The following is a 72,089-nucleotide window of genomic DNA, read 5'->3' as shown; positions in this document are numbered from 1 at the left end:
TGTTGGATACATGAAGATAAAATGACAGAGTTGTCCAATTAAGTACCTAGATCATGACCATATTGGTTTTGAGAGGAGTACCAGTTATATTTATGAGGTAGGAGACACTTTTTGCTGAAAGCTCCTATGCTGCATTTTTTACATTTAGCTAAAAATCATTTTTAGTACACAAGAAATATACATATTTCAGCCCTTCCTGGAGCAGTTTGGTATCAGTAGGTAAGCAAGAAACAGTACCCAGTTTGCAGAAAACAGCATATTTTTTTCAGTCATACTTCAGTGATATTGGTTTTGATGTCTGCAAAATAGATGTCAGACAACAGAGGAGCAAGCACTGATCCCTGTGGTACCTCACTAGTTACAATTTCACATTCGGAGCAACTTTCATTGCTACTGCTAGCCAGTGGGCTGTTTATTTAACATTTACATTTCTGACTGCTTAAACAGTGATGACATTTATTATGTTACCTATATCAATGATATTAAATGGAGTAGAACCATTACTAGTGTGACACCCCCCGTGCACTGGCCCAGCAATCAAGGAGCCTCAATCCTCACCACTAACACCAGTGAGGGGCGTCCATATTGGGAAAGGTTAATAAATACACACATAGTAAGTACAATTTCCCTTAAGAGCACACAGAGATCACAGTCAGTCTGGGGCTGGTTTCTCCCTTTCTCTCCAGGTCCCCAATAAGACTCCCTACTGGCACAGGTATAGGGTCCAGATCTCAGCCTAGTGGGCAGGCTAAAACCTCCATCACTCTTTCTGTCCAACCAGTGCTTCGTGTCCCTGCCCAAGTAGCTGACACACACACACACACACACACACACACACACACACACACACACACACACACACACACACACACACACACACTTTGAGATAAGAGTTATATACAACCACACAGATACTCCCGGGAAAGTGCCAGTTGTACCCCTTTTACCAGACTATACAGTAGTACCACTTGCCACCACCCACTAATATTTATCAGCTACTAAAAGGCCCTTATGAAAGGGTGTCCAAGTATACTGTGCAATATTATTATCCATATGGTAAATGCAACTGAACAGTCAAAGCTTATTGGAGTGGCTTTGCCAGTATAACTAAATACATGTGATGTACTCTTAGTCCTTACATTATTTCTACACAAAACAGCTACAGTTGAAAGGTTTGAAAATATTTAATAATAAATAATAAAAACACAAGACACTACTTCTTACTACAGAGGGCTAGTCAAGAGTTCAGAGATCACATGGAAATACTTAAACTAATACAGTAGAAAAGTTCTGACATCATTACAGAAAAAAAAATAATTTAATCTTCCTAGTTCCTAGCTATATCTAAGAGAAAACACAGTTCTAGAATAAATTTACATATAGACACAGGCAGAGTGCTGGTGATGTTGGATGTTCTCAAGACAAATGCTCAAATGCCCTCATTCTTTCTGTCCTTACATTGATAACACAGTACCACTGATTTATTTCAGATTGCATCATAACTTTCTGTAATAGGGGTAAAGTTGAAAGGAAGAAAATCGTGCATCATTCATTGTGTCTAAAAAGTGACAAATACCTGCAAACAGTTATGGATATTGTCAGAATTCATAGATAAACATATTTAAATACACCCATCATAATTTACAGAATCCAACATAATCCATAAAATTTCGAATAAAAAAATTAATTAACTAAGGCAAAGGAAATCACAGCCACTTCATCATGGCTAACAGTAGCTAACAATGGGTACAGGACACATGGGGAACACAAGTAATGCACACTCCCAAGGAAGTAGGTTGATAGAAAAGCAGATGTGGAGTGAAGATGAAGAAGAGGGACACACAAGAAATATGATAGAATATGGAGGTCAAAGGGAGAGTTAGAGGGACATCAGCAATTTTAGGCCCTATTTTGTTTTTGAAACACACAGAAATTGGAGGAGGGCAAAAGAGCAGGTATAATCATATAACAAATATCACAAGACATGACAGACAAAGGTTGGAAAAACACATAAAGAAGAGGCAAGCTATACAGACAGCATAAATACAGATTATACAACACACGTGCAGGAAAATTGACAAAATGGGTAGGGATGCATATCAGCCATGCACACATTATTGCTAAAATGTTGCAAATTGTGCAACAGTCACACCAGATTGACTTTGAATGATTGTAGTTGTGTGCCAGAGAACACTAAATTGGGAGTGTCATTATTGCAGTTCACAGTGGATATCAAATACAATCATCCACTAGGCTGTCAGCAGTGTAAGTGTAAGCCAAGCAAAAACAAGGATGAAAAAATGCAGGAACAGGCAAGAACCTTCAACAATGCATGCAAAAATCAAACAACCAAACACAGTGCCAAACTGCAGCACCAGAATAAAACATTAATATGGCTGTGTAATAAATAAATAAGTGTATACACCACAAACATAGTAAAATGGGATATATATTTGAAAGACATATACCATGTCAGAGGCAAAACAGATGGGTTGTTACGCATACAATGCATATGTGTGACATGCAGTGGAATAGCATAGTCCCAACAGAAAGAAGGTTCATCATACATACCCACAAAAATGACATGGAATATGAAATAAATAGTGATACATATATGAGTAATGACAGAAAAGCTAGCCTATGTATAGGCAGGATGCACAATGCCTGGGTAATGCACAACACACAAGTACAACATGAACAATGATGGAACCAAATAAATTGCCACGACCTTGCATGCATATGCCCTGCACATGTTAATACCCAACATGGTGCAATGTAATATTATACCAATGCATCTGTATTACAACGATGATATATGCAATGTATATGTGAAACATGTGGATGAAAGCTATAATAGGGAAGGGAGCTGAACACCATAGGCTCACATCAGTGAGAAAATGCTAGTAGGCACAGAATAAAGCAGAGCGACCCTAGCTAAAGAAACCCAGTACACATGCATGCATGTGTCCACAACACAAGATGGACTGCAAGTCCTCACAAGGTACATGAAGCAAATAGCCAATGTTATGACACATGGGCATAGTAAATTGGTGATGGCTATAAACATGTCTGTGTACAAATGACAATCAAAACAGTAATGTGAAACAGATAAACAGCATGTGGCATAAATACACAACAAAAGTAATTTGAGTATTACATACACATATATGCTAGCATGCAAACATAAAACAACAGGTGCTTCAATCATCATGCTTGAAATAAATAGCACCATGCATGTGTAGGACTGATCATCCTGTGTTTATAAGTTCAGCAGAGAAAATGAAATAAATGCATGTAACCAGTAACATATCAGAATGGTGGTTGTGTGTTGGCATGCACATCCATGTAAATTAGTGCATATGTACTACAGATTCTTACACATGGACATGTACGCAAATCTGTGTATACATGTCTTAATATAAGTTTCTATCAAAAAGACCAGCTATTGACAAATGCAAGATACAGACAAACAAGGGAGTCATGAATGATGCTAAAGGAAGCATCACCTTCGTATATTCGCTGATTTCCTAATGAATGTCACTGCAGTATGCGAAGGATACATGCCCAGATATACCTGCCACAGTGTTGTAATAAAATATGGCATGATATTTGCCCATACATACTACATGCAAGGCCATTGGCCAATATGACAGTATGACACAAGAATGTTACATAAATCACAAAATCAAGGACACGTCATATGACAGCACCAACCAATACAGAAATGGGTGCAATACATGTTCATGGATAACATGCAAATAAACACACCTGACCCACCTCGCAGTGTTATGTTAGAACAATGGAAATAATTTACAGTGGATATAAAAAGTGCACACACCCCTGTTAAAATGCCAGGTTTTTGTGATATAAAAAATGAGATCACAATAAATCATTTCAAAACTTTTCCCACCTTTAATTTGACCTATAACCTGTACAATTCAATTGAAAAACAAACAAATCTGTTAGGGGAAAAATATAAAAAATTAAAAATGTACAATAAGCTGGTTGCATAACTGTACACACCTTTAAACTAATACTTTGCTGAAGCACCTTTTGATTTAATTACAATATTCAGTCTTCTTGAGTAGGAGTCTATTAGCATGGCATACCTTGACTTGCCATTATTTGCCCACTCTTCCTTGTAAAAGTGCTCCAAATTAGATTGCGAGGGCATCTCTTGTGCACAGCCCTCTTCAGGTCACCTCACAGACTTTCTATTGGATTTAGGTCTGGGCTCTGGCTAGGCCATTCCAATACTTTAATTTTCTTCTGGTGAAGCCATTCTTTTGTTGATTTGGATGTATGCTTGGAATCATTGTCATGTTGAATGGGGTTGAAAGGTAAAATTCCTCTTCATCTTCAGCTTTCTGGCAGACGCCTGAAGGTTTTGGGCCAAAAGTGACTGGTATTTGGAACTGTTCATAATTCCCTCTACCCTGACTAAAGCCCCAGTTACAGCTGAAGAAAAGCAACCAAAAAGCTTGATACTGCCACCACTATGCTTCACCATGGGGATAGTGTTCTTTTGGTTATGGTGAAGTGTTGTTTTTGCACCAAACGTACCTTTTGGAATTGTGGCCAAAATGTTCAACTTTGGTCTCATCAGACCATGACATGTTTTCCCACATGTTTTTGGGAGATGATTTATTTTTTTGCAAATTTTAGCTGGGCCTGGATGTTTTTCTGTGTAAGAAAAGGCTTCCATCTTGCAACCCTACCCCATAGTCCAGACATATGGAAAATATAGGCGATTGTTGTCACATGTAGTACACCACCAGTACCTGTCAGAAATTCCTGCAGCTCCTTCAGTGTTGCTGTAGGTCTCTTGGGAGCCTCCTTGACCTGTTTTCATCTTGTCTTTTCATCAATTTTGGAGGGACATACAGTTCTTTGCAACATCACTGTTGTCCCATATTTTCTCCAATTTTTGATGACTGTCTTCATTGTGTTCTATGGTATATCCAATGCTGTGGAATTTTTTTTGTACCCTTTTCCTGACTGATACCTTTCAACAATGAGATCCCTTTGATGCTTTGTAAGATCTCTGTGAACCATGGCTTTTGCTGTAACAGGCAACTGAGTAAATGTCAGGAAAATCCTACTAGGACAGCTGAACTTTATTTGGGATTAATCAGAGTCTCTTTAATTGATGGCAGGTGTGCACCCAAGAAAACTAAATGCTGTGATTAAATCAAAAGGTGCTTCAACAAAGTATTAGTTTAAGGGTGTGCACACTTATGCAGCCAGCTTATTGTAAGTTTTTTATTTTTGTACATTTTGTCCCGTAACAGATTTGTTTGTTTTTCAATGGAATTGTACAGGTTACAGGTCACATTAAAGGTGGGAAAAGTTTTGAAATGGTTGATTGTGGTCTCATTTTTTTATATCACAAAAACCTGGCATTTTAGCAGGGGTGTGTACACTTTTTATATCCACTGTAGTATGTGAGCTGCTGCCATCCCACCTAAGTATGTATCTACAGGAACATTACATGCAGAACAATCACATCCCACTTGCATTATGCTAACTGCAGCAGTCATATCTGTTACAAACAGGGCAAGAGTTTATTGGACATAATATTATGCTGCACTGCATGCATAGGAACACACAGACACACACACACACACACACACACACACACACACACACACACACACACACACACATACACACACACACACACACACACACACACACACACACACACACACACACACACAAACACACACACACACACACACACACACATTTAAGGAGTAGCACCCATGACCATATGGGGCAATGCATGCAGTAATGACAGCATGATCATGTAAATAATAGTGGTTACTGCATGTGTCATTTGGAATGTGCATCATACTGCAGCAGCAAGATAAAGCCAGATGACATGATATGTGCAGTGTCATTATGAAAGGATGACAGAAATATGAGATGTCTGCACTACTGTGGCTGGACTGCAAATAGTTGAATATGGAAAAAAAACATGATTGCAGCATAACAAAAGTTGATCACCCAAACAATACTCAAGGTCTTGAGGGATCACCCTCATGGGGTTGAACATCATGAAAGATCTCTCTTTTTAATTATCTTCTGGCGGAGATATGCATGACCCATGCCATGGCCTTATAGAAGTTTCCCATCAAGTCCCTCATCTGCATTTGGAAGATGTCTGTTATTATGTCCTGGATCTGGTTCTGAAAATAATCTGTCTGTCATTGTGGTGGATGTCTTCTATGATGAGAAGCAGGAATAGTAGCATGTGTAGGTCCTGGTCTTCCATCACCATTATCCATGTCATGGGCATCACCCTGCTCCTCAGAGTCTGACTTAGCTAGCAGTGGTCTGGCACATCACTGGCATCTGATTGGTGAGACAGCACAAGTCCCAGACTCTGTCAAAGCTCAACAAAGGAAAAAGCATTTTATATATATATATATATATATATATATATATATATATATATATATATATATATATATATATACATATAATAGTATTTAACCAAAAATTTATGATGAAATAGCATGTCATATAACCTAACATAATCTGTATGTGGTAACTATTATGTATGACCTTATCCAACTCTAATATCATATGTGATGTAAGACATAAATGTAATCCATACTAATTTACAAAATGGTGTGTAATGAACATCACAGTCGTATGCCAAACATGTCTGTAATAAAACACAATAAGATGTGCACCAACATAATTTGTGATATGCAATTAACAACATCAAAACATATGAGACAGGACATGTCAAATGTTTGCTCAGGTTATATCACAATACATTTGCCATTACACCTTATATTTATCCATTGTATGGCAAAAGACACAAAGTTGTGATAATTAGTGTGCTGTGATGATTATGCAACTTTCTCAATGTTCTAATATTCATATATTGATGATATGAATAAAAGGCCATGCACGAGCCAGTATACCAATCATACATTGTCATTATATTATTCCAGTGCATTATATAGCATACAGTACTCAATTTGTCAGACATGCTTCTGTTACTACTTGTAAATTTACTGACATATTAGCCATCTCATTATATTATTCTAGTACATTACATAGCATACAGTAGTTAGGATATCAGACATGCTTCTGTTACTACTTGCAAATTTACTGACAGACTAGCCAACAGTATGTATATAAAATGCATATGTGCATGGCACAAAGGCCTATGCATCAGTAAGCTTCAAGAGAAGTTTGGCATGCAGCACTGATATGATGCTCCATTTCAAAAAGACTTAGCAAAGTATAAGTTGACAGTGACACTATACCTCTGGGAATGGAGCCCCTTGTATAACCAATATGGCTATATAAACCTTACACCAACTTCACTTACAAATCTGAGAGCGAGTCTTTAACAACATGGCCCAGTATGTGTTACTCAATGGGCTGGATTCACGAAGGCTTGCACGGAGTCTAAGAGTAGAGTAAGACTCCATGCAGCCAACATGTCCGCCGAGCGATCCAGGAACAGCCAGCAGGGGCGTGCAAGAGAGACTCTAAAATAACTCATACATGGACAGGGCTAGGTTATGCAAATTACCTCATTTGCTGCCGAAAGCTATGCAAATGAGGTAAATTTGCAATCCAAGAAACCCTAACCTGTCCGAGTAAGAGTAGTGTTATTTGCAGAAATGTACTCCATTGACAACTGAGTACCATTCTGCAAATAGCAAAACGGAGCCGTGACATCTCCAAATAAAGGATGCATCCAGTTGAGGAAGCAAGCCAATTGCCAAATATATGGCCATTGGCAATGTTCTCCATTGCAAAATAAAAAAAAATTTTTTTTTTTACCTCGATCTCCGAAGTTTAAGCGTAGCGCAGCGCCGTGCACATGTGCTGTGCCTTAAAAAACAGAAAACCAAAAATTAAAAGCCACAAATAGGGAGTTTATTGAAAATCATAATTTTCCATGCAAGTGAATGGCAGGCTGAAGAAAACATGGCTACTCAGTAGAGGTTGCTAAGGGGGGAAGCTCAGTCTAATAGATGTAACCAAGTATTAGTAGGCAATCCTATGCAAATGAGGGTAAGGATAGTGAATCCCAATTTTACATGGCAAATGAGCAAAGTCAGTGGAGTGTAAGAGTAGGACAAGAGGAGTATCAGAGTAGAAGATAGGTGACATCACGAGGGGGTATGTATGAAGGAATGTAAGCTCATTGGAGCAGAGCGGCATGTGTTTGCTGTCAGTTACTCATCACTGGAAGAGGTGTGTCCACAGGTATCCTAGCTAAAGCCAAGAAATTGAAGGTGTATGCCGTGGATAACACTAAAGTTTCTTGCTGAAGTGCCTGCAACATGTTTGCGCACGGGTGCGCACCTGTATATCTGAGTAAGACTGTTTGCGCGTGTGTGCACCTGTGTGCACGCCTTTAAGCTGGAGTATGTGTAAGGTTGTTGAAATGTGTGTAAGCGCGTTTGCGCCTGTGTGCGCATTTAAGCAGGACTCAGCAAGTGTTAGGCCGTGTAAGCATGTGTGCATGCATGTGCGTGCGTGTGAGTGTGTTTGCGCTTGTGTGCGCAGCGCTGCCCCCTGTGGAAACAGAAAGGGAAAAGGAAGCACAACAAATAGTAGGAAGTTAACCAAGGTGAACTAGCAGAGCTAGCAGGTGAAAACAATCAGAATCAGAATCAGGCAATTACACAGGCAGTTCACTAGCCCAGCACAGCCCAGCACTTAAAACTCTGCAAACAACTTTTCACCATGTTTTCATCAGAGACACTACAACACTGCAGTGAACTAAGAGAAGTGAAAACATAAAAAGCTTTACTGAGACAAAGAAATGTTAGGGGCTGCCATTGCTGTTATAAGGCGACATATGCAACATGCTGAGGGTGGTGACAATGCGAATGCTGCTGAGCAACCCACAGTGAGGAGACAGAGAAGAGTGTACAGGCCCAGGGTAACCTACCAGGGGCTACATGAGCTGGAGATAGTGGAGCACTATAGAGTGGACAGAGACCTCCTGTAGAAAATTGTTGAGCTGTGCAGGCCACGCCTCACACACAGAACCAACAGAGGGGAACTCATCCCAGTGGAAACCAAGGTATGTGTTGGCCTAAGAATACTAGCAACAGGTACCTTCCAGAGACCAACTGGTGAAATGCTGGGGATATCACAGGCATCAGCATCCAGGGTACTGCACCAGTTCCTGAATGCCATGCCTGCACATGTCGGTGATCATGTATATTTCCCCAATTCCCATGAGGTATTGGCCAGCAATATGCATCTTTTCCAGCAAATAGCGGAATACCCTGAGGTAGTGGGTGCAATAGACTGCACGCACATGTGCATCAAAGCACCAGCTGGTGAGCGGGGTAGGGCCTACTTTAACTGCAAGGGCTTCCCCTCCATCAACTGCCAGGTCGTGTGTGATGCCCAGAGCATAATACTGAATGCGTGTGCTGGCTGCCCTGGAAGCTACCATGATTCCCATATCTGGCATCTGACACAGCTGTACCAGACATTTGCCAGTGGGGACATCCCTCATGGTCCCCTAGTGGGGGATGCTGGATATGCACTGGAGCTGTGGCTGATGACACCCATCAGAAATGCACACACACCTGAAGAGGAATGCCATAATGAGGCACACGCACAAACACAAAATGTAATTGAGCGTGTGTTTGGGCTGCTCAAGTCACGGTATCGGTGCCTGGACACATCTGGTGGAGCCTTGCAGTACTCACCAACTACATGTACCCAAATTGTCATGGTATGTGCTATGCTACATAATATGATCCTGTGAAAACAGCTGCAGCAGGAGCAGCATAGGGCCGGGCCAAACAGCTCCCCACCATTGCCAAGGCCATCACAGGCAGAGCATGACTCGGAGGAGGAACAACCTGAGCCTACCCCAGTAGGCAGAAGGAGGTGTGCCCAGTATGCTTTGGCCTTGGCAAAGAGGCAATGCATAGCAAATACACTGGCTCAGTAGGAACCCTGGAAATGGCACCTCTCTCTGACTCACACATATAGTAAAAGGGATGCCTAACTTGACACTACCTGTTTTCAAACATGTATAGGGAGTGTACTATGTGCATCCGACATAGGCAGCCCTGCAGCACCACGTGAGGCATGATTGCCATGTTTTAAGCAATATAAAGTAGTGCTAAGCAGCTTTTACCACTATTTAGTATATGTAAACAAAATTGCACACACTAACTAGCACAACTTTGGGCAATGTTGAGCAATATTGGGCAACGTTCAGCAATGTTGGTTAACGTTGAGCAATGTTGGGCAAGTTCGGTCAAAGTCGGGCATAGTTGAGCAAAAGCAGGTAAACATGCTCCTATTTGCTTTACTGTTCCTTAAACAGTCTGGTCTGCCCAGTATGAAAATATAAAGCAGTAACAGTCATCGAACCCAGGATACTTTGCACTATAGTCACAGTACTGAACCACTAAACCATGACAGTATTTCACTGGTCAGCCTGTATGAAGAAATGTTGATAAGTCTATGCAACGGGTCTCATGGAAACCCTGCAGGCACAGCATAAATACCTGTTGAGTTATGACACAAAGGTGAGCCGTGCAGTAAAAATACAACTTTATTTTCAACGCACATATAGTATAAATGTTAATATTGGGCATGTTCACACACATTAACAAATGTAGTGGACTTCAGACAGCAACATACTGAAAGGTCACACTGGGCATGCTCACACACTTGAATAAATGAGAAAAATGTCAGGCAACAAAATACTGAAAGGCCAAACTGGGCATGCTCACACACTTAGGCCATGTCTGAGTACAGCAGTGTGCCACACATATCTGACAGTTGCATGTGTTAACCCAGGAACCTCTCACTATTCACCAATCCTGCCTTGTGCACACAGTTATATGACAACAAACACATATATAATATATTGGAACCCTGTCATAATCAAATATGTACTACAGATACTTAGGTTGTTCATAGAGAGTGGAAAAGCAAAGAAGATAAAAAACCTGCAATCAGTATCATCAATAAATAATGTGCACTCCAAACATTATCATAGGTTCATAGGTTGATACTAGGCTATCTGCCCTAGGGCATTTATATGCCTAGCCAGAGTGTGTTTGGCTTTCGACACCCTTTTAGATTAGTAGACTGTGCCTTTGAATAGTAGGTCACAGAAGATAGCCCTTTTATGGTTAGTTTATTGTGCCTCTGTCTAGCAGGGAACCAGAAGAGATCCAAGGGGTAAACTTACGATCTCCCATCCACTCATCAAGATTCCTCTTGAAGAGGGTCAGTGAGGGGCTCTACCTAACTTGGACTGGGATTTTGTTCCACAGTGAGAGGAGCCTCTGGGATATGAATCTGTCCCTCCAGCATGTCCTATTTATTTCTGTGCTGAGGTTAAAGTCCCTGGAGCGTGTAGCTCTAAGGGATTCAGATATCCTGAGGTGGAGCATATCCATTAATTCTGGGTTGGACATGGCTTTATACGTCAGGCACAGATCGCCTCTGAGTAGGCGGTAAGCAACTGAGTAGAGCTGGAGTTTCTTTAGCCAAACTGCATAGGGCATCTGTTTGAGTCCCTTGATCCTCTTGGTGAGGTACATTTGGGGTCTTTCCAGTTGCTGCAGGTGTCGGGTAAGGTACATCCCAAATGGGGCATTGTATTCAATTATGGGCCTGACGAGTGATGAGTAGAGGGACACAATGACCTCTCTTGATCTAGATGTGAAACCTTTTGAGATAAGGTGGGCTGTATAGAAGGTCTTTCTAACCACTTTGGCAACGTAATTGTCTAAGGAGAGATTACTTTCTACTTGGGTCCCCAAATCCCTAATTACTTCTTCCGTACTTAATGGATTACCACCTATGTGGTAATTTGTGGGCACTTTGTTTTTCCCAAAGGGGATGACTATGCATTTGTTGGCATTTAGCTTTAGGCCATGGCTCTGGCACCAGTTATCCATCTCTGTGAGACCCTTTTGGAGGATGCTTGTGTCAGCCGGAGAGTCGATTATGGCACCCAGTTTGCAGTCATCTGCGAACTTGGTCAGCCATAGTCCTCCCGTGTTAGCCTGCACCCCAGAGAAATATATACCAAATAAGAGAGGTCCCAGGACTGAGCCTTGTGGGATGCCACTTGTAACTGGTTTAGAGTCTGGCATGGCACCTGCAATTCTGACCATGTGGGTGCTATCCCTGAGCCAGTTTGCAACCCATCTTGTGACATATGGGTTGATATTTAAGCTGGTGAGCTTATTTATGATGCCCGAGTGGGGTATTTTGTCGAAGGCTTTTGCGAGGTCCAGGTAGGCTGTGTGGACTACCTTCCCTTCTTCTATGGCCCTGGTAACTGTTTCAAGGAAGTCGACCAGGTTCAAGAGGCAAGATCTGCCCTTAACAAAGCCAAATTCAGCAGGATCCAGTGTCTGGAGGTTCCTGATGTCTTTGGTTATGAGTTCCATGATGATATGCTCCATAGCTTTGCAGACCAGGCTAGTCAGGCTTATAGGGCGATAGTTTCCAGGGTCCGTTGTGGCACCACCTTTGTGGAGCGGGACCACTGTTGCTGTACACCATTCCTTGGGTACATATTCTGTAGTAAGTCTGAGATTGAACAGTGACTTTATGTGAGGGTTAAGTTCTTCTTGATGTTCGTGTAAGACACAGCCCGGGACACCGTCGGGTCCCATTGATGCTGTGTTTTTTGCTTTGGAGTGGGCAGCTCTCACCTGTTCATCTGTGATGTCAGGGAGGCTACACTCTGTTGGGATGGACATTTGATCTTTTGGGGGGATGGGGGGGAGAAATTTGCACTGAACCTGTCTGCCAGGATGTTGGCAATGTCTGTGGGTTCAGTGTATTTTTGTCATTTTGCACTAACTCAGAGCATATCTGGGAGTTGCCATTCAGGATCCTGACATACCTAAAGAAGGCCTTGTGATTGTCTTTGGTGTCTTGTGCAATTTTTCTTTCGAAGCTGGCCTTAGATGATTTTATGAGGGATAGTAGCTTCTTGCTAGTACTGATCAGAGATGCCTTCCATTTTTGGGATTTTGCTCTATCATTTAGTAGCTTCCTCCTTTTGTTGTATAGCTTATTTATGGCCGGGGTCCACCAGACAGGTCTCCTGCCTTTGGAGGAGTGAGTCTTGGTTTTATTTGGGATAGCACACTCCATGCATTCTTGTAGGTGTCCATAGAATGCATTTGTAAAGGATTCTGTGGTTTGAGCCGTATTTTCCACTGGCCCGGGGGCTTTGAAGGATACCACCTCGGTTTTGAGAAGTGTGACGTTTGCTTTTGAGAAGTTATTCACTGAGATTACCTTGGCTGGGTGTGGGGATGGGATATGGATATCTAGTGAGATAAATTTATGGTCTGACCTTACCAATGAGGGGTATACCTCTGGTGTGGAACATAGAGTCCCCATGTTGGTGATGACCAGGTCCAATATGTTTTCCCCTCTTGTGGGGGTGGTGACCAGTTGTTCCATAGCATTTGAGTTTATAAATTCTAGGAACCATTGGGCGAGGGTATTGGGGCTTAAGTAGTATTCCCAGTCAATGTTTGGATAGTTGAAGTCACCCAATATAATGGTGTTTGGAGAGACCTTCATATTATCCAGTGTTCTCAGGAAAGCCGAGTGGGTTTCCTGAGTTTGGGAGGGTGGTCTGCAGCAGGCTACAAACTGAAAGGCAGTTTTGCCCACTGTTAGTTGCACATGGATGGTCTCCAATGCTTCGTGCAGTGCTACTAACCTGGAGGTGTGGGTATCTTTGATGTATATGGATACTCCCCCCTCCTTTTGTGGTTCGGTCCAAGTTTTGTGGCCTAAAAGCATGGTATGAAGTATAACCTGGTAGTGCTGGGGTGCTTTCGGGAGCCTTGAACCAGGTTTCTGTTACTGCACAGATGTCAATATTCTCTGTACTGAGGAGAGCCTCGAGTGCGTGCATTTTGAGGTTTAGACTTCTGGCATTGAGCAGCATTACCCTTAGTTTCTTTTTCCTTGTATTGTCTATGGAGGTGGGTTTATCTTTTGAGCCTTGCCTAAAAAAGGCACTATGGGGGTGGCAAGAGCCTTAGCCAGTATTCAAAAGCCCAGGGGTGACAGACACTGGATCCCCTTTGAATGACACCAATATGCAATACGTTTGCCAATTGTTAAAATTGATCATTTTGTCTTTATACTGTGGCATCATTCTTGGTGAGGGTAAGATGCTACTCAAAGTCAGGGTCATACTGGCCTGGGCTACATGATCAGAGAGCTCCTCTATGTCTCTTTTCATGTAGTCCAGGGAGGTACATTTCAGGTCATTCACACCAGCATGGACAATGACGGAGTCATATTTGTACTTGCTTTGGAGTGACCTGAGTGCATGTGTTATGTGGCGGATCCTGGCACTCGACAGACAGCTTGCAGTGACCTTCTCCTTGTTCAGCCTGGTGAGTGGGATGTCACTATGTCTGACAATAGAGTCACCTATTACAAGTGTATTAGGTGTGTTGTTTAGCCTTAAGGGCAGTGACTGTGTGGCACACTGACTTTGTGAACTATGTGATACGTGGGTATTGTTGTGGGGTAGTAGTTGTTTGGGTGTCTGCTTTGGAGGTCTCTGCTGTTTAGGCAGATTTTTATTTAGAGCCTCCGAGTATGTTTTTGTGTGTTTATGTGTTTGGTTTGCTGTTGCTATAGGTCTATGTGAGACTGGATTTGTGGTGTGTGTGGTTACCTCCTCCTCCTGATAGACTGTGCCAGTCATGGGTCGAGAGAGCTCAGCCTCCAGTTTGGCTATATAGTTGCATCTCTCACATATATTTGAGTATGTTGGGAGGAGAAGAGGGTTGTCTGTGTACATAAGGCAGTTGTAACATTGCCTCAAAATTCCCATATTTACCAGCTGGACTGGAGAGTACACATGAAACTGACCTTTGCACATGTCAGGATATTATGATGAAATACTTTTTGACTGATCAAAAAGGATCAGTAGGGTGGTAAGTATATAAAACAGTATAAGAGGGGTTTAGTGCTTATGTTTGTTGGTGTTTTGGAAAGATTATCTGCGAAGGAGTCCAGACAGAACCATGACACTTCCTTCAGCTATGTCATAAATAGCAATGTACACTCATATATGTCCTGAGTCAGGGCCAACTGTAAATGACTGACAATGCCAACATCCTGTCAGACAGGCCCATACATACATACCCACCTCCCACTGACAAAAGGCCCTATCATCATACCAGGAGATATCACATGTAGAATGGGTAAACAGCTCCTTCCAAAGCTGAAAACATGGCATCAATTGGATTACATTGTTTCCCTATATGTGTCATAAGTGAACTGCAAAACAAACAGACCCTGCACCTGAACAGTCTGTTGAGCCTCACTCTCTCTACAGGATATGAAACTGTTGAATGTGTTACAGCAACATATGTCACACTCCACAAGTGTTGGTGCACAACAGACCATGGGAACTATAGTCTTATAAGTCTATGAAGTCTGATCTGCAAGGCCATGGAGTCCATCATGATTGAAGTCATAAACAGAGCTATTGGAAGCCTACAAACACACAACCCTACCAACTTTGGTTTGGCCATGGGCAGATCATGGTTCTCAAACCTGCTAGACTGTTTGCAATGCAGCCACCCAGGACATACATCACTGAAATGAGGTACACATGTCCCACATAGACATTGAATAGCCCTTTTCCAACATCCCAGACACATGCCATATCCACAAAATCAACAATATGTGCATAAATATGTATTGCCATATGATGGATTGGCAACTGGTCCACAGATAGATCACACAAGCTAAGAATTGTGGAGTCCTGTTCAAGCTGTTAACACCTACTGTCCCCCATGGCTCAGTCCTGGGATTGCATAAAACAAAGTGCACACACATTACCATGTCTAGTCTGATGATGTCAGCATCCTACAAATATAGCAGTGGAAATGAAAACTCCCAATAGAGCATATAGTGCGTCGTGTTAATGCGTATTTCTCCAGTATCAAAACATAGTTAGATAGGGGTTTGAATCCTGCAATTGCTGAGTGTGTGTGTGGGGGTAGGTATCTGTGTGATTTCTTTTGAGAGTATTGCCCTTTTTGGAGACTAGGAAAACTCCTTAAAAGAGGCATATTCCTCTTTGGCAAGTCTAATGATGTCAGCATCCCACAAATACAGCAGTGGAAATAAAACCCCCCAGTAAAGCATATAGCGCATCATCTTAATGCATATCTCTCTAGTATCATAGCATAGTTAAGTAGGGGTTTGAATCCTGCAATTGTTGAGTGTGGGGGTGTATGTTTGTGTGTGATTTCCTTTGAGAGGTGTGCCCTTTTTGGAGACTGTTTGTGTTTGATTTCCTTTGAGAGGAGTTCCCTTTTTGGAGACTAGGAAAACACCTTAAAAGAGGTATATTCCTCTTTGGCAAGTCTGATGATGTCAGCATCCCACAAATACAGCAGTGGAAATAAAAGCTCCCAGTAAAACATATAGTTTGTTGTGTTAATGAGTATCTCTCTAATATCATAACATAGTTAGGTAGGGGTTTGAATCCTGTAATTGCTGAGTTTGTGTATGTAGGGGGTGTATGTTTGTGTGTGATTTCCTTTGAGAGGAGTGCCCTTTTTGGAGACTCTAGGAAAACACTTTAAAAGAGGTATAGTCCTCTTTGGCAAGTCTGATGATGTCAGCATCCCACAAATACAGCAGTGGAAATGAAAGCTCCCAGTAAAGCAGATAATGCATCGTTTTAATGCGTATCTCTCTAGTATCATAACATAGTTAGGTAGGTAGGGGTTTGAATCCTGCAATTGCTGAGTGTGTGTGTGTGTGTGTGTGTGTGTGTGTGTGTGTGTGTGTGTGTGTGTGTGTGTGTGTGAGACACTGTTGGTCAATGTGCTGTGGGTTTTGCTTTTACTACTGTATGACATATCAGTAAAACAACAGTAAGTGCATTGCACACTTTAGGTATCTGTGTGGCAAATACATATATGTACATGTGACCTCAATTAGTTCATAGGTGTGAAGCCTGCTTTCTACATGAATACATCTGTTACCTTTGACAGATTATGCTGCTGCTTCTCAGACCTTAGGTCACATATGTATGTTTGTGACAAGGCCAGCTACTGTATTGATCTGTGGCCTAGGTCATCTGTGTCACACACACCCATGACAGTTTCTATAAAATAGTGTGAGTGAGGGTTCATGCCACAACAAAGTCTGTCAATAATGGACATTCATTATAGGTGTACAACAACTTTGTGGATATGCATACAGACTCCTTATTGCTTATGTGATACACCGAAGGACTTCAGAATACCTTTGGAAATGTGAATACCAAAGGACAGATGACATAACACGTGGCTGTATGTACACATCGGTACCCTTTCTAGATGTTGTGGGCTACTACCTATGTAGTACTATTGGGATACTATGTTTAGTAAATGTGGATGACTACGCTATAGTTGGCTTAGAGCTTTACAGCATGGGTTGGACAACAGGTATCTGTCTGTATGATACCCTTGTGGAGGATAAGTGTCTCATCCGGAGAATGCATTGTAGGCCACTGTATGCATTACCAGATGTGGACGGACATATCCCTAGTGTATTTGCTTGTACCTAAGAGGGCTACATGCCAAACAGGAGTGGTCCCAGGAATGGGTGGTGGTCAATACCACTGGTTACCAGTATAGCATAGTACCGGAAGGATCCAAATGCTACTGTGTTTCCTACATCTGTGTGTCAGTTGTCAAGACATCATCTAACGATTGGCTATAATCAGGCTGTTGAGGTTGTGTATACTACCAGAATGCAAACCAATGACAGATAGTAACAGTATCACCCACAGCATAGTGTCAAACCATGTCATACACACATGTGTACCCAAGTTAAAACATTGTGTAGTAAAATGCATACTGGCCACCAATAGAAACTATGAAGTGTTAACACTGTGTAATATAGGGCATGTCACCCTTCCCATGTGTCCACTATGCACGTACATGCAGGCAGTGCACCTCCACCATGTTCACAAATGTACACCTGCAAATCTGTACTGCCCACATCACACACGTACTGTCCACTCACCAACACATGCTGCCAGAACTACACACATCAGCCAAGTGGCACACGGGCGGACAATACATTTTTGGAATTAACACTGGTGTAAACAATACTACATTGATAATCATAGCTTTAATGCATCATGCCTGCTCAGACATACCTGCAAGGATATCATTACACTTTACTGTTGACAACATGCTAACATTGCTACACTGCTATTAACATAGCATCAGCACCATGTTAGCCTGTTCCTGCATCAATGTTACAGATGACAGGAGGTTGCACAGTTTCATCATATGCACAGGGTGTGTTGTTGGTTTGCCAGAGCCCGACATTGATCCATCCAATCGACATGTGTGTGTGTGTGTGTCTGTGTGTGTGTGTGTGTGTGTGTGTGTGTGTGTGTGTGTGTGTGTGTGTGTGTGTGTGTGTGTAGGGGGACAACAGTACAGCATGGGTCAATGTTGATGTAATGTGTGTGTGTATGTGTTAGCCTTAGGTGTTTGGTTTATGTGTGTGTGTCTGCATGCACACAGTTCCACCATGTGACTGCCAAATATGGGAGGTTGTGGGACAGCCACAGACTGTACCTGCCAGGCTGTACAGATCACCATCTCTGGCCACGGACACAGTACCTGTGCCTGGCAGGGGTGCCACAGACAGTATCGGGTACTAAGCCAGACTGGGTACTATCATCAGAGGCAGAGGGATGTCGATTGTACCCATGTCCCTGCTGGGACTGGCCAGAGCCATGTGCACGTGGTCTTCTAGGATGGTCTATTGACAGCCCAGCCCCAACATTGCTGGGGCTGGTACTGCTACTACAGGAGCAGCTGTGACTTGTGTGTCATCCGGGATGACTGCCAGCTGATGATGTTGCTGGCATACCTCCACGTCGACATCTCAGCTGTCCTGCACTGTCCCGGAACATGGACATGACATTGTGGAGGACATCTAGTGTCTCCCCCAATGTCTATCAATGACCTCAGTGTAATTACGGATGGCACCAGCAAGGTCACGGATACTGTAATTGATAGCGGTGTTATGGGCCCTCTGCGCCCTTATTCCCTGTCTGGTGTACCGTTCCATATGTGCCTGTGCCAGCATTACAGCCTGGAACATACCTGAGGTTGTAAGACCTGTGGGGGCACATCTGGCAGGGGCATTACGACCAGCAGTGCTCCCATGAGTGCCCCTGGACATCTGCCTATGTGGTACCATTCCAGGAATCTGGGTATGGCTGCTGTGAGGGGATGCATGTGCCACAGATACCACACTATCCTGGCCAATGCCTACTGTATGCTGTCCCTCAGCTAAGGCCATTGGTGATGAGGGATGTATTGGCAGTATGAATGTGCACATAGATGGGGTGGAAAGCTGTGTACTTTCGATTGGTGGACCAACGACAGACCCTGAAAATCTGCCTGTGCCTTAACACATGTATCATCATTTCCACTATTTATGGCAGTGACTTCAGGTTCCCTGCTGCACTCAACCAACACAACCTCAGCACCTGTGAGAGGAAGACAGGAAACACACTTTACAATCTGTACATGATGTTAGCACACATGCACACATGAACACATGCACACATGAACACATGCACACATGCACACATGCACACATGAACACATGCACACATGCACACATGCACACATGAACACATGCACACATGCACACATGAACACAAATACACTACTCACTAAAGTTGACACACACACACACACACACACACACACACACACACACACACACACACACACACACACACACACACACCAACAGCAATCCAGAACATACTCATTAGTGGTTGATGGTGGAGTACAGTATCACAAGCCAAAGAGTCCTATCACACGTGTCAGCATGCAGGATGTGTGTTGCTCAACAGCATGCAGTGTGAGTGTAGAGAGTCCTTGTTAATAACAGTATACATGTCTTTGATGCATGTGTGTTGTTTAATGATTGGCCTCACCCTGGAACACAATGTGTACATGGACACAACATTGCTGTGCAAGTATTAAATGCTTTCCAATGTCCTGTGCACCATCACTCATAGGTATACATACCATGTCTGGATGCACACAACTGTCAGGTGTATAGCAATGAATGCTATGTGTAGTACTGTAGTTACTGTAACTGGATGTAGTGTAGTACCATGAGACATCATCAGGCAGCATCATGTCGTCACTCAAGGCCATTAATGTGTGCCACACTGGCAACTATCTTGCTGTACCTGAACTGCAGCACTTTGGCTATATTAACCATTTCACAGGCAGTTGTTAAATGGGTATGTAAGGTGTTCAATAGGGAGCATTGCCTAACATGAATGTGTTGTGTGTTGAAGAGTGTCACACCACCCCATGATAGGCCGCTACCCCTCAGGTATAGTATGTGTGCTGTGTGGATGACATTTGAGATACTGGAGTCTGACCTTACAGCAGGTGTCTAAATATGTCATGTGTATCATATTAACACTTACTGCGTATGACAAAGTGGTGTATGTTGTGTGCATGTGTATTGACTCTGCCTATACAATGTCCACTACAGTGTACCACAATTGGTTGGGATGCTCTGTGTATTGTATGTGTTTGAGGCAGCTACGTATGTTACTAGGATGTGCATAGTCCCACAGAAAACATGCAGAGCATGCATTATGTGTAGGTGTTTAACATGTGTATATGGCCTGCAACTCCCCTATGACATGCACATGTTATTTGCTATATTAAATGTAAAACACTCACCAGCATGGGTCTGCTGCCTTGCTGTCACACCAGAGGGCCCTACAAGGATATGAGGCAGTTTGTCAGTGTCAACAACTATGGCATTGCTGCTGTGAGTTTGCAATTTTACAGTACTACCTACAATGGGTGACAGTCACAGGCATACAGATTATGTTCCAAATTATCAATCTTGCACAACACCAGGCTCCACATCTTCTAAATACACAGTACACATCTGACATATGTATGTTCTAACAATCGAGCTAACAGTAGTCTACAGATATGCCATGTTACCTGCACGCCCCGAGTTAACTTGCTGGGTGACTCTGGTCTTCGTGATGACACATGTCTGTTGTAGTGGTTGCACAAACAACAGCTGTTCAGCACCCAATATTCAAGAAAACGAAAACGTCGCCTGTTTTTGCAATATTCAAAAAAAGACGGCAACAAACTGTCGTCTGTTTTTGTTGTAGTGGTTGGCCAGGAGCCACCACACTGAGGAGCAGCTCTTCCACTCTGGTGAGGGGCGGATGTAATGCTGCACCACCACCTGTGGCAAGCTGTTGTCTGCGGACATCGGAGGCATGCTGCCGGACATGCCTAATTAAATCACTGCAGTGATGGCGTACCTGCTCATAAGTCTGGTTATGCATGCCTACGTCATTCACCCGACAGACAACATCTTGCCACAGTGCAGTGCGCCCATGCTGGTCCTGGCTGGTTCTGGAAAACAGCAGGGTGTGATGTTGTAGTAGGGTGGCTATGATTATTTCCTCCTCTTCAGGGGAATACGCAGGGTTGTGATGGTGAGACATGTCCCTGGAAGACAATAAAACAATAATTGTGAGCAAGTCATGTGGCACACTTAACATTCTAAAGTACAGATATCAATGAAATGCCATATATAGCAACTTATTGGCTGTCAGTCGATACACACTTTTAATACCACATATCAGTGCTCAGCCCACAACTGCCTGACAGTGCCTGGCACGTTCTATATATTAAACCATGTTCTGCACAGCAACAAAGTGAAACCAGTATGTAGGACTATACAACAGTACATGGCACACTGTATGTGACACAATGCACCACCTAGCCACAGGAGGTATACATTTATTTATTTATTTATTTATTTTATTTTACATTTGTTGACTGGACTAGTCTAACTGGATATATGTCCATTTTCAGTAGAGGCCCGGGGAGAAAAGCTCCAGGAAATAACATACAATGTAAGAAAAAGCATAGAGACAGTCCTATGCAGCAATAATGATGACATCAAAAACAGTTTTAAACAGCTATAATTATAACAGAGAGTTATATTATAAGTTCTATGTAAAAATATAGAAGAATAAAACATTTATATACATGTTGCTAGAAACACACATATACCCATTGCAATGAATGTAAAGTACAGTTACAGTATTAGCAGTATACCACAGTGGTCTTTGATGCCAAACCCCTGCCTAACATATTTGCACAGTTGTTGATATAGGTGGCATACTGCTGTACTAGACTATACATGTTGTTAGATACACACGTATACCCTGTAACACAGATATGATTGAGGGCATGGTACAGACATAATTACACACACATCAGACATACATACAACACACAAATGTATGCCAACCCAGATGAGCTTTACCTGTGTACCATACAGTACTGTGTGTCACTACTTACAAAACCTTATGCCTGAGGTATGTAATCTGTGAGGACTACAGGGAAGACACAAAACAGTGTTTCCAAGCAATGTGAACATACACCATACTGTACTGTTTAGGCCTACAGCTTCAGGTAGTACTACAGTTCATATGGGAGTTGGATTCACCAGCAGTACCACTCACTAAGCATACATGTATTGCTTTAGCCTACAATGGGACACCACAGTTGACAACAAGGGACTACGTCACACCATATGCCATATGACTTTTTCTGCCTAGAAATAGCATACACATATTTTGCTGGGATCACAGCTAGGACACAAACTACCATGACAGAAACAATTTCACACTAAGCTATCACACCTTTACAGACCTTGCACACATTCACCAACACATTCACCATCACACTCAGTCAACTGCACATAGCAATTATTGTACTAAGTACATGTGTGTGCATCGTGTCATGGGTAGGTAATACGCTATTGGCCCTAGGGCCTACAGCAGCCTAGCCATACGTTACCCTGGCCTTTGACACACATGTAATTTAATTTCACTTGCCCCTGTCAACCAGAGCCACAGAGGTGATTCCCGGAGTGTATTTCCTATCTCCCAAACAATCATCAGGAGTATTTATGACAACTGCTAATGAGGAGCTTTGTTTGCTATTGATAGGTGGCTTGTTCCAGAGAATGGCATGTCTCTGAGTTAGGACTCTATCCCTCCAGCATGTGCTGTTTAGTGAGTTGACAAGGTGTAGGGCCCTAGACTGTGTATCTGGGAGGGATTGTAATATGTTTACGTGGAGGATGTCCAACAGCTATAGGTGTGACATAGCTCAGTATGTTAGGCAGGTGTCACCTCTGGGTAGGCGCTATGCAACACAGTGTAGCTGTGGTTTTGTGAGTAGGTCTGCATAGGGCATCTGTTTGAGGCCGGTATTACTCTTTGTGAGGTATGTCTGTGGCCTTTCCAGTTGCTGTAGTTGGCATTGTACTCTCTAATGGGTTTTAAGTGTGATATGTAGAGAGGAACACTGACCTATATTTCCCTAGATGACACATCTTTGGTGATGACGTGTACCATGTAGACAGAATACATGACCAGTGTGGCACTGTGATTATCAAAGGGGAGGCTACTGTCCACCTGTGTCCCATGTTCCCTTATCACACCTTCAGTGTTAGGTAGACTACCACCTATGTGGTAGTAAATGGGTACAGTGTTCTGGCAAGAAGGGATGGCACTGCAGTCTCAACATTGAGCTTCAGTCCATACCTTGGTCGCCAGGCACCTGTCAGAGTAAGTATGCCCCATGTCTCTCTCCCTCTATCTATATATATATATATCTACATATCTATCTATATATATCTATCTATATATATCTATATATATATATATATATATATATATATATATATACACACACACACACACATACATACACACAAACATATAAACACCCATTGCTGTACATATAGATGTACATATAGGCACATATACAGTCCACTATTCATGGTGGGAATATCAATTATGCGACAGTTGTGAGATATACAGTTATGTAATAATATTGCACAGTATTGTGCAGACTGCATTGAAGGTGTCCTCAGCCCATGTAGCTTTAGCAGGCCTCACTGGCTGCAACACTGCAAAACTGACAGAGCATACCCACAGCATTTAACCACCACATGTCATATACCAGCACTGCATGCTGTTTTCTTTGCCACACACTACAACCTACATAGAAATATGCACATAACAACCTTCAACAACGTATATATGTACACCCTTCACAAACAGTTGCAGTATGTCCCTTGCCCTATGCACATGTACAGATACATAGAGATACGTACTGCTGCCAAATATGGATGATTCACAGTATGTAGAGTACTCTTCATAAACATCTACTACATGCCAGCAAATACATATGTGTTACATACCTTTCGTTTGTATTGCTGTGTTCCGTTTGTTTTTAAAGGAAATTTTTTTTCTCTGTCTGTTGCTCTTTCTTTTTCTGTGTCTCTCTGTTTCTGTCTCTTTGCCTGTCTTTGTCTGTGTCTGTGTCTCTGCCTCTGTCTCTGTCTCTGTTTCTCTGTCGCTCTTGCTGCAATGAGATTATTGCATGTGTAGACAGCAAGTACAGCCTGCTTTTCTAGGTATCTGCACATGTGCATGTGATGGCCTCTGCACCAATTGGTGCCCACCATTTACTAATTGCATGCAGCCTGCTGTGTGGTAATTGCAGTACTCACTGTCATAGCAGCCCACTGCTATAAAACACTAGGTTAGGTAGGCGTAGCCCTTTCAGCTTTCCAAAGTGGGGCCCATGCTTGTTTGCTGTGGACACCGTTGTATCGTTCAGAAGGTTGGTATACTTCTTATCTCTGAAGCTAGGGTTGTAGCCAGTGATTTGCATGTTGTACTCAAACCTGAATGTTGCTGCTTCTAGTACACACTTGTCAGTGTAGAATTTTAGTCACCCCTCCAAATGCTTACACAAGATACATGGGAGTATGTGCATTCTTTTCTAATTAGACAATTAACTGCCATGCAGAAGTAGTTATTGCAATGTATTCCTCTGGCACATGAACTGTTTGTGAACTACTATACTGTAAATATTAATTACCTCACTTCTGAACAGTTTGTTGTTTATTTGTGTTGACATTAGCACGGGCTGCTCAAGACAACTGGACACATTTCAGTACTGAGTATGCCTACCTACATCCTTGGTAGAGCCTGAATACACAGGTATATTGTTCTTTTGGGTAGGGGTGCAGAAGTACAGAGAGCATTATATATTATTGTGTGATGTTTATCTTGCTGAACATACAGGGTTGCTGTGTAACTGTTAGTCTAACAAGGCAAGTAGTCTGTCTGCGTAGCTCCCACTTTTGGACATATCCAGATGGTAGCCAGAGGTTAGCCTATAATTCTTTGTCTGTGCACCACGCCGGTCTTTTCTGCACTGGAATAATGGCATTGTTGCAGTTGGTTGCTAACAGTACATGGCTACATCCTTTGATATTTCTGTGTTGTACTCCTACATAAGGGTATGCTTGTGGGACTCATTCCAAAGCTATTTGCAGAGTGTGTAACAGCAGAAAAGCTGAAATGCCTGTGTGTTTCTGCCTCTGCCAGGCCTCTGATACACTCAGGTATATATTTGAATAGCCTCAGGGAAAGGTACATATAAGTGGGGTACACTTGTAATATATTACAGACATTAAGTTGAGACTGTGAGACAATCAGAGCATATGTATTAATACACCTTTTCTGATGTGCATGCAGTGTGTACTCTTACTTATTGACATTATTCATTAAGTGTAATTCCCCACTTTTCGGCCTACCGTCAGTACTTTTCAGAGGGATTCTGATGGACAAAGCTAACATTTGTTTACGAATCAGGGACATCCCTGAAAAGCAGTCACAGTTGGGAAGTATGGCCTCTGCCCTATTCAAATATACCAGTGTTTATCCTGCTCTGTTACTGTGTGAGGTTTGTAAAGTGCTACTGTAACAGTATTTCCTACTAGAATGGCTGGTTCTCTTTTCACAGTCATGTCATGCAATTCCACAACTGCTAGTAAAGATCCACAGAACAAGATTTGTGTTATGACATTCCTATTTTCCCTTTACATTCACTCATTGTAATGCATGATATATTTATTACAGCACCAACTTGTTGCATCTTGACTGTGGCCTAGTGGTACTTCATGCAGTGTAGTGTGTCCAAGGTCCAGGGTTCGAGACTAACAGAGGTGTTTTATTTTGCTGCTCAGCAGAACAAGGGCCCTGCCATGCAGAGTGACTAAGGCACTTTTAAGCAGTTGTAAGTGGGTTTGTGTGGGTTTGCATGACGCTTAGCAATACTTAGCTAAGCGCACACATGCGCACACTCGCTCAAACCCGCTAACTACTGCTTAAAAGTGCTTACTCCCGCTAACACCCGCGCTAATTTCTTTGAAAGAAAAGAAAATGGGGAGATAGGAAAGTGGTGAAAAAGGGGGCACAAAGAGGGAAAGACAGCAGGGAAACAAGCTCTGGATGTGCAGGATGGATGTAGTGAAGGTCCATAGCTGCCCATTTCTTTACCAGCAACAGCTGTGCATATGCAATACATTTGGAGTGAAATTTGAAACCTTCCACCCCTGAGAGAGGGGTGAGGACAACAAAGTATGTTGTACTGCCAATTATAATTATCAGTTTACATGTCCAGCGGACATGTGTGCGAAATGGGCAGCTATGTATGGGGCGTAATTTTTTTTGTGGGAACAGATTGCCCTTTTTTTTTCAGGTGAGAGTGGAAAGTGAGGTAGATGAAGTAGGTATATTTGGGGAGGTAGATTGGGGAGGTAAACACACAAGACAAACAAGACGCATACAGGGGCGGAGTATGACACATGGGGTGGGTGAACACAATTGACGGGGACAGATGTTTGGAAATCGCAAGCCCATGAGCCCACAGATGGTAACAGTGGAACTGAGATCCCCACCCATGGACAGTCACAACTGCACCTTCACAGCCCCGAGGGTGGCTGTGCTGGGGGCTGCGTAGGAGGGGCAGACTCACCTGTGAGTCGCACCACTCTCGCCTCGAGCTGGCATAGGGGATCAGTGACTGAACGCTGTATTTCCATATGCACCACAGCCCGGACCCTTCGGCGGGTGACAGGTGGCCCTTCTCTGCCATGCTTACACAGGGGGTCGAACCCCATCCCCTGCAGCGCTTCCACCTGAAGGTCACACAGGACCAATGGAGGAGGGGAGCCCAGGCTGGGCACCGGACCTGCTGGTGCCAGGTGCAATCACCAGCTGAGGAGGGACAGGTGGGTCCGCTGGGACCGTCCTTCCCATACGTTCTCTGATTAAGTGTGTTTAATTACAACATAAACAACAGCATTCCAAATTAGTTGTAACAGCATGCAGTAATATTCCCATTAACCCAACACACCAGGGTTCCAACAGTTGAACTGCAAGCATAACAGATGCATATACTGAACGACAGTGGACATTCCAACAGCATGCAGGGATGACTGGTGGCAACAGGCCACCAAGATTGTGGTGTTTGAACAGGGCACATGCATCAAAGTAAATGCAGGTATTTATAGAACAATAGGACATATGTCCCAACAAATGTTTTGAGATTAGACATACCCATTGAGGTGAGGAATTGCATTGTTTATGCACATACAGTACATAAACAGGGTGTAGAAGGAAACCTCCATTAACATTGTATAAGTACTTTTACTCTACACTACACTACATTCCTATTGACTGCAGGTGTATATCCCCTGCATGTATTATTACACTAGGCAACATGCATTAGGTTGTGTAATGGGTTTGGCTAGTTCATTATATACCTGACCTATATCTGACATACTAACTGTCCAAGATGTAGATGTTACTGCTGCATAGTTATTTATTTTATTTATATTTATATATCTATATATCTGGATGTGTTTACGTGACATTTTCAGTTACATTTCTACAGAACCCTACATTTCATGTAGCACACTCACATTTCTGGCGAACACATTAACAAGCTACTCATGTGCCAGATTTAGCTATGCATGCCAGCCATTAACTGACTGTTGAGGACTGTATATATGCTTCACAGCTACTGGCACTTCCATCATCCACTTTATATGGGACTGCCCAACTGTGGGTTGACAGCACTTAATACAACAGTACTATTTATATAATGCAAGGGTACAACAACATTTCAAAGTAAGTGACACAGACACAATCCAAGTATTATACCTTTATTAATTACATTACACACTTTTCTACAGGCTCTCTCCTTTATTTGATATTACAGTGCATACGGAAGACATATTCAAGACTTATTTTATATGATAGTACATGCAGAGATATTATTCCGGACTTATTTTACCTTTATTAATGGGTTACTACACTCTTTTTTTGGCTCTCTGATTTATTTTATATAACAGTACATGCAGAGGAATCATTCAGGGCATTTTATGGCTGTATTATTGGGCTACAGCACTTTCTTTCAGGCTCTCTCACCTATTTTATATAGCAATACATGCAGAATAATTACTAACCTGCCTGGTGGCACAGCCTTAGCAGCCTATCAGCATAGGCTTGCTGATTTGCAGCATGGACACCTGCAGCTGTGAAGTAAATGAAGGGATATTGAGACATACCTATCCATTATATAGACTAAATTAGCATGTCTTACATACTGCATTCCATGGCTACCTACTCAGTAGTGGGGCATCTTGCATGTCACGGGTCTCCTGTGTCCATTGGTTCAGTAGGTCCTGCTTCCCTCTCTTCAGGTCTGCATGGTGGTGACTGACCTGCTCACCAGTCCGAGGGACGCCTGTCGCACTGGTGAGATCATGAGCTAACCGGTTCCAAGCCTCTGCTTTGTACTCTGTCCTTGGAACTGGCCCTGCAGGAGTATTGACTCATGGTGGTGGACAAGGAGCCAAACCTTGTATTTTGACTCCTCGATGCTCCAGCATTGCACTCGAAAGTGAGTACCCTCTCCAGCACCAGCCATTCTAACTGCAAATGGGAGCTACAATCAGTTATGGTGAGTATTCCCACCTATGGGGCTTAAATATGCCGCATTTCCCACACTTTTTTGTGATTGGCTGTTTTTGAAAATTCTTGGCTGACTGCAGACCTGCTTAGCAATGGTTAATCTACCATTTATAAGTATATGTATGTTAACAGTGGCTGTTTAGCTTAAGTTGTCATGGCTTAGTGGTTCAGTACTTTGATTATGGTGCACAGTGTCCTGGGTTCGAACTTTGTCGTTGCTTTTTATTTTACTACTGTCCAGACAGGCTAGGTGGCGAGGCTGTGTTTAGGCGACTTTGCACTATGTTGCTCCATGTTGCCCGACAGTGTGCTGGTTGGCACGGCGTGCACCTCCACACAAACCGATTGCACTGGGTAAAGCACTGCTTAGCTATGGGCAACTATATTGTGCTGGGTAAAGTGCTGCTTAACTATGGGCAACTATATTGCGCTAGGTAAAGCACTGCTTAGCTATGGGCAATTATATGTCAATATCCTTAATGCTGCTCACCTTCTTATATTTATATATATTATACATTTTGTTCACTAATACATAGGCAATTTCAATGCTTTTTACTAAAATTTCATTCATATATATCAGGAATTATTTTATATACTGATTTAAAACATAAAATAGACATGGGAGTGGTGGGACTAGAACCAAGAATGCCTCCTCTTTATGCGGACACTCTACCACTATGCTATTGCTATTTGGTTTGATTTGCATAAACATTTCTTATTATGCTCTTCGATGTCGAAATTGCTAACTGCAGCTAAGCAATGGGCACACCTGCGCAAACACACGCAAATATGGGCATCTATATTGGGAATTAGAAAAAAAAATTTAAAAGGTTTAATTTTTATAACTGTACTGGGGGTTTACAATGTGAGGGTGTGTAGTGTTGGGTATGTAGACATTTGAGCGGACTCGCTCATGTGTGTTGACATTTCACAATTCAGACACTTGCAGGGGTGTGGACCTTTGGACTGCTCGGCAGTCAGACATGCCCCCTGCCTTCCTGCACGGTCCGTGTTAGACTTGGAGTGGAGTCAACGTGCCCTCATGAATATGCATGGCATGCTGACATCATACCGTTCAACTGCAGTTTCCGAGTAAGACTTATTTAGTCTTACACAGAGGATTCGTGAATCCAGGGGAATGTCTGCCTCACACATTTATGTTGAGGTGTCAATATGACATTTATATTTCCACTATAACCTATTGTTATGTGCAATTAATGTGTCATGGTGACATCCCATGATTAAAATATGTGTGTTCAAAATATATTGTAAGATTAACAAGGAATGGTACACTTAAAATGCATATGCAAATGAGATGAGCAATACAACATGGTTAGTGAGTGATATAATTTCATATAATTGGAATGGCATTTAAAAGCTTAGAACAACTGCACAATCACAAGCACAGAGACAGCATATAAGAGGAGACATCATGTAAGACCTATAAATTATGTATATGACACAAATACACACGTCCCTCAACAAATGTATCACTGTCATTATGTATGTGTGTATTATTTTTATATTTGCACCTGCACAGTTCAAAAATGTAATAGTAATTCATGTATGCGCTATGCAACATCTCAGACATACAAGCAAAATGCAACTTGCTTGTGACATAATCAAAGCAGGAAATGGTGTTTAATGCTGCCAGAATAGCAGTTTGTCACACATATACATTTACCATTATCTATTACTCAAACAGCAGCAAACCAACAAAAAACAGTTGAAGTAAACATCACACAGATGTCTTTCTTTTAGGTTGCATCAACAAACATCACATAAGGTGAAGTTATCCAAAACCTCCTGCTGGTAACTCCTAAGACAACATTCCCCTTAAATTTATATACACATTAATGTTATTCATAATAAATCAGTGAGTATTATACTTACCTTGCACATGCATTATAGGAAGGGTGACATACACATTAGCATGCCTGAATGTCCTAAGAATGCACATTTAAACCTCAAGATTTAACTGTTAGTCACAGATATGGAGAAATAAAGGTGGACAGTGATAATACATACCTCTCTCTCTCTGCTGTTCTTCCCACTTCTGTCTTTGTATAACTGCTCGGTGGTGTTCATAGGTTCATAGGTGTGTAGTAGGCTATTAGCCCTGGAGCCTTTACAAGCCTAGTCCACAGAAGTGCCCTGGCATTGTGCCACCCAACATTAGGTATGTGTTATCACTCCCACTGGTGTACCCCGGGGTCCCATTCTAGGTCCCCTACCATTTAACATTTTTATAAATGACTTTCACCATGCCATCCCCAATACAAAACTTATCTAATACACTGATGATTCTACTATTATTTGCTCTGCCACTTCTACCCCCACTCTCATAAAACTAACCCAAGATACCTTCTCCTCTACTGAAAAATGGATGTTAGATAATCACCTAGCACATAATGCAACAAAAACTAAACTCATGATATTTACACCTTCTAAAACTGCTATCATAGACAAAAACAGTCACCATCTCTAGTCATAATAACACACCTCTAGAAATGGCTTCCAGTGCAAAACTACTAGGTGTTCTCATTGATGATCAGCTTGATATCCACCTACATACAAACATCAAAAAAACACATCAGATACTTGGAATGCTGCACCACCATAATCATTACCTCTCCTCTTCTACCAAGTTAATACTCTCTACCACATACCTCATCCCATCTCTCTTATATGGTGCCCCACTCCTTACTAACCTACAATCATCTCTCAAGGCAAAACTCATCTCCTGTCACAACAAAATTTACAAATTTGCCACAGGCTACCAATCCTCCACCCATCACTGTACTGCCCTTCACAAACTGAACTGGCTAGAGTTGCCCAACTATCTCACTTATATCCAACTCACCCAAATTCATAAACTCACTTTCACCCTCTCTAGCTGCCCCTCCCGTGCTTCCACCTTTAAAATGCACATACCTAACAGACTCATAAGATCAAACACCCCAAACCTTATTGAATTACACAAACCTGCCTGCCCACTGGATAAGCATCTATTATCCTTCTCTCTAGCTCACCTGTGGAACTTGCTGCCACCCCTGATCTGATCCACTGGCAGTCGCTCCTCCTTCAAAACCTTGCTTCACTCACACCTAACATCCCATTGGGAATGTTACTGCTCACATCCTACATAAACTAAATCTGAAACTCACCCTTTCTCACTATCCCTCCTCTCCTTCACTCTTCCCTGCCTACTAAATATCCACCTCCCCTTTCCCTCCAGCTCTAATTTTCCCTCTCTCCTTATCCCTGCCCTAGCTCCCTTCCCTACTAAATTACCCATGCAACCTTTATATTCCTTCTCCTATTGTCATCTTTCATCAGTAGGGGCTCATACACTAGTAATATCTAATAACTGTTTTTATTTTCTGTTTGCATTGTAGGAACTAACATTTTGTAAATAATACTTATGCTTCTTTATATTTCCTTTTTATTTTTAAAAATTGCATCCTCAAATATGTTCGTATTTGTATCTGTATTACTGTATTTTTCAAAATCATGTTTATTATATACATTGTACTCTTAGTGCTTGTTTATTATACTCATTGTACTTTTAGTGCATGTTTATTATATACATTGTACTCTTAGTGCTTGTTTATTATATACATTGTACTCTTAGTGCTTGTTTATTATACTCATTGTACTTTTAGTGCATGTTTATTATATACATTGTACTCTTAGTGCTTGTTTATTATATACATTGTACTCTTACTGCTTGTTTATTATACTCATTGTACTCATAGTGCTTGTTTATTATATACATTGTACTTTGGAGCTTTTCTCCCCAGGACTCCATTGAAAACGGGCTCATCTCAGCCCAATGGACAATCCTGGTAAACCAACTGCAAATAAATAAATTAGTTCCCAGTGCCTCTATCAAGTAGAGCCACTGGAATGATCCCCGGGGTGAACTTTCTATTTCCCATTGAGTCATCAAGATTTCTTTTGAAGAGGGCCAGTGAGGTGCTCTACTTGGCATGTATGGGAAGTCTATTCCAGAGCATGGGCAGTCTCTGGGTTATGAACCTGTCCCTCCAGCATGTTCTGTTGATTGTGATAATGAGGTAGTGGTCTCTGGACTGTGTGGTGCAGAGGGATTGGGATTTCTTTAGATGTAGCATTTCTAACAGAGCTGGGTCAGACATGGCTTTGTAAGTAAAGCAGAGGTCACCTCTTATTAGATGATATGAGGCAGAAAACCTGTAGTTTTTTTAATCTGTCCATTTAAGACATGTGTTTAAGGCCTAGGATCCTCTTCGTGATGTATTTTGTGGCCTTTCCAGCAGTACGATGTGTCTAGTGAGGTACATGCCAAATGGTGCATTATACTCTATGATTGGCCTAATGAGGAACAGTAGAGATAGATGAAATGACCTCTTTCTTCCCGGATGCAAAACCCTTGGTAATGAGATGTGTCACATAGAAGGACTTTCTGACTGCAGTGGCAATATGGTGGTCGAAGAGAGGTTGAAGTCAACCTGTGTCCCCAGATCTCTTATAACACTTTCAGTGTTCAGTGGGCTCCCATCCATGTGGTAATTAGCGGGAACTGAGTTTTTCCTAAAGGGAATGATGATGCATTTTTTGGCATTAAGCTAAGGCTATGGTTTCGTCACCAGTCACTGGTCTCAAGTGAGGCCTTTCTGTAGTATGTCTACATCACTTGGGGAGTTAATAATGGCTCCCAGCTTGCAGTCATCTGTGAAGTTGGTCAGCTAGATCCCTCCGTGTTGTCCTGGACTTCTAAGAAGTATATGCCAAACTGGAGAGGACCCAGGACTGATCCCTGTGGGACTCCACTCGTAACTGGTCTGCGGTCTGACTTAGAACTCACACTGTGAAAGTAGTGGACTCCATCTGTGAGCCAATTTGCAGCCTACCTACTGATATAGGGGTTGATGCCTAGTTTGGTGAGTTATCAATAATTCCTGAGTGGGGAATGGTATTAAAGGCCTTGGCCAGATCGAGGTAGGCTGTATGCACTGCCTTGTTCTCATCCACAGCTCCAGTGACTCATTTAAAGAAGTCAATCAGGTTGAGCAGGCATGATCTACCTTTCACAAAACTGAATTGCATGGGATCTAGAGTTTGGAGATTCCCTATATCCTTGTTAATTAGGTCCATGATGATGCACTTTATAGCCTTACATATCAGACTTATCAGACTAATGGGGCAATAATTCCCAGGTAGTCTCTCACCCTTTATAGAGAGTGATGACTGTAGCAGTGTGCCATTCAGTAGGGACAAAGCCTGAGGTGAGGCTGTGATTGAACAGGGCACACAGATGTGGTGCCAATTCACTTTGCAGTTCATGTAGAACACATTTAGGGATATTGTCAGGTCCCATGGAAGCTGTATTCTTGGCCTTGGACAATGCAGTTTTAACCTGTGCTGCAGTAATGCTGGGTGCCTGGCATTCCACCGGTATTGTGATTGGTCCTTTGGGGGGGTAAAGTTGGCACTGAATCTGTCAGCCAGTATGTTGGCAATATCTGTTGGTTCAGTATAGGAAGTACCATTGTGCAGTAACTCAGAGCAAACCTGGGTATTGCTGTGGAGATTCTTGATATAACTGTAGAAGGTCTTTGTGGTTGTTTTTAGCGTCTGCCACAATTCTGCCTTCATAGCTGGATTTAGAGGTTTTGATGAGGCATCTCAACTTTTTGTTGAGGCTAATTAGGGAGTTTTTCCACTCTTGGGACTTCACCTTTTTCTGCAACAGTTTCTTCCTTCTGTTGTAGAGTTTATTAATGGCAGGTGACCACCAGATTGGCTTCCTTTTATTGGAGGAGACTGTCTTTGTTCTGTTGGGTATGGTTAGTTCCATGCATTTATGTACGTGTTCGTACAGTGCATTGGTGTATGATTCGGCAGTCATGCATCTATTTTCCATTGACATGGGTGCCATGAAGTTAGCCACCTCTGTTTTTAGGAGCCCAAAGTCAGCTTTGGAGAAGTTTTTCATGGTGGTTACCTTTGTGGGAGTGTGGGTGAGATGTGGATTTTCATCTTCTGCAAATCCTTAGTTTCTCCTTATTAACATGCCCCACCCCCAGACACCCATGATTCCACTGAAGAGATGACACTCAAGTATCTGCAGGGGCTCATGGAAACTAGCAAACTGTTTTCTTGAACATTCAGGATCACTACTGTTTAGGGTACCCTTTTAAGAGGAAACAAAACCACCAACTCAAGGCCATTAATTAAATTGTTTTACAATTATTTACCACATAGTCCCCAACCCCCCCCAAAAAAAAATGTGAATCCTGCTTAGATGTGACATTTAGGACAGGTGTTTGACATTACGCTGACTTTTTCTTTGCACAAATGATTTTGCACACAGACCAGTTACAGTTAGGATACATCTTTTGGGTTTCATCTGTGCTTAGAAGAGGATCAACACAAATTCTGCTTTCTTTAGCTATCCTGCCTGCGTTTTTGATGTACTGAGCATACATATGGGACTTACATTCCCGTGCTTACACAATACATCAGTGCTTTGGAAAGGAAGCAACAGAGAAAGGAAGATCTCAGTTGCTACTTTATTTATATATTTATTTATTTAAAAAACAAAGTTTGAAATCCTGAGAGTTCGGAGGTATGAGAAAGACAGGGCAGAAATACAGGAAAAATCATGTACATTTCTTTAGTTTTGCATAGCATACCTGATATACCTTTTATTTTTGCCTAGTTTCTCTTGTACCTCTAAACTTGTACCTCTAAACTGTCTGGATTTCAAATTTCATACTTCTTAATCTGGAAAGTTGTAGTATATACTAACAGATGGCTATCTGAGGCGGATTTTACAATGTGTACTTTGGTTGGGCTTATCAATTAGTGTACACATTTTTGAATGTTAATAGCCAGTCGTATAATTAGCAATAAATGATCCTTTGCTCTATAGGACTTTCTTTTTTAACCCTTTTGTTCTATTGCTGTGATTACATTTTCTTCTAAATGGCTATATACTCTGTATGTAGCAATTCCAGTATATACTTTGTACATCGTTGGAAGATGAGTTATTGGTCTATAGTTCTTAGGATGGTTTACAGGTTCACACTTAAGGAAGAGTCTCTTTTTGTTGTTGTTAACCAGGTTGGTGACTGGGATGTGCATATAAATAGTTCTTACTCAGAGGTAAATCTTTGTGTAAAGATGTTAATGCTTTTAGTCAGATTTTAAGTACTGCATCTGGGCCAGGGATTTTCCACTAAGGAGCTTTTCTTAATTTTAATTTTCTCTCCTGTTACTTCATCCCATTTCATATCCTGTACATTTGAACTTCTTACTGCTTTTTTATTTTTTTTATCCATTCAGCAATTTTGTTATGATGCACATGATCTTCATAAATATTCTCCCAAAATGTGTCTATTTCTTCTCTTTTTCCTAATCTTTCTATTCCTTTGCTTTGTTTCCCAGTTCTTTATAAAACTTTTTGGAGTCATCAGTGAAGTGTTTATTTATTTTGCACTTTTCCTTTATATTTATCTGCATAACTTCTAAGTTTTTTTGCATGCACTTATACCTTTAATTTATTATTTGCAATAGTGTACGATAGATCCTGATCAGTTCTGATACTGTGCATTGCTTTTATCAAACCTATCTTTCTAAGTATATGTGTTGTTCTATTCCCTCTTCTATATCATTCTAACAGTGACACTTCTTGTCTTAACTGCTTTATACCTTTCGCTATTCAATATTTCCTTGATGGCATTTTCTTTCTTAACTTCCTTTCTTTGCTTTAAGTTTTTGTGGTAAGACTTTATTTGTTATTAATTTAGATGCATACTAATATATCCTATTTACTTCTATCACATAATAATCCAAAAACATGACAGACATAGTCAGAAAAAATAAAAATAACAACATGCCTCTCCAAAATGTCTACAACTTCTTTTATCGTAAAAAAGTAAGTGCTTTCATTCTTCAACTTAATAGTCCTGTATTCTATGCAGATAAGATGGAGGGGTCCCTTAGGAAAAGGATTTACCAGCAGGCTTATGGTATCCATGTGAAAGACAGTAGGAATGCATTATACAAACATTCTATGGTCTGGACTGACTTTAGAAAATGTTATTTTTGTGTACTGGAAAAGGTTTCCCTTTTAATGGGGGGGGGGGGCTTTCCTTGGAGGAAAGGGAACATTTTTGGCAGATTAGTCTTAGTAGTATGATGTTATTTCCATAGGATGTGTTTTGAAGAAGAAATCTTTTATTTTATAAAATGTCTTTGCTAACAATGTTGTTTGTTGGTTTTTATTAAAGTTAATATTAAATTATTGAAGTAAGTTGTTTTTAAAGGTACATTTTTCTTTAAATATGGTTCTTGTTTTTGGCACCAAAATTTATATTTAAATAGCAGGAAGTGATGCAATTTCCTTTACCCTGAGGAAGTTCTGTTAAGTTCAAGAATGAAATTGCTTTTTTTTTTTTTTACTATAAAAGAAGCTGTGGACATTTTTGGAGCCACATTCTGTTATATCACACAAATTTCTTTTACTAGTCTTGATTACTATGTTCATCTGTTTTATCAGACTTCTGTTTTGGGTCTTATTAGTTTCTGTAATCTATTCCTTTTATTGATCATAATATGTCTATCCATCTCTGTTAAATCAAGCAACACTTTCCTTAGATCATTTTCTTCTAAAATTGAGAGCATATTCTCTGCACTCTGTTTCCTATAGGCTTTATACAGAACGTTCCAGAACATCTTCCTGTGACACATCCTTTTCAGCTGCATACTGCATCTGCTGTTCCCTCATATGGGAACTCATTGACTCATTACTCTACAACATTGTCTGCATCAGAGTTGTCACATTTTATTGCTCTTTCCCTTGTTGTGCAGCTCCAACTGAACTAGGTTCCTGCTGAAGGCTGCAGAGCATTACCAAGTGGCAAGTAATCAGGTGCTTCCAATTCCACTTGTTTTTCCTTAGTTTGGGGATTCATTTTTTAATCATGCCGTGACATTATCTGTGTTGGATTTTCTACCATAAATCTTGACTTTGCAAGCAATCTATAACCTCAGTTTCGATTTCTTTAACTTCTCCATTATAAATCCTCTTTTCCACTTTCCCCTTTGTTGAATTATTTATTTGTATTTTGAAATTTTACATATCTGGGTGCCTTTGCTCATATTTTGATTTATATATTTTTGGTGCTGCCTTTTTTTAAATTGATTAGTTTTGCTTTCTCATTTGCATAAATATTGCACCATATCAGATCTCTTTTTTCTTTCTCATGTCCATATTTCTTCTTCAGATGTCTCCCGCTTCACCTGTTTCTCCTCAGTCTGAGGACTCATTGTTCCATCATACTGTAATATAACTAGTGTTAAACCTTTTACACTAAATCCTTCACTGTGCAGGTATTCCAAGACTTATGTTTCTATTTGTTTCTATTTATTTAACTTCTACCTTACTAATCCCCTGTTCTACATTCCTCTTTTGTTTTCTTATGTTTTGTATTGTTAAATTTTCCATACATGGAGTGCCTTTGTCTGTATTTTGTTTTAAATATCTTCATAACTGTTTTTTTGTATTGATTAGTTTGACTTTCCCCTTTGCATAAATATTGCACCATATCAGATCTCTTTTCTTTCCCATATCCATGTTTCTTTTTTATACCTTTCAAAAATCTCTGAGATTTGTTCTTTATATTTTTGCTTTTCTTCTTCTGTTGATTCATTTTCCAGGTGGTCCAAAGTTTCTTTGCCTGTGTAATGTTTTTCATGGATATGTTGTATTAATAAAGGCAAATTTGCCTTTGAAGTTTTTGACACTTTTTCTTTTGAAAGTATTTTTCTTTCCTCTAATTTCTCTATTAACCTTTCTGGATATCTTCTATTTTGAAATTCTGAACTTCTTGTATAAAAGTAACAATACATCATTTCCTCCTTATCCTCAATAGCTAGGGTTACCACCTGTCCCACTTTGCGAGGGACAGTCCCTCTTTTGGCAGTTGTGTCTTGCAAAAAAATTGAAAAAATGGCAAATGTCCTGAGATTTTAGGACACAAATATTTCCAATATTTTCTTTAATAGTTGCATAATATTTTGTATCTGAAACACCTAAATGTTATATCAAACAGAATAATCAACTCAAATGAAACAATAATAAGCTTTTATTTTGGCAAAAAAGTTAAGTTCTGTCCTTTGTACTGGCCGTGGGTATGTTTTGCCTTGTAAAATCTGACATTTCTACAAAAAATTTCCCACTTTGGGCATTTGAAAAGATGGCAACCCTATCAATAGCCCACTCTGTCATCTTTATAGCTCTTTTTGTCCTATCAGTTTTTGTGGAGTACTACTTCCTACTACAACAGGGGACGGGGGGCCATCCTACCCCTGAACCTGGTCTAACTCTGGGGATATGAATGTTTCCATGTCTTGAAGATCTCACTCTAAGGTATAGCTCATTTACAACTAGTGTCAAAAGATAAGCTGTTACCTGATGGCTTTGCTCAGATGCAGTGCATTGCTATTATCATATACCTTTGTTATCACTATTCTTTATAAATCAACTGGAACATATTTTTATGCATACGCTTATGCTGTTTGAAATTTGTTACATTCAAAGGTAGCACCCAGATCTTTTTCGAACTGATGGGCAAGGACACCACATATACAAATGCCATAGATATAGCAAACTTGCTGGCTTCCATATTCAGTGAAAATTTCACCCCTCTGCCCCCCCTCCAATCAGTAAATCAGGACATTCCCAGTACATGTCCCCTTCCCCTTATATCTAGGGATCAGGTCATCACTGCTCTCTCAAAGGCAAAAAATACAGCGTCCATGGGACCTGATAACATCCCAGGCTGCATCCTACAAGAACTCAGGCAGGAACTTGCAGCACCATTAGGCACCCTATTCAACCAAAGCCTGAGTACCGGTTTTGTCCCAGCTGAGTGGAGGACAGCCGCTGTCATTCCTTTACACAAAGGTGGACTGACCATTGATCCAGGAAATTATAGACCCATAAGCCTAACTAGCCTGATCTGCAAGGCCATGGAACGGATTATCATGGACCTCATTAACAAGGACATTGGCAACCTTCAAACACTTGATCCCACACAGTTTGGCTTCATCAAGGGGAGGTCATGTCTGTTAAATTTGGTCAACTTTTTTGAGACAGTCACCAAAGCCATGGATGAGGAGAAGACAGTGCACACTGCCTACCTTGACCTGGTCAAAGCCTTCGACACTATTCCCCACACGGGCATAATAGGTAAACTTTCTCAACTAGGCATCAATCTGCATGTTACCAGATGGGTAGCTAACTGGCTCACTGATAGAACCCACCTAGTCAAACTAGGAGAAGCCACCACAAGCAGTAGACCCGTATCAAGTGGCGTACCCCAGGGTTCGGTCTTAGGGCCTCTGTTATTTGGGATATACTTTTCTGAGGTACAGGCCAAAACCAGTGGGCTATGGCTGACCAAGTTTGCAGATGACTGCAAGTTGGGAGCTGTCATCAATTCCACTAGTGATGTGGACATCCTCCAGGAGGGTCTCGCCCAAACAAATGACTGGTGCTAGAAACTTGGCCTCAAGCTGAATACAAAAAAATGCATCATCATACCCTTTGGGAAGAGAGAGATCCCCACAAATTATCACATTAATAACAATGTTCTAAGCATGCAGTCAGTCATGAGGGATTTGGGAACCCAGATTTATAGCAGCCTGACTTTTGACCACCATGCTGCTTCCATTGTATGGAAGGCGTTCTACATGACCTACCAAATAAGTAAGGGTATCTCATCCAGGGACAAGGAGGTCATAGCATACCTGTATTCTTCCCTTATAAAGCCCATTATTGAGTACAATGCCCCATTCGGCATGTACCTTGCAAAGCACATGCAGCAGCTGGAGAGACCACAGAGGTTCCTCACCAGGAGAATCCAGAGCCTCAAAAATCTACCATATACAGAAAGGCTAAAACCCCTATGCCTCTACTCTGTTTCATACAGACTCCTCAGAGATGACCTCTGTCTGGCATACAAGGCGATTTTGGACCCCGCCTTGATGAGACTGCAGCATATTCGCAAGTCAACCTCCACTCAAGTAACCTGCACATGCAGCCTCAACCTGGTCTGTGACATCAATAGGACTTGCTGGCAGGACAGATTTGTGTCCCAGAGACACCCCCATCCATGGAATAAACTCCCTCTCCACGTCAAGCAGAGTACCTCTTTACCCCTTTTTAAGTGCAATCTGGATAAATGGATGGGAAATAGAAAATAGGTCCCCTGGTTTTCCACCCATGTGCCTGCTGGACAGGGGCATCAGGTGCTGATTTGTCTATGCTTTAGCTAAACTCTTGGCTAGGCTTATAAGGGCCTCAGGGCCAATAGCCTAGCAACTTCCTATGATCCTATGATCCCAATTTCAGTCTGTTACATAAAAGAGGTGGTAGACTTCAACAATATGCATATGTATGGGTACATGTCAATCAGTAACAAGAAGCTTTCCCCATATGCACTTATATGGATATAAATAAACCAGTACTGGTGAACTACAGATATGAAAAGAATTAAACTGTATCCATAGTTAATGCAGAATAGCCTGTAATGTTTGGCTTATGTTTATGTAAATCAGTGACTTACAGGGATTTCTGTAAGCCATACGTTGAGTAATTCATTTAGGGATACTCTTTGATGCTCAGTAATATAGTAGTACTTGTGAGTACATTTAATCTAATTGAGGCAACATTAGGATGGCTTAGAATTTATGCTGTTCCTTGTTGTGATATGTAACCATGACTTAAGAGAAGTTCATTTTAATATGCAGATATTTTTCTTCCCAGTTTCTAAATAAATTCCAGTATGTGTGTTGTGTACCACAAAATGACATTCACATTTGTTATGATATGTGTCACTGACTGCAATAGATAAGATGCAGCCTACATTCTTGAGGTAGACATGCTATTTGTGTTTGGATGTTGTATGTAACTGTGGCAACAACATTGTAGAGTATTGTATTTGTAGCACAATGATTATGTGTTTAGTCCTTACTTCCAAAGTAGATAAAAAAGTTGCTTTATTAGTATAATCCAAACGAGTAGTCAAGCGTGCTTTCATCTTGTAACCCAAGACTTCTTCAGAACAAATTAAAATACAGCAATACCATACTTACATATTCCCCGGTGAACAATTAAAATTGATTGCCAATTAAGAGCCATAATATAAGGAAGTCCTTCTAAGGGCAAAAGTTAAAAGTGCTTTTAAATTAATTCCGAACCATCTTATTAATGACATAAAAAATATATAAGAACACTTCCAAATATTTAAATGTGCAATAATACAATATTACAAAACTATGAGTCACATTTTATATATTAAATGTCTTATTTAAAAATCTTTTTTGATAAAAAAATGTCTTCTAAAGCTTTAATGCCTTGTACTTCAATACTGACATTATACTACATGCCTCATTTATACCAGGGGGGTGAGTGGAATTTAGTCTAAACTGCCACATTAACTCTTCCCTCTCAAGTCTGTTCTTCCAGTTCCTTCCCCTCAAATCACTTCCTACAATTTCTAAAATCCCAATATGTATTAATAATAAAAAAAATAGATAGCTTATTTGATGAAGTGGAAAAAATTATTGAAACTATTGTGAATTATGTTTATTTTGATGATGTTTGCAATAGATATGATGCTGTTTTCCAAAAAATAGAGGAACAAGTGAATGAAAATGTGAAAAGGAAGCACCAGAAACTCCACAGGGATTTTTGTGATTATAGGGACAAGATAGCTTACCCCCTGCTTACATCATATTATAAGAATAACAACGAAGGGAATGAGGAAGTGTTTCACCCACCACTCACCCACATTAATGACAGGTCAAATAACTATGAACAGGAATATCCAGTTTTATCGAGATCTGAACAGTTATTGAACAAAAATAATGTGCCTAAGGGTAGGCATTTTTAGAACATCAAGGGGGGGGGGGGACAATGGTGTGGGTCAGAAGGCTTCCCATCAGAAATGGAGGAAGAACAGTTATTACTGACTGACCAGGACAGCAGAGAGGAAGAAATTATCTCCTCTTTTGATGGAGTATTACTGAGTTATAGGGGTTTTAATATATTCAACTATGTTGGTTTAGGAATCGGTAAGAACTATTTTTCTCTGTTGAAGAAGGGTACAAAATTTGTGCCTAACAGGAAAGGAGACATTTCACAGATCGATACGGATTTTAAATTATTTACAAGGAAGTTAAATTTACTGTACCTATTCAAAGGTACTCCTAGTTTACCACCACCATTAAACTTTAAAAGGAAATGTTGTTTTAACCCACCCTTACACCCTGCAATATCTACATTTGATAAGGTTTGTACACAGGAGACTTATGAGTCCTACTATAATTGTAAATGTAGGCAATACAACCTGTCCTTTGAGGAGAACCAACTTTTAAAAGAACTACGAGGGAATACTAACTTGAGGTTTATGAAACCTCATAAGGGGGGAGGTATGGTGATCGTGGAGAAGACAGATTATACTAATAAAATCTATAGTATGTTACAGGATGATGATAAATATGAGACATCTTCCTTGAATGAGATTAATATTGCTCATAAAAAATACAATTATGTTTGGAAAATTCACTTTTACAAGGTGTTATTAATGAGTAAGTTTTTGAATTCCTTTGTACTGATCATCCTAGAACCCTGATTATGATCGGGATACTGATAACCCACAAAAATATCACCAATCCCCCATATAGGTTAATTATTAGTTCTGAAAATAGTATGACTTATCTCTTGGGTATTTTTGTAGAAAGGGTAGTAAGGGACAATTTGAAGAACATCAGTTACATCCTACGTGATTCTTGGGATGTTTTAAGTAGGATTAAAAGTGACTATTATAATGGGAATAACACTTTCGCTACTATTGATGTCGTAGACTTTTTCACTTTGATTCCCCATTATGAGGGGTTGACTTTTTTCTACGAGGCCCTCTTGGAAGTATGTGACTTAAGTAATAACCTTCTAAATTTCATAATGGTCCTCCTGGACATTATTTTAAAAAATATTCCTTCACATTTGAGGGTGAATTTTTTAAACAGACTAAAGGGGTAGCGTATTAGTTGTGCCCCCCTTTTTGCAAACTTATTAATGTACAGATGGGAAAAAGAACATATTTTTAATAGTAAATTCCCAGATCAATGGTGGACCTACCTCCGCTTTCAGAATGACATGTTTATTTTGTGGAAGAAAGATGGGGAAATTATGAAATTTTTTGATTATATTAACAGAGTATGTAATTACTTTAAATTTAATAGTACTCTTAGAAAGGATTCCATTAATTATCTGGATGTAACTGTTGCTTTGGACAAGGACAAAAAAGATTTCGCATCCAGAGTATACAGAAAGCCAGCTTTCTCGAATGACTATTTGGAATATAACAGTAGTCACCCGGGTTACACAAAGAGAAATATTGTAAAAGGGCAGATGGTGAGGCTTGCCAGAATGTGTTCAAGTCAAGAGATTTGTAAGAGGGAAATGGCTACCTTGGTAAACCTCTTTATAGAAAGAGGCTACCCGACACAAATGTTATACCCCATATGTGAGGAAGTTATGAATGAATGGGGAAAAAGATTTAAACCTTTATTAGGAACAACAACTGAATCTCTAGGGAATCTTGAGGTCCAGAACAGTGACAAAAATTACAGACAAGCATTGGTTTTAACATTTAGTGAGCTAAATAAGAAAATTAAACAGATAGTGAGAAGAAACTGGGTCATGTTTAAAAGTACGGCCGACCTTATGGATTTTATAGGTAAAGAAGCTGTGTTTGTATTTAAAACTAATTATAATTTAAAATTTTTATCGGAGCACCCTATTCATTCAAGTGGTCTACCAAGAGGGACCAGGAACTGTGCATAATGCGCCTACTGTCTGTACATTTTGGGTGTTGAGTACATAGAAATAGGGTCTCCTAGGAGGAAAGTTACACTGAAAAGGGGTTCTTGTGGATCTAAGGGGTTAGTGTATCTGGCAGTTTGTCAGAACTGTCAACAGTTCTATGTAGGCAAAACTGAAAGGGCTCTCCATAGGAGGATATATGAACACCTCTATGCTATTAGACGTGAAGATGAGAACAATGCTCTATATAGGCACTTGAAGGGGAATGTACTATGTACAACTTTTCACTTTGAGATTTTAGAAAATGTAGGAAGTGACTTGAGGGGAGGGAACTGGAAGAACAGATTTGTGAGGGAAGAGTTAATGTGGCAGTTTAGACTAAATTCCACCCCCCCCCCCGGTATAAATGAGGCATGTAGTATCATGCCAGTATTGAGGTACAGGGCATTAAAGCTTTAGAAGACATTTTTTTATCAAAAAAGATTTTTAAATAAGACATTTAATAAATAAAATGTGAATCATAGTTTTGTAATATTGTATTATTGCACATTTAAATATTTGGAAGTGTTCTTATATATTTTTATGTCATTAATAAGATGGTTCTGAATTAATTTAAAAGCATTTTTAACTTTTGTCCTTACAAGGACTTTCTTACATTTTGGCTCTTAATTGACAATCAACTTTAACTGTTCAACAGGGACTATTTAAGTATGGTATTGATGTATTTTAATTTGTTCTGAAGAAGTCTTGGGTTACAAGACGAAAGTGCACTTGACTACTGGTTTGGATTATTGTAATAAATCAACTTTTTATTTACTTTGGAGGTTGCTGCAACACTTTTTTCCTACTATTTCCACAGGAATTGCTTTGTCTGTTTATTGGTTGAAGTTTGGCAAGTTCCTACCTGCTTTTATGTTCTTTAGTCCTTATTTGTCATAATATCCACTGACATGGGCTCAAATCCCACCTCTGTGTATGTGACCTTGACAAAATTGTTAAATGGATTGACAGATGTGCTGAAGTTGTTAGCCTCTATAGATTAAATATTTTTCATGCTTATTCAGACTATCTGCAAATAACAGTGGTATATATGACATGGATTGTTTGCATAGCTATGCACTGTAAATGAGAGGTGAGACATTCACTTGATGTATATTTTTAACATTATCATGTCAATATATGAGCCCTACGATATGCATATCACTCTATTTTCCAGATGTTGATCAGAAATAAGGGGAACAATTTCTCATACAAAGAGAATGATATAATAACCAAGGTTCTGCTTCAGCATTGTTGCAACTTTCTTGGATACGTGGGCAACATTGTCTGGAGGAATCAAGTGTGGCAAACATGATCAATGCTGTGGGTCGTCACAATAGATCCAGAGAGGTCTGTCAGTGACAATGCCCTGACTTGATCCTCTATGCAGCAAACAGACTTCACCACTATGAGAGTGCAAGGAATGTTACTCAGGGTGGAACACTTTTGCCTTCCTTGGGTGAGATAACGATGCAACTGTCCTCACATTATACCACCAGCTGGGACTGTTGGATACCCAAGTAGGCATTGAAGCAGATGTTCCAGCTTGTACAAGTATGTCCTACATTCACAAACACTATGGCATACACCACCTGTCATTAAAGGAGTTTAATTCACAATTAAGTACCGTATTGTTATATTTGTGTTACAGAAACAGAAATGCACTGTGAATGTGAAGGCTCGCCTGAAGTGGATGCACAACATGTTATATCCTGTTATCTTACTAACAAATGCATACATAATACTCTTTAACAACATGTGTTATGCTGCGTTTTCCTATTGCATATATCATTTAATGCATGTCACATACATGTCTCCATATCCTGTTAGTGTTAGGAAAGACTAAATCCCTTGAAGGCAAAGTGTGATTTCTGAAAAGTTCTGACAGATACAAGGTTGTTGATGAGAAAGGATGCCTTTTTCACTGCACTGTCTTATTAGAATGGAGTATCTCAAAACTATGAGAGGTATACAAAAATATTCGGAGTTTGCTGGAATTACTTAACAGATAAAAATAAAAAGGCAGGTAACTGAAATATTCAATTCTTAACAAACAGTGCAGACTCATGCAGCCTTCTCTCCTAAGTGTTGGTAGTAATTATGTTCTTTCCTTAAATGACCATGGCAGCCTGCTTCACAGTTTTTGTGGTTGTGTATATAGGGGTACTGCCCTCTTTAAGTTTGTTTTTCACTGTAGTATCTGCATATTTGAGACAAACTATATATTTTACAGAATTTAACATTATCAGTGAAATTGTAATCCTAACATTTCTTCAGTGGAGCCTAGCTAGGGCAAACTGGTATTAATATTCACTTCAAAGGTGTAACCAATACAGAAGATCTTTGAGAGAGAGCACATATGTCCAGTGTAGACGGGCATGTTTTGGTGGGATGGAAAATAACACTGAGTGATAATGCTTTGCATAAACTTAACTGTATGAAGAGCTGCAGTTATTGTATTTTTGTTATAATATTCTGGATCTAAAGTATGCTTTAAACATCATCCTAGTCATATATAACCCTGCTAACCTGTGGATTCAAGTACTAATGGTGTATTTATGCATTTATTGGGATGAAGTCTATGTACCTGGAGGGAAAGTGATTGCATTCTTTTATACCACTTTAGTTTTCTGTGAAGCAGGCTTGTCTCACGTTATTAGTGAAACTGTTAAAAAAGCTAGTACAAGGTTTATATAAAGCATGTGAGGTGCACAACTTGTCCTAGTGGATCCCAAAATTTAAATGTGGGTCAAGATAAGATTAGATTTACATTCACAGTGCTGTTCTGCTTGCACACCTAATTACTTCAGAAGCTTAAGACATTGTCTAACAGGCATGGATGCACAGTAAAAAGTTAGGAGTAAAAAGTACTTGAAAGTATATGTTAAAAAATTATATACTGCCTTCTGTTGGTTTCTCGCTGTTACTTGCATTTACATGCATGCTTACCACAGTTCATTTAACTATTTATTGTAATCAACTAATCTTATTACTGTATTGTACTGAGTACAATAAATACACAGAGACAACAGTTTCAGTTAATATGCTTTACTGTCACATTTCTTTTCAGATCTACAAGCATGCAACACAGATGCTATCAGCTCTCTATGGAAAATACCCAAAGCTTGTTTCTCAATAACATACTCCTTTACGTGGATGCCAAAATCTAACTAAGCTATATATGCTTGCCAGCACACTTACTATTTTTCTGCATTTTATACTATTTCTAAATTAACCCTTTATATTTCATATCATTCTTGCAGCTTTTTATTCACGCTAATAATCATGCTAGCAACAGTTTGAAAAGACAGTGTATACTATATAGAACAGTGTACTAATATTTTTTCAGTTCCCCATTTTTTTTATTTGTTTGAGGAAACAGACTAAACCAGTTAAAGAATAGACTGCCTTTGTTTTGTTAGCATTATCATTTACAGCATTTACGACTTTGCTCATACTTACAATCATAACTTGTTGCATTATTGCAACTCTCCATAACCTGCAGCATATTAAACAATTCCAAACTGTCATTATTATTAAGACTACTAAGACTATCAACACCAGATGTATTAACCAGTTTGACAATTTGGTTCCAGATGATGACCACCCTATGAATATATTCCACCAACTGTGGGCAGTGTCAGCTTCTGTTTTTTAAGCCATCTTTACCAATTTGTCTTTTACTATTATACTATTTACTTCATGTCATAGTATGCTGCGGTTATGATGATTGTCTGTGTCTTGTATTATTTTTCTTAACTTGTCTAAAGACAAAGTAATGTTAGGAAAATGAATAATTTCATATTTCCACTGAAGTTTTGCCATTTTTAGTACTGGTAGAAAATACATATGTCTCATTTTCCCAGGTTAAATGTGTAATATCACTGATACATCCCACAAAGGGTGTTTGCTTGTATTTTAACACTGGTTTATTTGAAACCATACATACAAATTGTGGTGCCACTTCGACAAACATTTTGAAATTTGAAGGCAATATTCTCCATTTGTACATATTTACACAATGTTGTAAAATACATGGTTCATAGATGAGAGAATGCTGCCCACATATGAGACCATTCATAGTTTCTGTACAATGTTTTAACATGTGCATTTTGTTATCCATATCTATGTAATTTACTTCAAGTTGAGGTAACCAAAGTTCAGTATTGTTATAAGTAGACAAGAATATTATGGACACTGTGGTGGTGGTGCTGCAGTAGCGTTGTCGCCTCACAGTAAGACATTGTCCTGTTCGATTCTCAGCTAGAGCATCTTCTGTGTGGAGATATGCATGAATGGGCTTACCTTCGTTGAAGGTTGTACGTCAGAGCTGGCAACTTGGCACGTAAAAATCTACTGCCAATCATTAGCGGACCGGAGTTGTGCTGTGGTGACCCCTAACCGGAAAAAGCCGAAAGATGCAACAACAACCATGAACTGACACATTACTGTTTGTTTAGTTACATTATAATACATGACTTTACCAGTGCAAAAATTGTGTTCACACTGAGTGGATGGAATCCATCTGCTGAATAGTTGTCACCACATGTACTCATTCTTTGACATTAGCTTTATCTGTAACTCATTTTGCTGTATTTCAACATACAATGATTGTAAAGTACATTTTGTCCAATCTGCAAATACAGATACATTGGTGTCAAATTGAAATCTGTCTATTAATAATACATTATAATGACTTAAAAAACCCTCTTGATACCATACATTTTGTTTATTTACATACCAAATAGTGGGCTTCCATTGGGGTTGCAAATGTACAATTTGTGATATGTCTTGTCCTAGTATCTTTAGTTTGTTTTGTAAAATTTAAATATCCACAGCATTTAAAGTTCCCATACCTGCTCCTACTCCCCCCAAGAGTGTGTTGTACCAGGTTCCTTTAAATCTGCATTTTGTCTGTTTAAAACTTGGAAACATAATGTTGAAGTGCAATATTGTTTTTTGGTATTGCTGTCCTATCATGGTACAAGTGGATGGTATTTTTACCACTTGATCTGTATGGAGTACTGGCCTGTTACCCAGAATGGTAAGTATTCTGGTAAGTATTCTGACCCATGGTCCTTTTCCTTGTATTACTGTGTTGTTTTTGCAAATAAACAGAGTATTAGTAGAGATTATACCTGTTCTTTCCCCTGTTGAATTTATTATTATTTGTGTGTTGTTATTAAGACACTGTGACATTTTTTGTATTATATCTTTTCTTGTCAGAATTGTTACATCTTCAGGGGGTGATGTACAGCATCTAATAGAGACTCAGCTGTTTACTGAAATGTTTATGTCAGTCTTTGACTCTTTTTTTACTTTTATGTATGCCTGACCCTGTTTAGCTAACTATGCCATTATATTATTGTTAAATGTTTTGCTTCCAAGATACACTTTGTTTGCATTTTACAACTGAAATTGTCTTGTATTCTATTTTGTGTAGCATTTTCCCAACTTAGTGTTATTTGTGAAATGTTGTAATAAACAACCTTGATTCCCTCTGTTTGGCAATCTACCAAAAGGAATCCACTGAGCACAATACTTACAATAAAAATCATGTTTTTCATGTTTATTAAAACTTGTTTGTCCTATCAACCTTTTTGGGAGTACTTTCAACAAACTTTGCACAATGCTTGGCATTCAGTCTTGTACGTTGTTTCTAAAATACAGAAACATAAACTTTATTGAGCATCTGCTCCCCCTCCTTTTAAAGGTGATGCATTTTGCTGCTGATCACAACAAACAATGTCTCTTATTTGATCCCTGTGAACTAGCAAGGTTTTGTTTTTCTTGCTTTGTTTGACTTTATAGACCAAAGGCCCTATTTATTCCATTACTTCAAAAGGTTTTTTCCAATTGCTATCCCACGGACTGTCCGTCTGAAATGTTTTAATTAAAACCTTTGTTCCAGAGGGAAGGTGTTGTTCCTGTGGCATTATGGGGACCTTTTTCCATAAATGGAATGCTTGCTCCCTTGCCAAGTATTCACACTGCTCTGTGATTTCTTTTAACCATGTTTGATGTTGTGCTACCTCTAACAAAGGTCTGTTATGTCCAATCTCTGGATCAAAAGGTAGTTGTGTGGGCATTTTCCTGCCTGCCATGATTTCAAATGGTGAAATCCCTGTCTTGCTGTTTGGAGTAGCTCTTACCCCTAACAAAATTCCTAGCAAATGTTGTACCCAATCTCGTCCCTTTTTCAAACATGCTTTTTTTAGTCTCTCTTTAATGGTTCTGTTCATTCTCTCAACTATGATGTTGGACTGTGGATGGTAGGGTACATGAAATCTTTGTTGTATTCCTAACAAATTCCACATTTGTTTGATTAGCTGACTGAAAAATTGTGGCCCATTATCAGACTCGATAACCCATGGCCATCTCCAATGACAAAAAAATATTTTTCCATAAAGTTTCTGCTGTTGCCTTAGCGGTTGTTTTTATGGTAAGAATTGCTTCTACCTATTTTGAAAATCCATCTACTACTACTAACAAGTAGAGATACCCTCCTTTGGCCAATATTAATGGTCTTGCATAGTCTATTTGAACCACATACCATGGTCCGTCTGCTGGCATCACCCTGTGTAACTGAGGCTTTTTACTTTTGGCATTAACCTCTAAACAGATTAAGCACTCTTCTGAAACTATCTTACACAGCTTTTTTAAAGCTGGATTCCAATCCTTTTTTTGACCACTGACCATGACTTTTCACTACCTACATGTCGTAGCACTTGATGATTATATTTTACTAACTGTTTCGCTAGTTGATATGGCACATAAGGTAGCTGTAATCCTTTTGTAGTAGGATAAATGCAGAATTCTCTAGGTGAGACCCTGTCAATCATACATTGACTAGTCTCCTCTTCCAAACTTTGTTGCCTCAGAATTCAGACTAAAATCCTCAGTGATATCCCTGTCCTTATCTACCACAATCATACATTGACTAGTCTCCTCTTCCAAACTTTGTTGCCTCTGAATTCGGACTAAATCCTCAGTGATATCCCTGTCCTTATCTACTACACTAACATGCTTCTGAAGCTGACCAAGGACACTATAAATTATGATTTCAGCCAATGCAGTGTATCTTGATGGTAAAATGCAGTTTACAGTTTACTATACAATTTTTGGGATATGATCATAATTTAAAGCCTTTTACTGGTAACTGTTTATAAAGACATCTGCAGAAGTTTGCAGCAGCTATGTGCAATGCAAGCATTTGATTCTAATTGTACCATTTATGAAGCGCAGATAAAACAAAAAGAAACTTAATACTGATGAAACAAATATTTGTTGTAAATGATGGTGAACCATTGTATTAGCAGTGCATCTAGACAGCTGCAACATCTGGATAAATCAACATTTGATTAACAGACTGGAATTGCATTAAACTGTTAATGTTCTAGTTTCTATAGGGCCAGATTCACAAAACTTTGCAACATTGTGCTAAGGGAATTTGTGAAATGAGCAGCAATACTCAGGGTGTATGCGATTCAAAATAAAAGACACGCAACATGATGCAGACAGCCAAAATAATGTGATTCGCCATATAATATTCAAATGACTGCATAATGAAGGCCCACGCATCAAAATGAGGTTAGGGAACATGACAGAGAATTCAGAAAATTTTAAATGACACACAGCAACATTCACCTACTTTAGATCTGTTCATGACTATTTGCTCATTTTCAGCAGAGTATGGTAGGATACAATTTTTAGCTCTTGCCACAGCTATTGTAAACATGTATCTGCAAGAAACACTTGTAGCAGCATTTGCAGCTGATGGTGTGCAATGTCTCCCCTAGAGGAACTGGGTCATCTGAGTATGCTTAACATTCTATGCCATTCATGACAACAGCATAGTGAACTGTTACTATGTAGACAGGGACACCATGGAACAAAGAGTGGACATGTTTTGGCATCATCTGCAGCCTCATGGAGTCATGGAGTACCTGTTCTAGAGGATACAAAGATATTTGTGGATTTATTCATATTAGCTGCAGGAACTTTCAAAAACCTATCAGAACACAGTAGGGGTTAACTCAGGCATCTGCCTCAAAAATACTCCATCAGTTCTTCAGTGCCATGCTTCAAAAAATGGGGGAGCTTATATAGTTCCCATCTACGTCAGAAGAGGCAGTCAACACCATACAGGACTTATGCTAAAGCCCATTTCGCTGAGGTACATAGATTGTGCCCACATTGAATTAAAGGCCCCTCCTAGTGAACTGAGAAGCGGGTACCTGAATCACAAAGGGTATCACTTCATCAGCTGCCAAGTGGTCTGTAATGTGTATGGTAAAATCTGCAATGCATGTGAGGCCACCTAGGCAGTTTCCATAACTCATATACATATGGCCCATGTGACCTCTATCAATGGTTTGCAAGGAATGACTTCCCACAGGAGCATCTTGTTGCAGTTGCCAAATAAGCCCTGAGGCATTGATGGAACCCTGACTCATGACACATATTAGAATTCCACATAACCAAACTGATTGTGGTAACAATTATGTCCTAGCTCAAACCAGAACCATCACAGAGCATGTGTTTAGGCTGCTGAAGTCATGTTTGTTTTTTTTTACCTGGATATATTCATGGGTGATCTGCACTATGACCCCAATACATGTTCAAAAATACCTAATGGGTGAGCTGTGTTAATTAATATTATAGTTAGGAAGCAGTTACAGTAGGATGGCCTCTTGCATGGACCACAGCTCTCAGCACTAAAGACAGCAGAATGTGAGACAGATAAGGAGTCAGAGGAGGATCCAGCAGCATCAGATGACCATGCCAGATGGAGGTGGGGCATAATACACTGTGGCACTAGCAAAGGAGCAGCGGTTTGCAGAAAACTATGCAACAGTTAAGCATATATGCAACTGTAAAGGTGACTGTGCTTAACCATGCATAGGCTGGCCACTCTGTGCATCAGACATAGGCAACCCAAATAACAAGGTACGAAGGGTAGGGCACAGTCATCATCATTTACATAGTTAAGTAAGGAAGCTCAACACTAGATGTCTTTCACAGGGAATTGTGTAAATGTGAATGCTGAGATATAATACAAGAACAAGTACATTGACAGCTAATGTGAGAACTTGTCTGGGTGGATCTTAATGTGTAAAAGGGCCATGTTTATTGGGTGTGTGGGTGGGTGCTGGAGGCTATGGTGCTGTGTATGTCTGCAGGGTCACAGCTTCAGCACATGGTGCAGCACTGCACCTTGGCCTACTGGACATTTCCCGAGTATATCTGACAGAGGGATCAGCTTCCAGTGCATCCCCTCGCCCATAACAGTTAGGTCTGCCAGGAGTTACACTATCTGTCTCATGTCTTTGGCTAGATGTTAATGTGCTACTTGACCATGGCTAACATCTGTTGAAGGATGCACCAGCATAAGCACATCATTGCGATCACAGGGATGATCCCTCCTGAGTGTAGACACATCCACAAGTGATGTCACTGCAGTGGAAGTAGTAGTACTGTGGGAGCTAGATCTTACTCATCCATAAAGAGATTAAATAGACACGTTACTGTATGGTCCAATTCATGATTCAGTCTATCCAATGAATCACACATATGGGTCATGCATTCACATAAGTCACCATACACAACTTGGATCAACCTCATAACCTCTGCTATGGCTGTAGTTGAATTACCCTGTGCCTTCAAAATGGTCCTGTATATACAATGGGTAGCAGATTCCTGACACACTGATCTCAGAGAGAAAGTGCTAACCATACCTCCAGGGAGCACCAGTACAATCCCCAATTTATGGACCCCCCCATGAGTGCAGTGGACAGATTCAGAGATATCTCTATTGGGGACCACCACAGTTCCCTAATCTACAGTGTTTCAATCAACCTGTACAGTCTCAGATGGAACTATGTCCTGGGTATGTGCAAGCACAGAGAGACAGTGTCCATACTCTGAGTAGGGGATGTGGAGGTCATAGTCTGTGTACAACACAGTCTGCACCCCAACTGTGCCACAAGATCTCTGCAATTATTATCTGAGGTTAAAGATCCCCCAACCTCAGATGCGGTAGTAACTGGTGTCAGTTAATGAGTCACCTTTGAATACAGCAAAACAAAAATTGTCTGGTGTAATTATGAACCATCTGCAGCTGCGTGGGTATAGAAAATAGAGAAATTAACAGCTGTGGTCTTAAATGGGTCTTAGGACTCCTAACAGAAATGCTACACTAATAGGGGCTCTACTATGCTTTGCTTGGGCCTTATATTAACAAATATGTATCCAAGAAACAACCTTAACTTGATTATCAGGCATTATTTGGTCCTAAGCACAACCCCACCCCCTCGAAATAGAAAAAACAGCACATGAGTGCAAATCTACAAGCAGACTACTTAACAAGCAAATGAGCATTATAATATGAGTGGTACAAAGGCTGTGGCTAATCACATATGTGTAAAGTACATAACAATACAATAGTGTTTAGTACAGTACTGTTGCTACAGCCTACAGTAAAACAATCCTGCTATTATACCTGCAATGCATTCCTTAAAAGAAATTTGGTCAATACATCTAGAAACACTGAAAAACTGACATCACTTCTATGCCTTATATTAATTATCACACAACAAGCTACCCTAAGACAAAGAATTTGGTATAAAAAGTCCAAATTACTTTTATGTAAGCAGATATCCCATTTAGCTGAAAACTGATGAGTTAACATGCATGATTCATGTACCATTCACATTGTAGTCATCTTCAGTAGGACTATGAGGATCTGCTTATATATCGATCTGACCATGATGATTATGCCAATTAGGGCTAACATCATTAATTTTTTTTTTAATTGCTCAGTTTTCATGATAAGCACAGAAGAGGTTATCAGGGACCTGGGGACCCAGGTTGACAGTGGCCTTTCTTTTGACACTCACATTGTTAAAGTGGTTAGAAAGACCTTCTACATTGCCCACCTGATCATGAAGGGATTCACATCCAGATCTAGTGAGGTTATTGTTCCCCTGTACTCTTCACTTATCAGACCAATGTCGAGTACAATGCCCCATTCGGGATGTATCTCACCCGACATCTGCAGCAATTGGAGAGACCCCAAAAGTTCCTCACCAAAAGGATAAAGGGACTCCAAAATCTGTCATATGCTGCCAGATTGAAGAAACTCCAGCTCTATTCAGTCGCATACCGTCTGCTCAGAGGTGACATGTGCCTGACATACAAGGCCATGTCCAACCCAGAATTAATGGACATGCTCCACCTCAAAAATCCAAATCCACCAAAACCACTAGAGCAAGCGACTTAAACCTTAGCACGGCTATAAATAGGACGTGCTGGAGGGATAGATTTATCACTCAGAGACTCCCTATGCTGTGGAATAAAATCCCGGTCCATGTGAGGCAGAGCACCTCGCTGACTCTGTTCAAGAGAAATCTAGACCTGTGGATGGGAGATCGTAGGTTTACCCCGGGAATCATCTCTGTGTCACTGCTGGACAGAGGCACAACAAACTAATGGGCACAGTATTTTTTCATATAAGGGGTGGCGTAAGCCACAAAAATTTGGGCTAGGCTTATAAATGCCTTAGGGCAGATAGCCTAGTATAAACCTATGAACCTATGAACCTATGAGCAAACCTAATAAGCATCATGCAAAGTGCTGTTCAATGTCATGCACACACCTGAGCACCTGTGGGCGGCTCCAGGTACCCAAGGTGCTCATAACAGATAAAGACTGAGAGAATTGTCAGCCCCTAATTAACTTATCTGAAGATAAAGTCACTGCAGAGCAGCTATTCTAAGTATCAAACATAGGGATGGAGGATGGCCATGTTTTATACTATAAACTACCACTGGAACCATAATATTACAGTACCCATTGTGACAAAGGGAGATACTGCCAGCACAGATATCTGGAAATTTGTAAATAATAATATGTCATTTGTGAATATCAAAATGATTTATGTTAGATGCTTGTGTTACAAATGTATTAGAATTGTATGTCATGTGTATATCAAACTAGGTTTGTACAGACGTGTGTTGAAAAAATATTTTATAAAGTGCTTGTGCTTAAAATGTAAGTGCAGCATGCCCTACTGGAATAGAACAGAAATGTACATGCACTATTGTAACTGTTTAAATGCATATATTTTAACAGTGGGAATGGGAACACAGGAGGTTAACTTCAGTCTAGCAAAACTTCAGAACAAATACCTGAAATTAAATTACTTTATGGCTATGAAATAAAAGATGATGGGGGGAATTCAATAAAGCCTACATAAAGTAAGGTTGAGATCTCTGGAGCATGTGGTGTGGAGGGATTGTGATTTCTTTAGATGTAGCATTTCTAACACAGCTGGGTCAGACATGGCTTTGTAAGTCAAGCAGAGATCGCCCCTAAGTAAGTGATATGAGACAGAGAATAGTTGGAGTTTTTTGAGTCTGTCCATATAGGACAAGCGTTTAAGGCCTAGGATCCTCTTTGTGAGGTACTTTTGTGGCCTCTCCAGTTGTTGTAGGTGTCTAATGAAGTACATGCCAAATGGGGCATTGTACTCGATAATTGGCCTAATGAGGGAAGAGTAGACGGAGACAATGACCTCTTTCTTCCTGGATGCAAAGCTCTTAGTAGTGAGATGTGCCACATAGAAGGACTTTCTGACCACAGTGGCAATGTGGTGATCAAATGACAGGCTGCTGTTAACCTGTGTTCCCAGATCTGTTATAACACCTTCTGTGTTCAGTGGACTACCATCAATGTGGTAATTCATGGGAACTGGGTTTTTCCCAAAGGGGATGATGACGCATTTTGTGGCATTGAGCTTAAGGCCATGGTTCTGACACCAGTCGTTGGTCTCAATGAGGCCATTCTGTAGGATGTCAGCATCATTTGGGGAGTTAATAATAGCTCCCAGCTTGCAATCATCTGTGAACTTTGACAGCCAGAGTCCCTTTGTGTTGGCCTGGACTTCAGAGAAGCAGACACCAAACAGGAGAGGACCCAAGACCAAACCCTGTGGGACTCCATTTGTGACTAGTCAGCAGTCTGACTTGGAGTCAGCTACTTTCACATTGTGGGTTCTATCTGTGAGCCAGTTGGAACCCCTATATCCTTGTTTATTAGGTCCGTGATGATGCATTCCATAGCTTTGCATATCAGACTTGTCAGGCTAATGGGGTGATAGTTACCAGGGTATGTAGTCATTCCTCCTTTGTGGAGAGTGATGACTGTAGAAGTGCACCATTTGCTAGGGATAAAGCCAGAGGAGAGGCTGTGACTGAACAGGGTACACAGGTGAGGTGCAAGTTCACTCTGTAGTTCATGTAGAACACAGCCAGGGATATTGTCAGGTCCCATAGAAGCTGTATTATTGGCCTTGGACAGTGCTGTTTTACCTGTGCAGCAATAATACTGGGCTCCTGGAAATCTACTGGTATTGTGATTGGTCCTTTGGGGGAGGTAAAGTTGGCACTGAATCTGTTGGCCAGTATATTTGCAATATCTGTTGGCTCGGTATAGGAGGTACCATTGTGCAGTAGCTCGGAGCAAATCTGGTATTGCTGTGGAGATTCTTTACATAACTATAAAAGGCCTTGTGGTTGTCTTTACTATCTGCTGCAATTCTGTTTTCATAACTAGATTTAGAGGATTTGATGAGGGATATCAACCTTTTGTTGAGGCTGATAAGGGAGTTTTTCCAGTCTTGGGACTTCACCTTATTCCGCATCAATTTCCTCCTTCTGTTGTAGAGTTTGTTTATGCCAGGGGACCAGCAGATTGGCTTCCTTTTTTTTGAGGAGAGCGTGTTGGTTCTATTGGGTATGGTGAGATTCATGCATTTGTGTATGTGTTCATGCAGTGCATTGGTGTATGATTCAGCAGTCTTGTAACTACTCTCCATTTCCAAGGGTGCCTTGAAATTAGCCAGCTCTGTCTTTAGGAACCCAAAGTTAGCTTTGGAGAAGTTTTTCATCATGGTTACCTTTGTGGTGGGGGTGGTAGGTATTTGGGTTTCCAAGGTGATTAGTTTCTGGTTGGATCTAACCAGGGAGGAGCTGACTACTGGTGTAGAGCAACAGTCGCCCATGTTAATAATGACCAGGTCAAGGATGTTGCTACCTCTAGTGGGGGTAAGAATGAGCTGGTCCAGGGCATTGGAATTAATGAACTACAGAAAACGTTGGGCAAGTGTATTGGTAAATGAGTAGTTTTTCAAGTTAATGGAGGGGTCGTTGAAGTCGCCTAGTATGAGAGTGTTAGGTTGGACCCTAATATTCTCCAGTGTGCTTGGGAATGTGGAGTGTCAGTCTTGCGACATGGTTGGGGACCTATAGCAGGCTACAACCTGAATCGCTGTCTTACCCAATGTTAGCTGGACCTAAAGTATCTCTGATGCATTATGTTGGGCTACCAGTCTGAAGGTGTGCACATCCTTTATGAATATGGAAACACCACCACCTTTGGAGATTCGGTCCAAGTTCTGGGGCCGAAAGGTGTGGAATGTGTTATAGCCTGGTTATGCAGGGGTGCTTTCTGCAGCCTTTTACCAGGTCTCTGTTACTGCACAAATGTCGATGATCTCCATTTTAAGGAGTCCTTCAAGAGAGTGCATTTTGAGATTTAGACTTCTAGCATTGAGCAGTATGACCCTCAGATTGCATTTGTTTGTAGCTATTACGGTGGTAATTTGGTCTTTGGAACACCACCTCCAAAAGGCACTATAGGGTTGGCAAAAGCCTTGGTCAGTATCCGGAAGCCCACGGGTGACAGATGCAGGCCATCTCTGGCAAAACATCAAGGTCTGTCAACCATGTCATTCCAGGCAGACAGATAATAGATCCCCTTAGAATGACACCAGAAACTTAGTCAATTGTTGAAATCAACCATTTTCGGCTTGTACTGTGGTATCATTCTGGGTGATGGTAGGATGCTGCTCAGGGCTAGGGTCATACCCGCCTGGGCTACATAATCTGAGAGGTCCTCCATGTCTCTTTTCATGTAGGCCAGGGAGGTACATCTCAGGTCATTCATACTCACATGCACAATGACTGAGTCATATTTGTAGCTGTTGTGGAGGAACCTGAGTGCATGGGTTATGTGGCATATCCTGGCACCTGACAGGCAGCTGACTGTTACTTTCTCCTTATTCAACCTAGTGAGTGGGACATCAGTAGGCCTCACTATTGAGTCACCTATGACTAGTGTGTTGGGCATGCTGTTTTGCTTTAGGGGCTTTGGTTGAGTGGCACACTGTTTAAGAGAGTTATGTGTCTCATGATTTGTGTTGTGTTGTGGTGGTCAAGTGCATTTCTGCCTTGGAGGTCTCTGCAGTTTGGATAGATTTTTATTGACAGCCTTCACGAAGGTGGGTGTGTGGTTTGTGTTTTTATGTGAAGGCAGTGCTGGTGTGTGTCCTGGAGGTCTATATGTTCCATATGGTGTGGTGCAAGTGTTAATCTTCTCCTCTTGACCAGCTATTCCGGTCTTGGCTGGAGAGTGCGTGGCTTCCAATTTAGATATATAAGTGCATCTCTAGCAAGTCTGAATGTTGGGAGGTAAGAGGAGAGGGTTGTCAGTATACATGAGGCAGTTGCTACATTGCCTCAGGATGCCCAAGTTCACAAGGTTAATAGGAGAAAGCACAGGGAACTGACCTGACCTTTAGATATGCCTGCAAGGATGGGCAATAATAATAAGTACTGGATATGTTTCCTCATAGAATGTTTAGTGCTGAGCTCAATGAACTCTGCTGCCCTCAACTCAGACCCAGAGCAAATAGAAGGGAGTCCATCCCAGTGGAAACAAAGGTATGTGTATCCCTTAGAATATTAGCTACAGGTACTTTTCAAAGACCAACTGGGGACATAATGGGGGTCTCACAGGCATCTGCATCCAGGGTACTCCACCAGTTCCTAAATGCCATGCAAGCACATGCTAGTGAACACATTTATTTACCCCACACCCCAGAGGAGAGGGTCAGAAATATGTGTCTCTTCCACCATGTAGCACACTACCCTTAAGTACTGGGTGCCACAGGCTGCACTCATGTGTACATCAAAGCACCACCCGGTGAAGAGGGTAGGGTCTATGTCAACCACAAGGAGTAGCATTCCATCAACTACCAGGTCATGCGCAATGCCCAGGGCATTATCATGAATGTGTGTGTGCTGGCAGCCCTGGCAGCTATCTTGACTCCCACATCTGGCATGCCTCACAGCTGTACCAGGTGTTTGCCAGGGGAGACATCCCATACCGCCATCTACTGTGGGATGCTGGCTATGTACTAGAACCGTGGATAATGACACCCATCAGAAATGCACACACACACCTACTGAAGAATGCCATAAAGAGGCACACGCACAAACTAGGACCATCATAGAGTATGTGTTTGGGCTGCTCCCATCATGGTTCCACTATCTCGATATATCTGGCGGAGTCCTGAAGTACTTTCCAGCCACATGTGCACAAATGTTCACAGCATGTGTCATACTAAATGATATGATCCTGAGGAAATAGCTGCAGCAGGAACATCACAGGGAAGGGACACACAGCCCCACACCAGTGCCAAGGTCCCCACAGTCACAGGGGGACTCAGAGGAAGAACCCCCTGAGCCTGTCCCTGTAGGCAGATGTAAGAGTGCCCAGTACACCCTGGCTTTGGCAAGGAGGCAATGCATATTACATGCACTGTCAACCTAGGATCTTAGATACTGACACCTCACTCCGACTCACTAACATAGTAAAAAGGATGGCAGCCACACCAAACAACCTGTACCTTACCATGTAATAGCTGTGTACTACGTGCCTCAGACAGAGACAGCTATGAAGCAATGTTATCTCAACTGCTGCAGGCACAAGGTAAGTGACTCTTTTGTACAAGAAATGAATGGGGTAGTAGACTGTGGTAGCATATGTATGGACCTGCCGCATGTATGCAAGGGAATAGAGTGGGCTACTGGGATAGCTTCAGACAACTGACAGCTGTGTGGGGCAACATCAACTCTCTGTCCAATACTGGCCGACCCATAATATGCAGTAGGCTCCAAGCCAGCAAAACCCACTGCACTATGCGAGGGAATTACAAACAGTGAGATCGCAGGACAAATGCTTGACTGTCAATGCTAGAGTCTCCTACCCCCAACATACCCATGTTCTCATTCAACTGCAGTAACAGTATGTTTGCAAGGTAAAAACAGCAGACTACACAATCCCTGGGCTGCCCCAATCAACCTAGTGACATGTACCATTTCCTCAATATGCAGGGATCAATGTGTTATGTATGTGGTTGATAGTGTCAGGACGTAAACTGCATTGCCTGGTGGCTGCCATGGCTTAGTAGGCTAGGTACATTACTATGGTTGATGGGATACATGGTGTGAGCTACACCTATGGTAGGAGTTCTACAGACTTTAAAATATGTCAGTACTTGTTACAGCAAGAAAGATGGACAAAGATAGAGGCAATGGAGAGACAGGGGTCAGAAATATGGACAGAACACAGCTCTGAGTAACCTAGATGGTGGCTAGTAGAACAGCATGTTGTAACAAGTCAGTGTAGCACCTGGATATAAAGTCAATGGGCACCATCCATGTATAGAGTTTTGCAGAATGTCCACTTTTATGGCTCATATATCTTTTCTGTTTATCATAACATTGCAGTTTTCTGGCAAACTACTGGCAAATCAATAAAGGTTGCCATGAGAAAATAATGACAGACAGCTGAGATGCAGACTTCATACCCATCAGAAAATGCATGTTAATACAAAACCATTCTACCAACTGTCTAAATTTGTAACAGCAATATTAAAATCTTGTCCCCATGCTTGGGCCTGTGTCCCACCATTATATATGACCTTATCCAGATTTTTGGCTGTAAGAGTTTGAAAGGTATGGGCAACATGTAGCCTTATAGTAGCAGTACAACACAAACCATCTGAGGACAGGAGCAGATGTATGGGGCACAATGCTGGACAACCTGCAAAACAGGTACAGTCAGAGGTGTGAAGTCCATAACCCTGTGTGTGGTGTTACACCTTGTACCCCAGTCACATCATACCTACAACTACATAGATCAGCAACTGTGGACAAAGCCAGGAACTGGAGCAGAGCAGGACAAAGGCCCACATATAAGGTGAAGGAGGAACTACTAGCTAGACAAATGTAGAAAGTGCAGACTAGAGCAATTCATGCAATAGGATGGGTTCCCTGCAGTGTATGGAGTCGGTAACCCAATTATCTGTCAGAGGTTCCTCACATCAATCTATAATGATCTGCCACTGATGTACCAAGAAATCACAGTGCTATGTAAAATGTACCAGATATATGCAAAACTCTGTTCAGTCCAATACACTCTGTAAACATCCTAAATATGGGTCAGATATTATGGACAGCACAGAGCCAAGAAATCCCTCAGACATTATATCAGAGAAGTGCTGGACTGTTTAATCAGGTTCAGCAGATAATTGGCTGTAGCACACAAAATCCTGGACTGGAGTACAGGTAGGTTTGGCCTGGAGTCCCATTGTAAGTATTGATGGTCATAACGGGCATGCTCCTACACTTAGCTAATTTCATCCAATGTTTGAACCCACATCTGACTATAGAACCATGATGCACATATATCTCTGTGATACAGACAGCTATGAATACCTTAACTGTCTATCTCTATCCCCATCAGACATGATTGCCCTTATCTATCTGTATGTGGCACATATAACTATATATATCTGGATCTATTGAGTTCAATATAGATACACATATATATAGGTAACATGTATGTATATACATATATATATATATATATATATATATATATATATATCATATATAGAGAGGCAGACAGAGGGGGGAGAGAGACACAGAGAGAGAGAGAGAGAGAGAGACCCAGAAAGGCATAGAGTGATGTAGTGCTCCAGCCACTCGGGCACCAATTGTTACCAGTGGCTCATGCAAATAGTATGGTGAGCTCTAGTGTGTAATATTAGGTAGGTAGGGGTTCTTATCTCACATCAGTCACATTGTATGTGCTTGTGTATATATTCCACATACAGCAGAATGCCCATGCATATGTCTGTGCAATAGTCACTCATTTTATAACCCTGTGACTAGTGTCCTCCACAACAGTGGCCTCCTGTCAGCAGCTGCTGATGTCATCCCTCTTAGATGCACAGTTACACCCTCTCCTCTGTGGCACATGCGATAAGCATGTAGCACTTTAGTATAGGTAGGGGTTCTAATCTCAACAACGGCAACTCAGTGTGTGTGTGTGTGTGTGTGTGTGTGTGTGTGTGTGTGTGTGTGTGTGTGTGTGTGTGTGTGTGTGTGTGTGTGTGTGTAAGTATACCCCCCTGAAGCTGTGTGAATGTCTTGCCTATGTGTGTGCAATGTCAATACATTTTAAGGCCTGTTCCATCCTGTTAATCCCCCATTTTATTACTTTACTGGGCCTGCTGATGTCATCCACCTTAGATGCACAGTTAGCACTTTCTAGGCACATAAGCTCTGTGGCACATGCAATAAGTATGTAGCACTATAGTACACACAACTAGACAGGCAGGGATTCTAAACTTAGAGCTGGTGAGTGTGTGTGTGTGTGTGTGTGTGTGTGTGTGTGTGTGTGTGTGTGTGTGTGTGTGTGTGTGTGTGTGTGTGTGTGTGTGAAGCATATCCCCTGTAGAAGTGTGTCTGCCTTGTGTGAGATGATTTACCATTTGGAGAGCCTATTAATCCCCCCATTAGATTACTTTACAGGGCCTGCTGGTGTCATCCACCTTAGATGCACAGTTAAACACTCTCTAGGCATATAAGCTTCATGGTGCATTCAATATGTACATAGTACTATAGAACATACAACTAGATAGGTAGGGGTTCTAATCTCAAAACTGGCAACTCTGTGCATGCATGTATGTGTGTGTGTATGCATATCCCCTGCAGCAGTGTGGCTGTCTTGCCTGTTTGTATGTGCTTGCAATGGTTATACCATTTTAAGGGGCTGTTTCACCCTGGTAACCTCCCCATTGCCAACCAGCAAGGACTACTGATGTTATCCAGCTTAGAAGCACAGTTAGACACTCTCTAAATGCAATAGCACTGTGGTGCATGCAATAAGTACATATTTCTATAGCTTACATAACTCGATAGGTAAGGGTTCTAATCTCAAAACTGGCAACTCGGCACTTGTATTTATGTGTGTATATGCATATCCCTTTGCAGCAGTGTGGCTGTCTTCCCTAGTGTTTGTGTGCAATGGTTATATCATTTTAAGGGCCTGTGCAAACCTGTTAACCCCACAGTGGCAAGCTTTACAGCACCTGCAGATGTCATCCACCTGAATAGTACTGTCCAGCACTACAAAAACATATAAGGTCCATGGTGGATGTGATATGCTTGTAGTGCTATAGTATGTACAGCTAGACAGGTAGGAGCTCTAGTCTCAACAAGGGCGATGTGTGTGTGTGTGTGTGTGTGTGTGTGTGTGTGTGTGTGTGTGTGTGTGTGTGTGTGTGTGTGTGTGTGTGTGTGTGTGTGTGTGTGTGTGTGTGTGTATATACATATATTTCCTTACAGCAGTATGACTGTGTTTAGGCCAACACCTATCCCACAGTGCAGTTTGCAGTCCATGTTTGGCCAGCTGTGTTCTGTGAAAACAACTAAAACAATGCATAGGTCCCAAGAGTATAGGACAACAAACATTTCCTACATGTGTGTAATAGTTGCATAAACAGTCATTTTATATCAGAAACACCTGAATGTTCTGAGATATAGCATAATCTAGGGAAATGCTACAAAAATAATATGTCATATTGGCAGACTGAGAGAAGCCCTGTCCTTTGCACTTACTGTGGGTATGGTTTGTCCTGCCAACTCTCGCAATACACATGAAGTGTCCCACATTGGGCATTTGTTAACATGGCATCCCTTCTCTGTGTTGCACATGTGTGTGCAATATGTATACATGTCAAGGCCCTGTGGATAGCCGCCGCCTCTAAATAACCCACATGTATCTAGGCATGAATGCTATTCACCACCACCCACATTTGTAGGTACTGACTAAGGCTGTGGTGACTGTAAGTTGCCTGCTGTCTGTCATTGACCCACCAAATGATGTTAACACACCACAACAGGGTCTTACATCAGGTACAGACTGGTGCCAAGGCCCTGGCCTCAAGCGAAATGCATAAAATAGTACCATCATACCATATGGCAAGGACATGACCCCACTGTTTACCGCATCAATGGCAACCCCATAAACACACAACCTGTGTTGAGAGAACTGGCTACTCAGTTTGATAACAATGTCGCATTCAACCATCATGTAGTGGCAGTGATTAGAAAGGCCTTCTACATGGTGCAACTCATAGGTAAAGAGAGTGCATACAGAAAAATGGTGGACATTACCTATGTATAGTCCTCAGCCAGTAAAACAACAATTTGGTACAATGTCCCATTTGATATGCACCTATCCAGACAACTGCACCAACTGGAAAGATCACGGTAATACCCACAAAAGTAATCCATGGCCTCCAACACCTGTCCCATGCAGGCTGCCTCTAGTCAGTAGTGCTCTACTTGATACCGGACAGGTTGTCCAGATGTGGGCTGTGGCATGCCTACAAGCCAATGTTGAACCCTGCCCTTTAACAGCTGTGCCATATATATGAGTCTGCTTCCTCACACTACCAGTACGACAGGCCTGAATCTGATATGCGACATCAACAAAACCTGCCAGACAGATAGGTTTGAGGCATAGGGGCTGCCCTGTCTCAGGAATGCACTTCCCATACATGTCAAACAGGATACCATGCAGACCCTCATCAAGTGCAACCATCATGAGTTGATGGGATTCCACAAATCTGTTCCAGGGGTCCCACCTGTGTCCCTCAATGACAGGGGCAACAGGTGCTGATAGATGATTCTGTTGGGGATAAACTAATGGCTAGGCTTGTAAGGGACCAAGGGCATTTACTGTAGTAATCTTCTACAATCCTATGAATCTATGATCCTACTGAACTCCCATTTGACATATATCAAGAGTAGCATGCTGTGTCAAGGGGTATGTATGCAAGATTGAGCTGTCTGCCCCCATTGTCCCTGACACACTGTCCTACACATACACACCGAGGTAACAGTGCACATGTACAGTCGTACCTTGGCAACATCACATTCCTGTATTACCACCATGCCATCCTGAGCCACTGTAATGGCAGCAGGTCCCCGTGGCATAGACACACAGACACCTGGAATAGAAACAGAAAAGGTCTGGGAGACATTGGTCAGTCAGAAATACTAACACCAATGCACCATCATGGAACAAAGGTACATACACTGTGATGTGTACTCATGACACATGCCTGCAGACACCACCTTACAAGGCATAACACTACTAACTGTCAGTAACTGTACTATAGTCACCCTGTGCATCAGACACATATTAGCATGTCCCTGCATCAATGATATGGATGACAGGGATGTGGCACAGGTATCTTCACATGTACAGGCTGTGCTGTGGGGTTGCCAGAGGCCTAGGCTGTGCCACACAGTTGACATCATGTGGATGTGTCAAAAGGGGTGCTAGTCAGCTGGGCCATGGAGAGGAGCTGTGTGTATTTCATGGTGACCTGCATGTGACAGTGATGTGTGTATTCATGTACAAAGTCAAGACAAGTGCTAGCCCTACACAAGGGTATGTTGGACAGCTGTGGCCTGTACATGGCAGAATGTAAAGTTCACCATCTCTGGCCACAAACAGAGAAGCTAATTCTGCCAGGAGTGACACTGGCACCCCCATGCCCAGGGTCAGATGTGGTATTACTTGCTGGAAGTGACTGGTCCCACACCAGACTGCCCAGGACCACATGCCCATGGCCTGCCATGTTGTGGTGTGTACAGCACTCCCCTTCAGTAGGGCTGGTGGTACTGCCACTGTGGGAGTGTAACTGCATAGCCATGTGGGCTCTCAGCTGATGTTGTTGCTGACCTACATCCACATGTCCAACACATTACTCCCACCATATTTCCAGTATAGACATTGCATGGTTAAGGAGAGAAAATGTCTCATCCCACTGTCTATCCACTACATTAGCAAAATGATGTAGGGCATCACCAATGCTGTGGATGGAGTCATGGAAGCCAGGCAGTGATATACCCATGATCCTGAGCATCAGTCTGGTGTTGTATTCAAAACATGCCTGTGTCTTCAGGATGGAATGAAACATGCATTGGGTGACGTGCTGTGACACCTCTGACCTGTCTGAAGAAGTTGCCACATTATAAGCAGCGAAAAGCGCTTCTATATAAATTGTTTTATTTTATATTTTTGGATTCCTGACACTTCCTGTGGTGGGTCTTGGTGCTGCTGACTTGGTCTTAATATCCACAGTCACAGATGCCATAGTCACCACACTCTCCTATTTGATCCTACCACCCTCAGACTGTCCAATATCCGTGGGCACAGGGGACTGGGTATGTGTGGGCATACTGATTTTGTGCGGGGACATGGGGAGGAGGTGGGATGTTAACACATGGGAGAGATTCAGCCCCCAACAACACCACCTGTGCTCACTATGGCCGCCATCATCATCAGAGTCCGATGAGACACTGACATCAGGTTGTGTGGGGGGTACTTTCCAACCCCCATGGTCATGAGGAGGAAAACAACATGACTACATTAATCCCTGCAGTATTATGTCTGCTGCTCCACACACACACACACACACACACACACACACACACACACACACACACACACACACACACACACACACACACATGCAGGTGAGGTGCCACAACTGCATTATACATACCACACCTTATTACTGATCCCATGCATAACACACAAGCAGACCATAACAGACACAGACAAGACAGGCCCTTACAAATGCAGTGCAGCTACACCCAGTTAATGTTGCTAGTACTATACACTTGTGAGATATGTGACATGTCAGTGTATGTGATGGACCTTCACCTTTAACACAGTAAACCCTTTTCCACCATACTAACCCCCCCCTGTATAGCAGACTGCCTTGACCTTCACAAAACTACGTACAAATATGTTACAGCTCCTACAAATATGCTACTGTGATTACCAGTGTAATCCACTGCAGTGAACCCCTCCACAACTGAACATACAAGTATTGCAATATGGCTAAGCTTAACAGTTGTGTCCATGGCAAACTGACAGCCCTTAACATGCCTAGGGTATAGATGAGCCATGACAATACAGTTGCACACTCACTGGCTACAGGAAGATGGACTCTAGCCACAATAGACTATAGAATTGTGGGGGAGTAGTATTGTCAGCAGACATAAATGTGGCATTGGTACAGGATAATATGTACCTATAGCAACATGTACAGTACGAACTGTGATTCTGCCCACATTGCTGACATTCTCAATATGTGTGCACACTTGTGTGTTACAAACCCCCCTACCACAAATCCAGAATAACCTGACATCCATGTACAGGTATGCAGAGGCTGCCACTATGACTGCTACAATATTAATGTGATGACCACAGGAGGCTTACTTGGATGCTCCTCTGCTGTGGAAGCTGTGCCACCCACCTCCATGACATATGGTGTGATGGATCTTTGTGAGCTGGTGGCTGGGCCCAAGTTTGCCAGGAACTCCTCTGTGGCTGAGAGTGGTTGTAGTGTTGCAGGCCCTCCACTGGTGCCAGCACAATCCCTGGCCACAGCTGCGGCCCTTTGCCATGCATTATTTATCATGTCTGTGGCACGGTGTCAGACCTGCTCATAGCTCCTTTCTTGTTGCCCAACATGATTCCCGGATGCCATGAGGTCTGCCCACAGTGCAGCATGTTGTTGCTGATTATGGTGACTCCTCAACAGCAGGATCTGGTGATAGAGTCTCACTCCATCGAGTACGACAGCATTCTCCATGTCTGAAAATGGTAGGTTCCTACATTGGTACATCACTCCTGAAAGACAAGAATAGGGGAACACATCACAGGACCACATACATTGCTCTCCATTATGTACACAGCCTGCAGATCCACATTTGCCAACACTATCCTCCACTAAGTCCAACATCATACCCCGCCATCTATCACCACAGTATGTATCTGGCTATCAGCAACATAGTGTCAATACATCATGTGTTACCCTTCTGATCTTGCTGTTTCCTGCTATTTGCTACATGTTCTCCTAGGTGTTCTACTGCATTTTCTTGTTGCACCTATTACTGCTTGTTTATAGCCTGTCTACATTATATGCAGTGGTGTCAGCCTCCTACTCCTGTTTTAAGCACCTGGCCTGTAGGCCCACCCCTTAGGTCTCCCTGGCCTTCATCCTTCAGAGTCTGGAATATATGGCTGCACAATGTCCTACAGTTTCCCATGCCAGTCTTGTTGACATGGGCATACTGGCACAGTGTAGCAACTGCTTCATGTACACATACAATTATCTACAATCACCACCAAAGAACACAATTTGTTAGAGATGCAATGACATTAGGAACCTACAGTCCATGCTCTCTCTGTGTCAAGGCCGCATATCTGGCCCAGAACAGCTTGTCAACACAATCAGCACATTTCACACACCACCTACACCTACACAACACATACACACATATGCATAGGTCCTCAACATACATATCCACTAACAAGCGAGACTTCTGAGGCAAAGATATATGTTAACACCACAGCCCTCCAGAGCATATACTACACATAGCCACACACCTGTGTCCCACAGCCATGAAGGCATCACCATAAATAAAACATATTAGTCATAGGAAGCTCTATTGTGAGACACACAGATGTGCCTCTCACCAGGCTGTATATGGGGAAGGTCACAGTTACTTGTCTGCCAGGTGCCAGAATCTGCCATATCACATATGCACTGCTGTCTCTCAACAACAGGTACTGTCATGAGTGTCACAGTCCATGTTGATGTGCCTGACCTGATACATACCTCCCTGGGCTATATGCAGTGCGACATGATTGAACACACTGATTATGTGTCCCCGGCAGGTATGTCCCTAACCTTATGTAGCATTCCACTATCACTCAGAATTATGCTGAAATTCAGTCAGGAAATGATTGATCTTAACAATTGGCTTGTTATTCTGTGCCATTCCAGGGGGATCCAGTACCTGAGTGCCTGGGATGATATGATTAACAGACCATGATGCTTTGTTAGAGATGGCCTTAATCTGTCTCAACTGGCCATGCATCTGGCAATGGTTCTTGCCACTCCCATAGTGCCTTAGTTAGGAGATGAGGTGAAGTTAACACTACCAACATACAACAGTCAGCACATCACAAATTGAAGGCTGTGCTGCTAAATGCTAGCAGTCTAAACATGAATCTGCACTCATTACAAGCATTCATAACCCTGAGAAATGCTGACAGCTATGCAGTTACAGAAACATGGTTCAAAGCCGAAGACAGCACCCCGCCCTTACATGGTCACCCATCCTATCATAAGGTCAGACCCCAAAATGTGGGTGCCAAAGCCACAGAATTTGGGGTTTCACTATATATGAAAGACATATACACCTCCAGGCTGTACAGGCAGTAAGATGCACTGGGGACACTGCATGGGCAGTTCACCATTGCCAAGACATCTATCCAAATCATAGTTAGCTACCAGCCCCCACATGTGACCAGGAAGCCCATTTTGCCTATATGGACCTGATCAACTGTATCAGGATTCGGGTCTGTACCCTGATTCTGGGTTACTTAACTACCCAAGCATACATTGGAAGATGTACTCAAACTACCACACAAATGCCAAGAGATTCATCAACAGTGAAAATGCAAACACCTCGGTGCAGCTAGGTGCTACCCCCACATGAGGTGAAAGTCTGCTGGAGTTGATATTAGACAAAATGGGTAACCACTGCAGCATCCCAACAGTGCCATCCTCCATGGTCAAAGCAAGCATAAAGAAGTCATGTTTGCACTCACTATCTCCCACAATACCCATCTTGCTAGGGTCAGACATACATACAACTCCAAAGTTGAATATAGCCTCCTGAGGGGTGGTATAAACAGTTTCACAGCCCCCACCCACTCTGTAGGAACTGGAACCAATATCCACAAATGCACAAAACCGCTATACTTGCATTTGTATAGATGCATGGAGTCAGGTATACCCAACAGGACTACATCATCCTCTGCAAGGATACGTACACCTGTCTGGCAGACATCTGCAATAAATACTGTCTATAACAGGGATGACATACTACAGTCCGT

The sequence above is a fragment of the Protopterus annectens genome, chromosome 10.part0, assembly GCF_019279795.1.
Source record: "Protopterus annectens isolate FY-2018-M chromosome 10.part0, PAN1.0, whole genome shotgun sequence".
NCBI lineage: Eukaryota > Metazoa > Chordata > Ceratodontiformes > Protopteridae > Protopterus > Protopterus annectens.
The sequence above is the reverse complement of the archived record's forward strand: the minus strand, read 5'-3'. Positions refer to the sequence as shown.